Raw genomic sequence first — 72,089 nt, 5'->3', positions numbered from 1 at the left:
GCCTATCTTAATGAAAGGGTTTCAATAGCTTATAAGTTCAAATTGTGATTGATTATTAGTTTTAGTGTGATTGTGCCAAGCATGATGTCAAGTGATGTAGGACTCATTGCAAATAGAGTTGCTAACAAATGCAACTCTAAAAATCATTCATACTTTATCAAGATCCCCCTCCCCAAACCGAATATGAAATTAAAATGAATGAATAAATATATAGATAATATATGAATAAATGAAATAAAGTCATATGATTTAACAAAGTGACATTTGGGACATGTTGCTTGAAGCATGATTTTGCATAATCAGAATGTACGGCCCAAATAAGGTGGTTTTGAAAACCATTGGTTGAACTCATCGTTTATGCAGATTTCCTGTATAGATTAATTTACTGCGAATATCAAACCATGTCCAATGCCGATACATGCATGCTTTTGTCACAGTATGCCAAATTGACACTTTTTGCAATAGTTGAGCACACTATTTTATTCACGAGTCCACTGTTTTGAACAATGGACTCATTAATTCAAAACAGTGGACTCCTGAAGAAACTAGTGTGCTCAACCATTGCAATCGGCATCAATTTGGTGAACATTTTGTAATATACACGGTAAATTAAGCATAATTTATACAGGAAATCTGCATAAACTAAAGGTTCAACGGAGTTTTACAAACCACAATTTTTAATTTGGGCGTATAAGTTTGTCTAAAAATAATCATTTTTGGGGGTTTACACACCGACTATTAAAGGGCATTAATAACAAGTGCAGTATCTACATTATAGTTTTATACTTACTATCTAGCTACCATTCAATATATTTATATTGCACAAACTAATTTATTTATTTGCAAGGCATTTAAGATGTTGAAAAATAAAAATGCAGGAAAGATTTACACCATGTTAAAAGTGCCTTTTAATTTAGCAAGAGTTTTAGATGTTATTTTGTTTTGGATTTATTTATCTTGTCCTTTTACCTAAATTGTGATTTGGGACAAAATGTCAATGTATCTGATATTAGGTAATGTACCTTTTGCAGATAATTTTGAAAATATACACAAGAAAAAAAAATATATAGGCTTATTCTGATTAAAGATGTAATATATTTATCTGGCGGGGCATGGCATTGTATACAATTATATGTATTGGGGGGAAAAGGCATCAAAGTGAAAGAACTCTTCAATTTCCTACTGTAAACAAGGAGTAACCAGTTTCTTTAATATAATTCACATATATGTAAATAATTGGTTTAGTTTTTGAAATTTTCATGATGCAATTTCAGAAATAATATACAAGAATGATTTTTTTTTTTTTATTTAATGAGGAGAACAGCATGTTTGTGCAAAATGTTAACTTGTACATTAGGTGGGTTTGTAGATATCAAGCTTAAAAAAAACCCCTCATATTGTGTCCATAAATCAGATATTGTATAAAAGATAATATTATGTAGTCCCTGAAGTCCCAGTGACTTGTACAAATCAATTCTTACATGTACATTCCACTCTGAACATTATGTTGATGAGTTGTGTCAATATACAATATACCAGTAATATGAAGAATCAACATCTAACTTAAAAAAACAAAAAAATATCTTGACATATTGTACATGTTATTCAGATGCTATTATGTAAATGCCATTATCCATCTTTATGCCCTACATGTTTTATGATATACAGTAGCTATACAGTTTTTGTATACAAAGTATGAAGTAAATACGTCTTTATCGCCAATGCTTTGAATTATATTGACTGTAATATGGTTGGTGGCATATAATACATCTTGTGAGAGAATATTAAAATGGTTGGATCCTTATTTTGCATCATAGACAAATTTCTTGTACTGAATTTATTATATCTTGAAGTCTTGACATCATATTTCCTGTGTAAAAGCACTGGACAGATGAATAGTTTTCCTTTACCTATACTGTAAAGATGGTGTTCTGAAATCTATCGGACATGCTACCAATAATGAAATAAAGAGATTTGTGAATTAATGGAATGAGAATGATACAATTTTTAATGGGATTACATATTTACCATTATAAATTTGACTTATCTTTGGTGTGTGATTTGTGTGTTTCTATGTCTCTGATAGAATTAAAAATGCATTTTTATTTATATAAACTCAGGAAAGAAAAATAGAAACAAGAGGAATGGGTGGCTGGGTTAAACCAGGAGTATTTGGACATGAGGATCGTTTTTATTTCTCCATCTTTCATTATTACTAACTTGTCCACTTTTATTGCAATTATTTGTATTGAGTTGGTAATATGGTGGATTGGAACCCATAGGAATCACGTAAATTTTATTATATCACAAGTTTTGATATCCTACAAGGCAATTTTGAGAACCAGAGTTAGAGATACTCTGGATGGTAACATATAGAGATACAGTCAATATTTACAATTGATTAATAATTAATTAATACTTTTGTTCTTGGTTTTCCAAATAGCAGATTCATAATTGTCCTATGAATTACGTCCCAGATGCCTAATTATTGTGTAACCCAACTGAAATTACCAAAATAGCACAAGTGGCATGAACTTTACATAAAGTTTACATGTAAGTTTAATTCTATTATTGGTTGTAAAATGTAAGTTTGGAATTGAACACATGCCCCTGAGATTGAAAGAGTGTAGTTAAGACATTAAGAAACTGTATTACTCTAGAATAAAAAAATATGTATTTCTAATGGTGATTAGTGCCTTTTTTTTCATTTATATTAATTCACGTATAGGCCCATATACTGTAACTTAATTATTTCTTGATGTGAAATTTTGTTGATTATCTCCTTATTGCAGTATACCTTTAATTGCCTCATGATGTATTGGTGATTGTTCCCATGCAGTGTTCAACGTGGGATGGTGTCCTTGAAAAAAAACAAATGACCTTTGAACTTCCAGTCTATTGTCAAACTTTTATGAGTCAGCATCCAAGAATGCAGTGTACATGATGCTTGAATAAAGCTCAATGCCAGTCACTTTGTCTGTTTCAAGGAGTAATACTGTGACAGCACTTCACACAATTATGTAGCAGTGTGAACCACATCAGAATGTATTTACATAATTAGACACAAAGCACCATATTAGGATTAAGGATGCAAATATAGAGTTTTAGGGTTTTTCCTAAAAACCAATTTAGTCTGTAATTGTTTGAGGAGTGTAATGCCACTACCTCTTTTTAATGGTGTCTATGAGATCGACTGAGAATGTTGACCAGTAAAATAAACAATCACGAAAGAATCATTCAACTAAAATTACAATGATTCATCTATACAAATATGTGAATATAAGAATGGTAGGAATTCTTTTTTTGAGAGGAATTTGTGTTTATTTTATATTTATTTCAAACGAGTCAGAAGTGATGAATTATGTGGGTCAGCCTAATTGGAATTATCAAGAATGAGAAGAGATGCGCAGATTTCTCAAATTAAAAACCGAGTCTAATAATCAGAATAACATATAAGAATTTTATCAAAAGCAAATATTGACCGTTCTATCTTCCACTCTTGGCAAAATTTCAAACCTGAATATTTTTTTATCCATGACCTTAATGAGAATATATGCACACTTGAATTTAATTGTGTAGGATTACACATCTAAAACAAGCTCTCAACTTGAATACATGAAGTATGTTATCAATTGATAGAAAACAAGAAAACAAATATAAATAAAAGGAAAAGAGACAGGATATATATAGTGTAAGATACATGTATGCATTGTTAATATATTGACCAGACATTGTTTTTTTTATCACATTGGATGTGCATTTTGGTGTTGAGTTATTTGGTCAAGTCAACCTAGAGGCACGTTAAGTATAATAAGTTTGGAATCAAATACCCCTTCTATACAAACAGGTTGTGGAGCGTTGTGGCCCAGTGGATTAGTCTTCGGACTTTGAAACAGAGGGTCGTGGGTTCGAATCCCTGCCATGGCGTAATTTCCTTCAGCAAGAAACTGATCCACAGTGTGCTGCACTCAACCCAGGTGAGGTAAATGGGTACCGGTAGGAATTATTCCCTAAAAAAGCTGTGTGCGCTATGAACGCCTAGCTTAGCCGGGTAATATAGGAGCGCCATGAGCACCTAACAAGGTGGATATGTGCGCAATATAAATACCCTATATTAGTATTATTACAATTACAATAAAACAACAAAAGAATTATTTCAACGGGCCCATGTTTTTCTAAATGAACCCTCAGACTAAATGAAACGAGACAGGCAAAACCCTGAATAGCATTTAAAAACTTTACTCCCGGTCTTTTATGACATTGTAATGGACCTACTGCCATTTTTTTTAAATTTCCATATAGGTATAAAAAAAAGTCAAATATTGCCAAAACATGTCCTGCCTAGAAAAAAAAGTATTTGAGTTTTACGTCTGCTGCAACAGGTATATTTCTATGGCAAATAAAAGGGCCCATTCACACAGTTCAGCCACAGAATGAAGTGAAGTTTTGTGTGTGACCCAAGGCAGATTTTTACCATAGAAGAATTCCTATCTTGTGATAAGTGTACATTCTTATAATCTATACACCATTATCAGAACCCAGATGTTATATATTGTATGATAAGATGTACCATATCTTTATTAAATTATTATGTATAGTTGATTAATGATCTTTACAAAGGTATATATGCCCGGGGGGGGCACTCGACCAAAAAAGTGGTAGGGGTGTGCCGCGGGCGAGGCAAAAAACGGGGGCCTTGGAGCGGGCTTATCCGGGGCTTATTGTAAAAAGGAGGGTCCTCGGAACGAGCTTCGGAACTACAAATGTTTGTGAAAACGGGGGTCCTCGGAACGGATCTCCGTATCTCTGTGAGTGCGTATGCATCCCTATGGAACGGGCAATCGTGCATGACGCAGCTAGCGCGGCCTCCGCCGGGTGCGCTCTCGCTTAGGCGATGGTCGAAAAGCGCTCTACGGCCGCTTTTCACCAAAATTGCAGCTCCTTGTAGCAAATCAATGCGACCGGAACGGCGTAACGAAAAATATGCGAAGCTTTGGAACGGATTTCTTTCTTCTTTTTTCTCGATAAGAAGGAAATGCTATGCCTTGGAGCGGCTTTCTTTGTTCTTTTTTCTCAAAAAGACAAAAATGCTATGCCTTGGAACGGAAATTTGAGTGTAAAAATGGGGGTCCCCTCCGCGGCACATACCCACTATGCATTATATACTGAGTGCCCCCCCCCCCCCCCCCCCCCCCCGGGTATATATGTAAGCAGTATATTCCATTTTCAAATATTGTTTTGAGATCAAAATACTTGGAAAAAGGGCCTGGGCAATTGTAGAAATGATTTTAATGGCAAGAATGATCACAGACCTACGACAAAGAAGCCCGAGTGCTAAGAGGTATTGATACCATATTGAGTAAAAATTAAATTGAAATGATAAAGTATTTACAACATTATCACCGCAAAGTCTATTCATCCTCACCAAGGTGGAAATTCTATGTCTATGCCAACTTGCAAAGTAAATAAAGGTAATGGCGACTAAAAGACCGGAAGCTGTACAAGTTAAGATAATATCAAATTATAGTTGATTGCATTGAGATAGTTCGCAGCATCACTGGGCCCTGGGATATGAAAGAAGTTACAAACATTACAATTGATTGTAAATATTGATTGCATCTCTTAAAGGTTACATGGTCCTGGATATTGTGAAAAGTTAGGGATAAAAACAATTTATATCGCTAAACACAGGATTGTCCAGGCTTTTCTGAGCTGAAACAAAATGGAAGTCTTAAATGTGTTGTGAATAGCAATGACATAATATATCTTGGATGAATGTACAAGAGGTAAATTGTAAATGTGTTTAATTCTTCTTTTGTTTATCATTGTAAATTGAATATACTTATCAATGAAAAAGAAATAAAATCTTATGCCAAAAAATTATTTGAGTTGACCATTCCTTTAAGTAGATAGTACCTGCGATCATGTGTGATTGCCCCTTTATGACACGCTTTTTTTTTGGTCACCATCTTTGGTCCCTTTGTTTAAGTATTGATAATGACTTGACATGCATGTCACACATACCATAGTTCATTGATTACGCTAATTTATGCATGGAATTCCACTAGACAAAGCTCACAATATATTATTTACAGGTAACTTTGCGTATTAAAAACTTAAATCTATTGGGACCAAGGAAATCTTCCTTAAAAGGCATATAGAAAAACATGTTTTGCATAATCTGCAAGTGGTTTAAGTTAATGTTAGACGATCTGAATAGAGTAAATTGATATAAATCTTAAATGCGAATTGGATGTTGCAAAAAATTTATCAATTGTAAATTCCCCTTCCAAATTTAAAAGCGATAGATCAATTTAATTACAGCAAATCTATTTGAATTTGTTGTTTCAAAAGTAGACCAACAATTGAGAGAAAATTTGCAATTGATTGCAAGAGCCGAAACTGCCTTGCAATTATTGATTGCAATGCTCCATAACACCATGGATCTACAAAGAGATGGCTGATAATCACGATCCTTCTTGCAATTGATTGCAACGCTCCATAACACCATGGATCTACAAAGAGATTGCTGATTATCACGATCCTTGCAATTGATTGCAACACTCCATAACACCATGGATCTACAAAGAGATTGCTGATTATCACGATCCTTGCAATTGATTGCAACACTCCATAACACCATGGATCTACAAAGAGATGGCTGATTATCACGATCCTTGCAATTGATTGCAATGCTCCATAACACCATGGATCTACAAAGAGATGGCTGATTATCACGATCCTTGCAATTGATTGCAACACTCCATAACACCATGGATCTACAAAGAGATTGCTGATTATCACGATCCTTGCAATTGATTGCAACACTCCATAACACCATGGATCTACAAAGAGATGGCTGATTATCACGATCCTTGCAATTGATTGCAATGCTCCATAACACCATGGATCTACAAAGAGATGGCTGATTATCACGATCCTTGCAATTGATTGCAACGCTCCATAACACCATGGATCTACAAAGAGATGGCTGATTATCACGATCCTTGCAATTGATTGCAACGCTCCATAACACCATGGATCTACAAAGAGATTGCTGATTATCACGATCCTTGCAATTGATTGCAACACTCCATAACACCATGGATCTACAAAGAGATGGCTGATTATCACGATCCTTGCAATTGATTGCAACGCTCCATAACACCATGGATCTACAAAGAGATGGCTGATTATCACGATCCTTGCAATTGATTGCAACGCTCCATAACACCATGGATCTACAAAGAGATTGCTGATTATCACGATCCTTGCAATTGATTGCAACACTCCATAACACCATGGATCTACAAAGAGATGGCTGATTATCACGATCCTTGCAATTGATTGCAACGCTCCATAACACCATGGATCTACAAAGAGATGGCTGATTATCACGATCCTTGCAATTGATTGCAACGCTCCATAACACCATGGATCTACAAAGAGATTGCTGATTATCACGATCCTTGCAATTGATTGCAATGCTCCATAACACCATGGATCTACAAAGAGATTGCTGATTATCACGATCCTTGCAATTGATTGCAACGCTCCATAACACCATGGATCTACAAAGAGATGGCTGATTATCACGATCCTTGCAATTGATTGCAATGCTCCATAACACCATGGATCTACAAAGAGATTGCTGATTATCACGATCCTTCTTGAAATTGATTGCAACGCTCCATAACACCATGGATCTACAAAGAGATGGCTGATTGTCACGATCCTTCTTGCAATTGATTGCAACGCTCCATAACACCATGGATCTACAAAGAGATGGCTGATTATCACGATCCTTGCAATTGATTGCAACGCTCCATAACACCATGGATCTACAAAGAGATGGCTGATTATCACGATCCTTGCAATTGATTGCAATGCTCCATAACACCATGGATCTACAAAGAGATGGCTGATTATCACGATCCTTCTTGCAATTGATTGCAACGCTCCATAACACCATGGATCTACAAAGATATGGCTGATTGTCACGATCCTTCTTGCAATTGATTGCAACGCTCCATAACACCATGGATCTACAAAGAGATGGCTGATTATCACGATCCTTCTTGCAATTGATTGCAATGCTCCATAACACCATGGATCTACAAAGAGATGGCTGATTGTCACGATCCTTCTGCAATTGATTGCAACGCTCCATAACACCATGGATCTACAAAGAGATGGCCGATTATCACGATCCTTCTTGCAATTGATTGCAATGGATTGCAATGCTCCATAACACCATGGATCTACAAAGAGATGGCCGATTGTCATGATCCTTCTTGCAATTGATTGCAACGCTCCATAACACCATGGATCTACAAAGAGATGGCTGATTATCACGATCCTTCTTGCAATTGATTGCAATGCTCCATAACACCATGGATCTACAAAGAGATGGCTGATAATCACGATCCTTCTTGCAATTGATTGCAACGCTCCATAACACCATGGATCTACAAAGAGATGGCTGATAATCACGATCCTTCTTGCAATTGATTGCAACGCTCCATAACACCATGGATCTACAAAGAGATGGCCGATTGTCATGATCCTTCTTACAATTGATTGCAACGCTCCATAACACCATGGATCTACAAAGAGATGGCTGATTATCACGATCCTTGCAATTGATTGCAATGCTCCATAACACCATGGATCTACAAAGAGATGGCTGATTATCACGATCCTTCTTGCAATTGATTGCAACGCTCCATAACACCATGGATCTACAAAGAGATGGCTGATTATCACGATCCTTCTTGCAATTGATTGCAATGCTCCATAACACCATGGATCTACAAAGAGATGGCTGATAATCACGATCCTTCTTGCAATTGATTGCAACGCTCCATAACACCATGGATCTACAAAGAGATGGCTGATAATCACGATCCTTCTTGCAATTGATTGCAACGCTCCATAACACCATGGATCTACAAAGAGATGGCCGATTGTCATGATCCTTCTTGCAATTGATTGCAACGCTCCATAACACCATGGATCTACAAAGAGATTGCTGATTATCACGATCCTTGCAATTGATTGCAACACTCCATAACACCATGGATCTACAAAGAGATTGCTGATTATCACGATCCTTGCAATTGATTGCAACGCTCCATAACACCATGGATCTACAAAGAGATTGCTGATTATCACGATCCTTGCAATTGATTGCAACACTCCATAACACCATGGATCTACAAAGAGATGGCTGATTATCACGATCCTTGCAATTGATTGCAACGCTCCATAACACCATGGATCTACAAAGAGAAGGCTGATTATCACGATCCTTGCAATTGATTGCAACGCTCCATAACACCATGGATCTACAAAGAGATGGCTGATTATCACGATCCTTGCAATTGATTGCAATGCTCCATAACACCATGGATCTACAAAGAGATGGCTGATTATCACGATCCTTGCAATTGATTGCAATGCTCCATAACACCATGGATCTACAAAGAGATGGCTGATAATCACGATCCTTCTTGCAATTGATTGCAACGCTCCATAACACCATGGATCTACAAAGAGATGGCTGATTATCACGATCCTTGCAATTGATTGCAATGCTCCATAACACCATGGATCTACAAAGAGATGGCTGATAATCACGATCCTTCTTGCAATTGATTGCAATGCTCCATAACACCATGGATCTACAAAGAGATTGCTGATTATCACGATCCTTGCAATTGATTGCAACACTCCATAACACCATGGATCTACAAAGAGATGGCTGATTATCACGATCCTTGCAATTGATTGCAACGCTCCATAACACCATGGATCTACAAAGAGATGGCTGATTATCACGATCCTTGCAATTGATTGCAACGCTCCATAACACCATGGATCTACAAAGAGATTGCTGATTATCACGATCCTTGCAATTGATTGCAACACTCCATAACACCATGGATCTACAAAGAGATGGCTGATTATCACGATCCTTGCAATTGATTGCAACGCTCCATAACACCATGGATCTACAAAGAGATGGCTGATTATCACGATCCTTGCAATTGATTGCAACGCTCCATAACACCATGGATCTACAAAGAGATTGCTGATTTTCACGATCCTTGCAATTGATTGCAATGCTCCATAACACCATGGATCTACAAAGAGATTGCTGATTATCACGATCCTTGCAATTGATTGCAATGCTCCATAACACCATGGATCTACAAAGAGATTGCTGATTATCACGATCCTTCTTGAAATTGATTGCAACGCTCCATAACACCATGGATCTACAAAGAGATGGCTGATTGTCACGATCCTTCTTGCAATTGATTGCAACGCTCCATAACACCATGGATCTACAAAGAGATGGCTGATTATCACGATCCTTCTTGAAATTGATTGCAACACTCCATAACACCATGGATCTACAAAGAGATGGCTGATAATCACGATCCTTCTTGCAATTGATTGCAACGCTCCATAACACCATGGATCTACAAAGAGATGGCCGATTATCACGATCCTTCTTGTAATTGATTGCAACGCTCCATAACACCATGGATCTACAAAGAGATGGCTGAATGTCATGATCCTTCTTGCAATTGATTGCATCACTCCATAACACCATGGATCTACAAAGAGATGGCTGATTGTCACGACCCTTCTTGCAATTGATTGCAACGCTCAATAACACCATGGATCTACAAAGAGATTGCTGATTATCACGATCCTCTTGCAATTGATTGAATCACTCCATAACACCATGGATCTACAAAGAGATGGCCGATTATCTTCCTTTGAATCAATGATGGTCACTGTCACTTGATTATGTGCATCTTAATGAGTACAGGTGTTTGGACAATAGTGACGACCAAGGCTTATCTGAATGGTGACATTTGCTCCTGAGACAATTGCTCCAGGCTTTATATCATCTAAGATATAGTGTTGCAATATGGTTTATCTTAGGTTTAGGGTAAGGTTTATGATAGGGAATAGTGTTATATCCAGGGTTGAAGTTGGTGATTCCATTCATGTGTGGAATTCACAACAGAGCAAATATCATGGAACCATCTGATCTTGAAGCAAAGGAAAAGTTTTACTGGTCTCGATTATTTTTTTCTGATGGCCTGTTTCATAATATGCCTTTCAATCAACTCACTTCAGATTTGGAGCAGCAAATTGAGAAGCAGACAGTTTTTGCGATAAAACAGTTTCATTTTTTGGTCTAAAAACTTAAACAAGCATAATGACCTAAATAACATTGAGAGATACAATATCTCTACACACTATGTGCAAATATCTCTGAAAATTTGGGGGAAACTTGGAAAAATGGGAATATAAATCATAATCAATCATGATAGAGCATCTATAATATGCATGCATTTTTCCATTGAAACAGATGGAACTAAAATTATCTATTGTAAACCAGAACTACATATTGATTTTCCATGATTTAAATTATTTATTATCTTCTGCGTATACAATTTGTGCAATATCAATGTTAAATCACAAACTGCTTCTTCCAACTTGTGGCTAACTTACAGCAGGGGCGGATCCAGCCTCCGCCAATAGGGGGGGCCCAAAATTTTTTTCACCCATATTTTCCCCTATCGGCCACTCAAAGTTGATTTTTGTTTGTTTCTTTGAAGGGGTTGTCCCAGTGGCTTAATGGGCCAAAAATTTTGAGGGGGGCTCGATATGGCATATTGCGTAAAATTAATAAGAGCGAGCGAAGCGAGCAAGCAAAAATTTTGACCTTTTTATTACAAAAATCCAAGTTCGTGATAGATTTTGACATATTTGGAAGTGATAATATATTTCACCCTTTTCCTTTTTCTCTTTTTTTTTCTTGTTATTTTTTTTTTTTTTTGGGGGGGGGCAATACGCCCATGTCCTAACAGTAACTTCTTAGCTTTATTCTTATAAACAACATAAATGTGTAATAATTTCATAAGCCCTATTTAAATATTGTGAGTGTGAAGTTTTGAAATTTTGAAATTTCATGCATTTTGTCCTGAAAATTGAACATTCTGGACAATGTTTATGAACCTGAACAAGATGCGTTTTTTTACTGCGAAATTTTTATGCGTTCTGGACTTGTCGAAAAGGGACGTTTGGCAGTTAGCCATTAAAACGATACATATTTGATGATTAAATAATACTAGTGCGAAGCACGAGCTGAAAATTTTCTGACGTTCCGGCCTAAAAAATGAATGTTCTCTGAACTTTTTGTAATCATGAACGGTATAAGTATATAACCAAACAATGATTCGAGCGCGAGCGGAAAAAATTGAGATTTCAAACCTAAAACCTACACTCTTCATGTTTTGTAAATCATGGAAAAATGTTGGTATAATTTGGTATCTTCCTACATTAATAATGCGAGCGCAAAGCGTGAGCAGAAAATTTTTGATATTCTGATCTGAAACTGGATATATAGGCTCATGATTTAAATAGAGAACAAGCTGCGTATCTGAATAAACATGCGTGCGCGTGTTTCAGATTTTGACCTAGAATCTGGGCATTCTAAATATCTTTTTTCATCATGAAAATCAATCAAGCGAGCACGAAGCGCGAGCTTAAAATAATTGATATTCCGATCTGAAAAAAGAGTCAATTTAAGCTCTGTATTTCACGCACTTTGTAGGAAAATTGAGAGGTGGATTTGAGTTTTTACATAGGACAGGGACATTCTAAAAACATTATGTCATATGAAAATGATGACTATCTTCCTATTTCTCTTCCTAAGCGGGAGATGAAACTTGTCGATATTCCATTCCAAAAAAAGGGACAATTTGATTATTAAATCAATATCTTAGTTATTAATCTAATAAGCCTAGAGCGCGAAATCTGTTAATTTATTGGCCTGAAAACTGGACATTTAAAGCACTTTTGTAATTATGAATAAGATGCACGAGTTATTATATTTTCAATAATCAATGCGAGCGCAAATCGCGAGCCGAAATTTTTGTCATTAAATGGGGATTTTAAGTAGTTTCTTATAGAATTAATACTGAGATATACATATCATATCACCAATCAAAATGCGAGCGTGGCAGCGCTAGCTCTTACGTTTTGATAAATTGACCTGAATAAGGATATTTGAGAACTTTATGGAATACAGGAAAATAATAGGTACCTGACAAATCAAATTTTGCGAGCGCACAGCGCGAGCAGAAAATGGGTATATTCAGGAGATAAAACAATTTTTTTACAGAGCACTTTAAAAAAATCAATTTGTAAATCAAAAACAAAATAATGTAAGTTCGATTTCCGAGATGAAGTAAATATGTTTTGTATATTGACTTCAAAACTTGATATTTAAGCTCCATATTGAGCAAGATATATAAATCGCCTAAAAGGCAATGCGAACGCGAAGCACGAGCGAACATTCTACACTGTATAGTGACATGAAATATTTTAAAAAGTATTTTCCAAGTCTTCCCCTCATCTTATTTTATTCACTCGTCTTCCCCCTCTTATGTTTCCCCTTTTTTTTCTCCCCTCTTTTCCTTTCTTTTTCTTTTATTTTCTTTCTTTCCCCTTTTTTTTTTTTTTTTTTTTGCTCCGCCAATAGGTGGGGGGGGGGGGGGCCCCAGGCCCCCCCCCCTGGATCCGCCTATGTTACAGTGCCATCATAGAATCAAAGTAGACAAATATGAAGAGAATGTTTATTAAGAGGACAATGACGGTCACATGATTGTGAATCTATTTACTAACTGATGAAGGTCCATCTCCTTTGCAGGTCCATGATAACACAGTCAATTTGAAACACAGTATCAGAATAAAAGAAATGCTCAGATTACATTTTTTATGGGGAGACATTTATAATCAATGTCTGCATTTTAATGTGGTAGCAATTTACCATCAACCAGGTGCTGTAAGCATGTGGCAGACACTGTGTAGACGCATAACATACATATTTGTTGGTTTTTATCAATCAATCAATCTTACTCTTTAAATGTGCAAACAGGATAAGTCTATAACAATCACTACAATAAGGACATTTAATCCACTTAGCCTCAATTTTTTAAGTGTGAAATACATACAACTATATAATAATGTACTGGTCTACCTTCAAATATAAATTTGACAGTGATCAGATTTTGAAGAACATGAAATGATAACATTGCAGCCATTTCATTCCATGCTGGAATAATAATATGAATGGTAGTCAAAACTGTCTTGTTTCCCCAGTTTCAATTTTTTGTAACATCATGAATTAATTGTTCATAATATAAAATGAAACATAATGAAAACGCAGTTAGAACTATCAATTTTCATGAATAAAAGCACCTAATCTGAAAAAGGAGTGAATTATTTGTCTACAATGGAAATGAATGTCTACTTTATCCCTTTGATGGATGTCCAAGCCAATAAAGATTTTTTTTCATTCAATTTTAAAGAGTTTCAATATTATCAACCTTCATGTACCTCATACTAAGATTGTAATCACTGATTGTTCAAAACTACATAATGTGACGCAGTGCAACTCGGTCTATCAGCATCTCAGGGTTTTGATTAATTTCCATTTTTTCTATCAAACCCTGTAATAGAATGCGTAACCCCTGAGGGCGGGACCATGAATGGTGTTGCTACGTACGCAGCTAGCAGCTTGAGTTAACTCTGGCAACTCGGTCACATATGCGCAGCCACCAGCGCACTGGCCATGCCTTAACCAGTTTACCCACAGCATGTGCAGCTCTTGGTGAACCAACCAAGATTTAGAGTTGCACTAATGGTCCTAAAATTGATACCGGTAACTCTTTGGTCTCAAGTGATGTGATAAAGGACAAAGTATATGAAATAAACCAGAATTTCTCTGTATTCGGATGACAGAAATCATCACTCCCTCAGCACTTTTCATACTGCGCCTTTCTATCAAGCCTTGGCCAAAGCCTCGGGGTGATAGGAGGGTGGGTATAACCATCTCCGGAATGATCATTCAGTCATCTTCATAAGTAGTCAATACTTATAGTAAAGGGCTAAGGGGAGTCAACTGCATTAACCATTTCATCAATTGTTCGAAATAACGAGTTGTTTTGGAGAAACATATTTTGAATGGAAGGAAGAAGTTAAAACAATCTACAAGTATATGATTGTAGTTTTAACAATATCCCCCCCCCCTTTAATTTAAGCAAAGAAGCAACTAATTTTATGCCATTGCAGGGTTGATTTTTGTGATTGATCATATACAATATCCAATGCAATAAATCATAGAAATCAATTCCATGCTCAACAGCTAAGCTTTATGTTATAAGGCTCTGGTCAGTCTCTGGTCAATAGGCCGGTGTATGTCATGGCAGTTAATTCTAACTATCTGCAGGGATTTGTAAGGATTTCAAAAAAATTTCAGAGATTGTCTCAGAATAACATGAGAAAATCAAAATCTAAAGAGGGAATTTACACCAGAATTACTTGAATTCCGCAAATTTTCATCCATGTATGTAAAACTATGAGCATCTTCAATATCAACAAGATCAAGAACACAAATGTCATTGATCATAACGAGAAGAAAATATATCAACAAGTTTAAACACCACCAGTACAATTTTTAACAGCAATCATTACATTCACACAAGTCAAACTAGCACATCTAATTTTCCCCTAAAACACACTTGGGTACAGTGTACAGTTTTTTATTTATTTAAAAGAAAACTGCAGTACGATTGAAGTTTGTAATTTTCTAGAACAATAAGAAAAATGAATGTTCCTCCTGAAGTTTTTTTTCACCACAAACAAGCTATTCCCATCCCACTACATGTCCTTTTAGACACATATGTTGATTGCCAAACAAGTATTACTCTTTCAAGTTACATCAAATTTGCATTTATATTTTGCATTCAATAATTTCTTTACATGTTCAGTCACACACATGGTCAAATGGAAATACAGTTCGTGTGATGACCATTGTACTTTTAAGAACCATCCAAGGACCAAACCAAAGTAATGTGGTTGCAAGTCATACTGCAAACGACACCTTGATAAACCAACTCTGATTCATTCTGAAAACCCCAAACACTTCATATTGGGCAAGAAAACTTACAATATATCCCCTAACCCCCTCCAGGCCTGACTTGGGTTTTGCCATTCTAGTCCTGGAATTGATTGTCCCTCTGCGATGTTCTTCTTGTTGGTAAGTACAGAGTCTCTTTTAAATCAAGGCAGAATTGGTAGAAGCTGCCTCCACATCCTATGACAATTGAGCCCCAAAATGTGTCTTCATCAATCTGAAGTCAGCCCTGTGTAATGGCCATCATTGTACATACAACTTCCATTTGTTTCAACCACGTATAGATAAAAGATGGCATTCTACGGATCACTTCTATACATCTCTTATCATACTTAACACTGTCAAAGAGACACCTAGACAGTCATCCTCTCGAGCCTTCATACTCTAAAAATGCACCCCTTTAAAAATAAATTATCAACTATTGAAAAAAATACATTGGGTACCAAAAACAATAGAAAGTGACATAGAAAATAAGTGATATGGATCGCATAGGCTTACTTCACAGGAAAAAGCAAAGAAATAAACTCAAAATATCAACCAGATTCATTAAAAATTTTCATAATATTCACAAAACCATTTTTTTTTTGCACTGTATAAACAAAACAAATAATAGGGTTGATGGGGGAATGAATAAGAACTGAGGAAAGCAAGGGATTACAAAGTATTTTGGAACCAAATAAAGCTCTCACTCCACATTAAATTATTCAGATATCACTTCTTGCTGGAATAGTGCATCAGACTTTTCTTTTCAAATAACATTTTTCTATTTTACTTTCCATGTATTTGGAGGTTCTTGATGTAGCCTCATCGTTCTGATGGCACTTTCGAAACCCACAACTAGAAAATACTTACAGCAGAAAAAAAAACTACATCATCATACATCACATAGTGCCACAATTAAAAAAAAAGAGAGAGAGAATGTCTCTTATGCATTTGTATATATCTAATCCAGCCAATAAAAACTAGTGACATAGCAAGTATCAAACGGAACACACATTTGAAACAATTGATTAATAAGAATGACTAAATATATACACATTCATATTTTTTCTCCTTTTTTTGTATTTTTTTTCTTCAAATTTTGTTTTTCTTTGCCTAATGCATTATACGAAGCTCAAAAAATTACAATATCTTACACAATATAGGTACACATTACATTTTAAAGTGTATATATTTCACAATCATAGATTTCTATTAACCATTTGGTAACTACAATGCAAAGATGGTCTTTTTTCCTTCCTTGTTATAAATATGTGCTTTTTGGACAACTTATTAATTTATGCAGTTTCTACAACTAAAATATCTCCACACAACACGAGTAATAAATTATTTCAATGTCTTGTGTGTTCATCCTGAACAAGTACAATTCTATATTTGTTTCAAGAAGTAACCATTACCCAATATTTCTTTCAAGAGTTAGTGACAATTTTTAAAATCGAATCTGTGCAGTTTACAGAGAAAGGAGGTAAAGCAAGTTGATTAGTATGATAAAATGAAACTAGAAACACACAACTGCATTGTAGATAAACATTGCTTCTAATCTGTGTGTTGGAGAATGAGTCCAAGTGACCTACGACCTTAGATTAAGATGCCTCCTGCTGTTGTGTATCTTCAAGGTCCTCTATGTCTGGCTTCTCCGTTCCATCATTCTCTGTAAGGAACAAACAAAAATAATAATAGTATACATACTTGCCTATACAGCCACTACTCACATACATTAATCAGAAGTCTCTAGCACTCTATAATAATGCAACATAATTACCCTAGCTTTAGCTGAGCTGTTGTTGCATACTGTAAACGCTGTTATTTTCGCGAATTAATTTTTTGCGCTTGGCGGCTTCAAAACATATTCGCAGGTTTTTTAATTCGCGCTGCACACTCCATAATAGCAAAGGCACTTCCTTCTTGCCCATCTGTGATCAATGGTTTTAATTAACATTTCAGCGACAAAATTGTATTTTCTGATAATTCTAGCTCTAAAGCTGCATAATTCAGCATTGTTTTGATCCAATCATGAGCTTTTGTGACATTTAGCGCAACTTTTCTTTGCGGGGCAGACATCGGGGAAGGCAAAACAGAGGCGATGCTAGCTGCTGGCCTGGTATGGATGGCCGAGCACCGGGTAAGGACCGGGGGGATTACGGCTATTCAAAGTGCATGGGATCAATCAACAAACATGGGCGATCGACCCAATGTCTTCTTAAAAACTAAACAGATCTAAACACTCACCAATCAAACAGTAAAAGCAATTTCAATTTCAACCAAAATCATAATTTAAATACCGATCTGCGACTGTTAAAAAAAAAATTGCATTGCTTTGGAACAAATTCTCGCGATGCATATGATTTTGGAGCTCAAGCTTGCTTGCTTAAATGCCGCCCTCTATAGGTCAAATTATGCAATCTCTTTGTCAAAACGATACACGCAATTGAACCGCGGTTCCAAACTTGCATTAAAATACATGCTCATAAATTCGCGTGTTTATAAATTCGCGCCCGCCGATCTTGCTGTGAAATCCGTGAAAATTTCTACTTTCTACAGTACTTGTTTCAGCTCCCATTCACCTTAACTGGGTTTAGTGCAGAAAACCATGGATGAGAAAATCAAATTTCTGAGGAGCAATTTTAGCTCTTGATGGGCACTTACACAATGTTGCATAATTTTAGAACCGTGTGTCCAGGTGTTGCAAATTTGGTCTCAACAGATGCGCAAGACTGGAAGTAAAAAGTCAGCAAGCGACGCAGTCAAAAATTTTACTCGGTGGCATAGTCACAAAATTTGTGAAGGTTGGGCATAAAGTAAATGACTGTACTGGTCTGGAACAAACCAACAAAAACAGTCCTGATATGGACTGCATGCATGACCATATATTTCTGGAACCCTTTATCCCATAAATTGAAAGACAGGCTGAAAATGGACAAACAGCATTTCCTGCAACACGAACACAGAGACTGAAGTGTCTATCTCTTTCATAAACAAGTGGAACGCCACTGGCAGTCTTGATGACAATTTCACAAATACCCCCTACATTAGCAAAGTTTGTTGACTCTAAATTACCTTTGACCTTGGTCATGTGACCTGAAACTCGCACAGGATGTTCAAGGATACTTGATTGCTCTATGTCCACGTTTCATGAACTAGATCCATAAACTTTTTTTAAAGTTACGATGACAATTCCTCAAATAACCCCAACATGGCCAAAGTTCGTTGACCGTAAGTGACCTTTGACCTTCATCATGTCAGGGTTCCCACAGAAATTTGAAATCAGAATTCCATGACTTATCCATGACTAAATTGCGGCTTTCTATGACTTCCTGTGATGTCCCAGGAGTCATGTAAAATTTGGGATGTCACAAAACTAGGAAAAATGGAAATCATGAACACCAATTAAAATAGCAGATTATGATCAGAGTATGAGAACTGCGAGACACGACAAACTGGAAAGCAGCCATAGCCAAGAGGTAAATGCAATTCTATGACTTTTCACAAATTTTCCAAATTCCCTGACTTTCCATGAGCACAGATTTTTCCAGGAATTTCTAGGATTTTCCATGACTGTGGGAACCCTGCATGTGACCTAAAAATTCAGGCAGGATCTTCAGTAATACACTTTTACCCTTAAATGTCTCAAGTTTTATGAACTAGGTCCATATACTTTTTAAGTTATGATGACATTTCAAAAACTTAACCTTGGTTAAGATTTCAATGTTGAAGACGCCGCCGTAGGAAAAATGGCGCTAAAAATGGTACTGTTCCTATTAAATAGGGACAGTTGGCAGATTTTCTAAAACAGTGTACAATAAACAGTCTAGGTGGATCCCATTCAACCCTCTATTCTAAATTTATTATTTTTGTCAATCATTATTCCTAGACTTTGCCCACCACCCTAGAAGAGTAGTCCTATGCAACTTACTAGGAAGATCAGAAGTCCATAGCGTTAGGTTGTCCCTCAAGAGCTGCATTATCAGGGTTGAATCCTTGTAGCTATCCTCATTGAGAGCATCTAGCTCCGCGATGGCATCATCGAATGCACTCTTGGCCAGGCGACAGGCACGGTCGGGGGAATTCATGATCTCATAATAGAACACGCTGAAGTTGAGTGCCAGGCCCAACCTGTCAGCAACAATAATGTCAAGAATATTGGAGAAAGGAGGCAATTGAAAAAAGAAAAAGAAATTAGTTTCTCCTTCCTGTCTGCTTATTTTCTGCTGCAGCATAATTTTAAGAGTAAAAAAATAATTTTGTTAATTAATTCTGTTTATTTGAAATAAGGCTTGAATTTCAATAATTTCATAAATGAAGAGGTTTTACAGGCTACTCTGTTTTGTTGACGATCAGCCATGCATTACGTCTTTTGTTAATCGTGCAATAGCTTCTGTGGGAAACCGGTAAAAACACGTGTTGTTTAATGAAATTATGGAAATACAAGCATTGTTTAAAAGAACAGAAGTTTTTTACTTCTTGACCATTTTCTGTGATTAAGGTATCAAATTAAAGAGCAGATATTGAACTTTTAGGCGTGTTATTTTCTTTTTGATATTCATACCCTCCGGCAAATTTTTTTTTTTTAAATCCTTTCCAAATCCTCAAATTGTTTTTGCCTACTCATGCGTGAATGAGGAATACTCTGAAGTGATTTCAGATGAAAGGGGAGTCTCTAAGCTTTACAATGATAGGTCATTTGTCCATTGTATTTGTGATTAAGTTATGATAAATCATCGCTAAATCCCGGTTTCATTTTTTGTGGGAGACACTGTATATTGCAATTTTAAGAAAAATTATTTTCCCCAATACCTGCGGTACTGCATTTAAAAAAAAAGACCAAATATTGAAAAGAAGAAGAGTAGGCTATTATCAGAGTAGATGGACATGAAGTTGTAGTCACAATTGATGGTAATACCTAATAGGATGTGTTGGTGGTAAACCTGATCCTGCAATATCACTAGCACTTTTGTATGCTTTTAAACTTGCATCAGAAGCTTCCTTACGTTGATCAGTGACCAAGAACTCGGCTAGATATCGTTGGTAGTCTCCCTCCCTATTGATTAAGAACAAGTAAATCAATAGTATACATTAATTTTGGAAACATATTTTAGTATATAGTAGTACTTTTATTCATACATATCCAGGTTTGGTCTAGAGAAAAATTAAAGAAAGCACTGATTAGTTTATTGGTTGCAAAATTATTTATCTTAGGAGACTATTGCAGCTGAAGGGGCTTTCACAGTTCACACCAGGACTTGCATAGAGTTGCGTAATTACAACATTACGCCGCCATTCGCTTTGCATACACAAGTCTACGCAAGTACATGTACACACTTAGGAATGCAAAATGGGTATGTGGGAGGAACTCAAAAAAAACTAAACATGTTTAATTTTGTTTGCTTACTCTTGGCAAAGAGCAAGAGAACGCAAGCCTTCGCAACTGTTCCCCACTCCTACGCAACATTATGCCAAATTGCCCGTTTCTCAAAACACCTTTTGAGACTTGCACATGGAATGGTGCAGTGTTGCGTATAGACCAACGTAGACCTACCGTACATTTGGATATAGATATTGCATATAGTTACTTAAGGATGCTCAAGGCTGATATTCAGAGCAAAATGCTGAAAATTTGATCAAAATCAGATAACAAGTAACAAAGTTACAATTAAATTATTGCATTATTCCGGTGAAACAGTTCGAGGCATGTCTTCATGAATATTCAGTAGGAGCGCTGATTATGTCATATCCCAACTTGTTCTTTTGTATTTTATCATGTATGAAATTAGGTTCATGCAAACATTTTCTACCAAGAACTAAACCAATTGGACTGACAACTGATTAAGTGGATTAGTTATTCAAAGCTGCAACTTATTTCATCCATAATGGAGACATATCATTTACACATGTATGAAAAAATGAAACAATTATGATTTCATGTAATAACATAAGAAAAAGGAATGTGGGGATGTGACATCATCAGCCCACCTAATGAATATTCATGACAACTTGCACATAACTGTTTTCACAAAATAATGCTAAACTTTAAAATTGAATAACTTCATTATTTGTTATTTGGTATTGATGAAATAGTCAGCATTTTGCTCTGTGAATTTTACTCTATTTATTGAGATATAAATATTCTCAGCCTGGAGCATCCCTTTAAAGGGGTACTCCGGGCTGAAAATATCTAAATAAATAAATTAAAATTCATTGAGCAAAATTTCATTAAAAATTTTTGCAATATTTTGTGAAAACAGTTTAGTGCATGTCATCATGAATATTCATTAGGTGGGCTGATGATGTATAATGTCCCCACTTTCTTTTTTCTTATGTTATGACATGAAATCTTAATTATTTCACATTTTCATACATGTGTGTATGATATGTCTCTGTTGTAATAAAGTTGCAGCAATGAACATCCAATGCATTAAATATATTCCAGTCGCTAAAGGTGATCATCAAATACTACCAGAGTGTTAGGAAAACCAAGACTTAACCCTAAATCTCCCGGGGTATTTTGATTCTTGTCATTCCCGGGGGGGGGGGGGGGGGGGGGCATTATGGCCCCCCTTAAAATCTCAGCCGCGGATTGCGCGATCACGACGAAAATTTGCGCAGTTGCATTTGTAAATTTCACTGAATTCATATATTTCATATGAATTAATTATGCTAATTTATTTATGAAATCATACTTTTTGCTCTGATTCACTAAATAAAGCTCCTAGAATGCTATTTTTTGGTAAAAATATTCTTTATAGCATTCCTAACAATTGTGAATGAAAAAAATTCTGGTACCAAGACTGATTTCTTATGTATTTTATTGTTTTTTTAATTTCTTATGTATTTCTATGTTTTTTTACTTTTTGTTTTTTTATTGTATTTTCAATGGAAATCGTTCTAGACTTAATTCTGATCATAAACAAGCCAAAATTAATTAAGTTTAATCAGTAAAAGTAGAAATAATGATACATTTATGAATTTTGGCTAAATACACAATTTGCATTGGATTTGTACATGAAATCACGTTTATGAGCAATTTTGGGTGTGACATGCACTTACATAATGTTGCATAATGTCGTAACCACGTACCCGGGCGTCACAAATTTGGTCTCAAAATTTGCGAGAGACTTGAAAGTAAAAAGTCAGTGAGCGGCGAGGTCAAAAAATTTTGCGCAGCAGATATATCGCGAAAATTGTCGAGGGGGGGGGGCATTATGGCCCCCCCCCCCCGGGAGAATTAGGGTTAACATGACTTGAATTCACATCCTGTATAATACAGATTTAAAATAGTAATGTGTCGTACGGACGCAGAAAAAGTGGCTTTTTTAGAAACCTCAAGTTTGTACTCTAAAGTCTGTGAGTTGGACAGATAATTTTCATAGAAACTGAACTCAAATTGATATTCAATTACCCAAGAACAAACTCATCTAGGAAAGAAAGCAAAATAAACATTCATGAATAAATAAAGCAAATTACAATTTTCGAGAACATTGTGGCATGCGGGACACTCAAAATGTGTCGTACGGGACATCTCTAAATTTAAGCCAAACTTACTTACTTTGTCTCTTTGACTTCTTCAATCACTTTATTTGGCTGATGATAATGATAATCCTATCAAACTAAATACATTCCTAATGTTAGAAACAGCTATTGGCTGAATATTTCTGTCAATATATCATAAACAAAATAATTTGTCATACGGGACACTTGTGTGTTGAACAGGCAATTGCGTGTTGTACTGGACAGCCTGAATAAAACAATGAACTTTTTATCAATCAGAAGGGAAGCATTGCCCCTAAATTCTTCCTTTTTAATAAAAAGGCTTTTAATAAGTAGTCATTCAGGACAATATAATTAAGTAGCCTCAATATATACAATAGGGAGCAATATATTATCATTTTTTTCATGATGGGAAATGTACAATGGTTCACAGCATTTTTACGAGCTGAAAAACTTGAGGTTTTGTGTGAAGTTATATTTTAGTGAATTAATTGATGATTTCCAATACACTATTTAAACAATGAATGAATGAAACTGTTTGTGTAAATTATAGCCGCTAAAAATGTTATGATTTTTCATATAAAATGTATATATACATGATATATGTCACAACTGTCATTTTTTTTATAAAGAAATCGATTCTACTTTTTCAAACCTTTCTGCATTTCATGAAGCCATATGGTTTGTTTTATTTTCCAGATTTTTTTTTAATAACATGGTTTGTCTTATTTTCCAGATTATTTTTACAACTTGAAAAAACTAAGGAGTTTCAATACTGTATATAAAAAAAATTAGTGATCATCAAGGGAAGTCCAAATAGATGATTGATATGTAAATTTTTTTTTTTTTACATCTTATAATTTCACATTAGCATGCAAGAGGAAGTCATCTTCCAGGCTAGGGTGAATCAATTATAAAAGTTTTCTTTTCATGCTCAAGGACAAATAAATTAACCAGCTCTGACCAGTGAAAATCACCAGTTTAGCTGAAGGGATTCACAAAAGAATACGCCTACATGAAGTCAATTACAATGGTAAGAATCACCTTTCATGTTCTATGGAGATAAAAAAGTACTTTTTTCAGTTCACTTTATGTCAAATCAATTACTTAAAATTAAATTAAAATAGGCCTACTATTTATAGTTTCTGAATCCAAATCCTGCAATTAAATGCAGTATATATTGTGTGTCGTACAGGACAACTTTTAATAGGACAATTATTGAAAAATGAAAGGCAGTAATTAGATCCTTATGGGATGAATCGATCACCCATGGGTCAAAGATAGAGAATCTGATACTGTGAAATTGCATCATCAAAAATAAAAATTGTAGGAAAAACTTTTGCATTTTCATGTGTCGTACGGGACATTGCCAAAAATAGGTTCGGAAAAATCAGGGCTGCCCCTATTATGGATCATGAAAATGTTGTAGATATTATTTGGAACCATCAATGATACATTATTCCATTGACCTGCAATATTTTCAATCTTCTCGTGCTTTGCCAATAATCGTTTCAGGCAGTGTTTATACTTGACTATTTAATTAGCAAAATTATTGAAAATTCCATTGTTTCCCCCCAAAAAAAACTATATCTGACTTCACTATTGGTTAAACCTCATAATTTTCATAAAATTTAGGTATCATAGTAAAATATTACACTACTTATGACTTATTGAAAGCATGTTGAAATTTATATTTTTGAAATTCTAGTGTGGAATCGCCCTATTTCCCTTATGTCTAAGTGTTATGAACTAGGTCCATATACTTTCGAAGTTATAACAACATTTCAAAAACTTAACCTTTGTTAAGATTTTGATATTGATTCCCCCAACATGGTCTAAGTTCATTGACCCTACATGTAAATGACCTTTGACCTTGATCATGTGACCTGAAACTCAGGCAGGATGTTCAGTAATACTTGATTACCCTTATGTCCAAGTTTCATGAAATAGGTCCATATACTTTTTAAGTTATGATGACATTTTATAATGATTTTAAAAACTTAACCTTGGTTAAGTTGTAAACGTTGACGCCGCCGCCATCGGAAAAGCGGCGCCCTATAAGGCTTTAGTCTCGCTCTGCTATGCAGCGAGACAAATACAGTCCGACCTCTCTTATCCGGATCTCTCTATTATCCGGACGCACACTTGCCGAGATTTTTTCTCTCTTTCAATTCAATCGAGTACGTGAAGAAATGAGATTGCAATCTAAACTCAATCCTATATGCAAACTCACTTTGATTACATATATTTTCCAATATAGTCTACCTAAAACAACATTATTTTTCATAAAAATATCTCACCCAAATCACCGAAAGAACTTAAACAGGATAATTTTCCAGTAAATCGGGGCGCAGTGCAATCATTTCATCACGTTCTCTTTTTGTTTCCGGGATGTCTCACGAGCTATAGCTAGGCCTCAATACGGACAGCACCATCTATCATGTTTGAGCCTACAGTCAGTAAACAATGGCTGACATTGCGAAGCTGCGACACCCGCCGCGATGATTTAATTGTAAAACTTAGTTTCATCAAGTCATTCTCTTTCTCTCGAGGTATGCTTGATTTATACCTCAATCATTTTAGCAGGTAAATTATCCAACAGTTTTGGCCATCGTTCGATTTCATTTCCGTAAAAATACCGCCTATAATTTACACTGACACTGCAGTGAATACTGTCTGTATGCCCACTACAATAGATAACGTGTAGCTACCGCCATTGCGGGGATTGAGGCAGCAGCTGCATGTATTTAATATTGGGTCTCCCAGATCCGGATAAATCCCTTATCCGGACTGGTGCTGGTCCCAACGTGTCGGATAAGAGAGGTCGGACTGTATAAAAATAATTGACCTCCCCTCCTTCCCCTTGACGAAGCAGCTGTCGGTGGCATGATGTCTCCTTTGACTTTGCTTGTTAATGTAATGTTGAAGAAATAGGGGCATTAACCCTGAACTGCCACTGCATGGGGCCACGCCCTCGCCAACATGATAGCTACCCCATATCTTTGGGTTCTTGCCCTCATATTTTTAACTCTCCGTTTTCAAAGAAGAAAAGAAAAACTAGACAAGAAAATTAACACAAGAAATTAAAATGTTTTGTGAAATTAAAGGACAAGTCCATCCCAACAAAAAGTTGATTTGAATAAAAAGAGAAAAATCCAACAAGCATAACATTGAAAATTTCATCAAAATCGGATGTAAAATAAGTTACATTTTTAAGTTTCACTTAATTTCACAAAACAGTTATATGCACATCCTGGTCGGTATGTAAATGAGGGAACTGATGACATCACGCACTCACTATCTCTTTTGTTATTTATTATATGAAATATTCTAATTTTCTCCCCATTGTCCTGTGAAACAGTTTTATTTCTCCCTGGACATGTGGAATTACCATTGTTTAACATTTTATGGTAAAGTCATGTTGGTCCTTATTGTCAAATCTGTAAAAATGAAATATTGTATTGTTCAAACAATAAAAAAACAAAAGAAATAGTGAGTGAGGGACATCATCGATTCTCTCATTTGCATGTGACTAAATTGTGCATATAACTATTTTGTAAAAATAGCGAAACTTAAAATGTGATAACTTTCTTATTTTACATCAGATTTTGATGAAATTTTCAGCATTATGCTTGTTTGATTTTTCTCTATCGATTCAAATCAACAATTGTCTGGGGTGGACTTGACCTTTAAGTGAAACTTGTAATGCTTTTGGATTTTTCTCTTTTTATTAAAATCAACTTTTTGTTGCGGTGGACTAACCTTGCAATCAATTATGACCCTTTTTTAAAATCCCTTTTCTGTTTTCCTGTCACTTTCTATACTTTGAAAAAAAGTTTACTGATGCCACGTATGATCCAATTGTTATGATCTCCACACCCCTCTCAATGAAATCTCTTTCTCTCCCTCTCCCTTTCTCCACTTTCCCACCCCCTCCAAACAGCCCCTTTCTCCTCTCTCTCATTATCTTGTCTAATTCTGTTTGATCGACCAAACAACACTTCATTCCCTATGCGCATCACTATATGTGGGCCTGCAAACAAACAACGCAGGTAAATAAAAAATGACCCGAGTTTGGAATGGAATCGCGATTAAAATAAAAATGACAAAAGAATTCCAGGACCATGCAAATAATTTATCAGAAAAACATCCACCGCTTAATTAATCAAAACTTTGGGAAAGATTTAACACAGGTTTTTATCAACAGTAAATAGTTTATGGATGAATGGCATTGGAGCGTTAGCCTGGTCGCAGCAAGGCCCGATCTGGCAACATGGTGTCATCCATTAAGCTGACTCTAGCCTATGCCGATTGCATGTACACGAGGATGGAGTGACAACGAAATACAAATTAATCCATGTACCTTCCAATTTCTTAAGAAGTACAAAAGAATAGACAGGTGCACTGTGGCCTTTGATGGCGATCTGTGATGCCGCCAACTTCAGGGGAAACGGGAAAGTGATTTAGGTTGAAAAATTAGGTTTGGGTCTCATCTTATCTATCCAATGAAAGTAAAAGTTTTGACAGAATGTTACACTTGAGTGAGCACTGTCCATTTTCGTAAAGCTCGCAGAAATCTGTTTGCGCAGAAATGCTTGTTTTCATGCTGTGTCAAGGGGAAGGGCGAAATCAAACTTACTATGCGAAACATTTCTCATACATTTCCCTTGCACTTTTAGTCAATTTAAATAAAAACGGATACATTCAAGTATTTTGTAACAATTTTGCCATCCAAATTGAAATTTCAACACTTAGTATTAAAGCACAACCTTTAACCTTTTTGTGCCAGCTGGATCTGAGAACAAAAATGAATGGGTTTACATTTCATTTTTCATTTAATACTTGTTTCTCCACACTTTTTCCAAGCTTGACAATGATTAACAAAATGAAAATCAAGCCTAAGCTATTTCATGTAAATCAGAGCTCAGTGTAAAGCAAACATCGTCACGATGGCCTCTGCGCAAATAATTTTTCACTAACTTTTCAAAAGTGGTGCTCACTCAAGCGGAAATATTTTTCGACATATATCGTCATTTGCTTAAATGGATCTGTACCAATGTTAAAATGTGGAAAAATCTTCAGGATATTAAAAATGTATAATTTTACATGTTTCTTTCAAGTGTAAACTTTTTTTTTATACGCACTGTAGTCTCTCTCTGCTATGTAGGTGAGACAATATTGAAGATCAGTTTGAAGGAATATATCTCTTTGTGATGTTATGTGTATTGCAGCCACATGCGGCCAGTCGAGCAATTCCAAATTATAATGACTAAATATTGCAACATTTATTTTGCTTTCCCCCATAAAACTTAACAATGTGTCTGCTCATAATATCCAACCAGTGGCAGCAAAAAGTAACTACCATTACAAAAGAATATTTATTATTGTAACTGGCCACTCAGTCTGTAGTATAAAAGGCTAAGGTCACAACTCCAAAATCTAGCCTGCTCATCGACCGTGCCGCGAGTTTTTAGCCAATTTCGCCCGGGCAACGACTGTTGGCCGTCCAGGTACCACTGGTTTTAGGGGCATCGTTCGGTCGCCGCTCAAGATTTAACGTGGAGTTAAAAATCTGGCGGCGCCTGCTCACTTTTCACTCGTCGCCCAGTTGGTTGTAGTCCGGGCGCAGAAGTAATCGAGCGGTTGCCGTCTAACTATTTGGGTCGAAAATTGAACTCGTTGGATCAACAGCTGTCGAGCGGTCATCGGCCGGTCAGAGATCGGTCGATGACCTCGCGGCAAATTCAAGATCGGACGGGCGATTACCTAAAAATAGGACGGTGGCCTCCGCCCGGGATTCGGTGGGTCGTCAGCCGATCACTGCTTGGACGCCAAACAGATAAGTTCCCCGATTTGACCCAGATTTGGCCTTGAGTAATGGGTTATCAACCGGGCACTGCTCGGCCACCGCTAAGTATTTTTACAGCTCGCTCAACTTCTACAACAAGGGGAACGCCTCTGGCAGTCTCGCCTGCACTACGCAATTCGATATAGCAGCAGTGCTTCCTTTGAAAACAGCTAATGAATAACTATTCACAGAAGAAAACAATAATATGATAATAAAATATGTCCATTGACCCAAAATGACCTTAGACCATGATCATGTGACCTAAGACATGTGCTAAACAATCATTCATACTTGATTACCCTTATGTCAATGTTTTATGAGCTACATGTAGATCCATAAACTTTCTAAGTTATGATGCCAATTCAACACATATTCCCAACACGTCCACAGTTCATTGACCTTTAAATGACATTGGTCATGTGACCTGAAACTTGCACATGATATTCAGGGATACATGATTGTTCTTATGTCCAAGTTTCATGAACTAGATCCATAAACTTTTTAAGTTATGATGACAATTCCTCAAATAACCCCAACATGGTCAGTTGACCTTTAAATGACCTTTGACCTTAATCATGTGACCTGAAACTCAGGCAGGATCTTCAGTGATACACTATTACCCTAATGTCCACATTTCATAAACTAGGTCCATATACTTTCTAAGTTATGATGACATATCAAAAACTTAACCTTGGTTAAGATTTCAATGTTGATGATGCCGCTGCCGTCGGAAAAGCGGCGCCTCTAGTCTCGCTCTGCTATGCAGTCGAGACAAAAATTGTTCGGCATCGCCGAACTTCCAGCGGCGCCCGAGCAGGCTACTAATCGGTCGGTCGCCGCTCTGAGTTGTGACTTAAGCCTTAGGCAGGAATCTTTTGTCTTCAATCTGCAAGAAAAATAAGTGAAGAACATGTCTAACATATTTATCCTTGGCATTAAAGTGGCTTTAAAGGGAATGTGTTGGATTGTTCTCTATCACTTAAAATTCCTTGTTTGAACGGCCTTTTAACATTTTGACTCAGCCCTACTACGAACCATACATTACATAAAGAGGACTACTTACATTTTATGGTAAAATACTTGAGACTCATTTTCTTTAGCATTTTTTTTCAAGGAATCCCGGAGAAGGTTTAGGATGTCTTCACAGATGTCTTTCAGCTCCTTCTCAATCTGAAAAAAAACAAGAAAAAAGTCCAACAAGATATTGTTGGGTTAAGAACATTTTTGAATAAATTACAAAATGAAAAAAATAAAAAAATAAGGAGAAGCGGAAAATCTTTATTATAAAATGCGATAACGAACAGTTCCCCTTCTCACTAAACTGACTAAAAAATAGCCCTTGATAATTAACCCTAAAAGGACTGGGGGCCATGATGGCCACCCCTCAACGTTTCGCGTTATTTTTTCCGAAATTTTATGACCTTTTTTCTTTGAAGTCTCGCGCAACTTTTGAGACCAAATTCGCGATATACAGGTATAGCATCGCGACGCCAAGTGACATTTTACGAGACAATGTCAGGCGAAAAATGGCTCATTTTTAAACTTTGTGTACAGAGTCTAGGGGAGATGAAATTCATAAAAGGGTGATCACTTTTTGTTCTAATTGGTCTGCTTAATTAATTTAGGGTTTGATTTAGTTGTTAAATGGTCTGTAATAATTTCCAATAAAAAACAATGAAAAACAAAAGCTTAAAAAAAACGTAGAAATACATAATTCTTAAACAAAGAAATACATAAGGGAAAAAAATTGGCTTTCACAATTTTTCTTTGTGGAAACCTTTAAATTAGATTAAAAAGATGACATTTGGAAAAAAAAAGAAAATTTGAAGTGAAATCAGGTGTTAAATATGTATATAATGTTTTCAATGAATAAATATATTGCACATTTAATTCATAATAAGAAAAGAATAATTATTTTCAGATTTTTTTACTGGCTTGTAGTTTACATGTATGTGGTAACGAATGTGCATGCCAAATTTCGGCACGATTGCACAAACGGCGGGCGAAATCAGAAGGCCCCCCCCCCCCCCGTCCTCAATACATCTCAAATAGCCCAGGGTTAAAGGACAAACTACACCCCAACGAAAAGTAGATTCTAATAAAAATCAAACAAGCATAAGGGTCCATCCATGTCAAATCGACCAATACTTGTCACCTGACCCCTCTGATTTTCTTTAAACTCACACCAAATGTTCCCCCAAATGTCTGACAAAAAATCTGAAATACATTTGCCCCAAGGTCAAACGGTTGCTAAGATATGGCCTTAGCAACCAATGCATGGTCAAACAACTGAGTTTAAATCAAATTTGCTATTTTTGATTGACTGCTGGAGCCAAGTTTGATGAAGGAGTGTACTCATTTTATGCAAATTGGTAGAACTTTAGTCTTAACATGAGCAATATACATGTACATCTATTATGGCGCAGATCTGACCAGCCGTTATTGCGCACAAGGTCGCCGAAAATGGTGTTAAGTGTCCAAGTCCATGTTTTTGGGTGCATGTTTGGAGTCTCATAACTTCAAAATTAAATTAGCTTAGAACCCAATATTATGCATATTTCAAGATGACTTGCTCAACAGACCATCACTTTTGAGGGCGCCCCACAAGAAATTGACATGCCTGTTTGAACTGAATTTGAAGTTAACAAAACATGAAAGTGATCCAGAAGGGAGGTATCTAATATTGGAGATAGATGTACACAAGACAAAGTACATTCTTTGCAATGTTTATTTTTCTGTTCAAGAAAAACAGCAGGAACAAATAGATTTTTTGAACAATTTAACTGACCAACTCAATAATTTTAACTTCAACAAGTACCGTATGACAATTGTTTTCATTTAAAGGTCCAGGCTGAAGATATTTATATCAAATAGAAAAAAATTCACAAAGCAAGATGATGAAAATTTGAACAAAATTGGATAACAAATAACGAAGTTACTGAATTTTAAAGATTTGTATTATTCCGGTGAACCAGTTTTAGGCATGTATTTATGAATATTCATAAGGTGGGCTGATGTCATATTCCCACATGTTGTTTTGTATTTTATTATATGAAATAAGGTTTATTCAAAATTTTTCAACCAAGAACTAAAACAATTGGATTGACAACTGAATAAGTACATAAGCTATTTATTGCCGTAACTTATTTCATCTTAATGGAGACACATTATTTACACATGTATGAAAAAATGAAACATTTATGATTTCATGTAAAAACATAAGGGGAAGTGGGGATGTGACATCATCAACCCACCTTATGAATATTCACGACGATGTGCATATAACTCACAACAAATTGATAAACTTAAAAAATTCAATAACTTCATCATTTGTTATCAGATTTTGATGAAATCTTCAGCATTTTTCTCTGTGAATTTTACTCTATTTATTTAGATATAAATATTTCCAGCCCGGACCATCCCTTTAATGTTGCAACATAATGGAAGTCTACATGTGGGACTACAATATTTACCGATTGTAACATCATTAACATCATTAGTTTTCAACTAAATCAAAATAATTTCAAGGAATTATGGAAAATAGAAGGCCATTTCATGGATTTAAAGATGTAAAATCTAAGTCAAAAGGGGCCTAAGCTTTCGATCCTAGTAGAATCTTCGTCGTCGGAGGCAAAATGACAAACAAATTAAGTGGAACAACCAAAATATAGACCACAGACATGCAACAGCAACACTAGAAACAAGGAGACAAAAAGGGCATTAGAGAGTTGTGATGACCAATCAGGTTTAGAGAAGGGGATGAAAGCAAAGGAGTAGGCAGACACAAAGGGAAGTTAGTGTAAGGCCAGTGAAAGACCTCTCTTTTATAAGCATTTTTCAGCAGCTTCTTTCTGCCATGTAAAATTAAAGCAATTTTTTGTAATTTTTTTTTAAAGTAGGAGTGCGATATTTTGTAAACGTAATGACCCAGACCTAGTTTCCCCACAAATAAATTAATAACTAAACAGATGTTGCATTTACAATAAGAAAAATCTACAATTTAGCATACATGTATTGTATTAAATTGAGCTCCTTTATGAGAGCAATTCTGAGGAGCTCAAGAGCTCAATTGAGCTCCTCAAAAAATTTAGGAGAGCAATTTACTGAGCTCCACAAAATTATGAATGTGAAGGACTGAAAACAACCAGGTTTTGGGGGAAAACATTAGTAAATTAATAGTACCTGTAGGGACAGTGATTTTCCGCAATGGCAGAAAATGGACGGAATTCACGGAAAGGGCCTTTTGAAACGGAAAGTGGCATTTCAAATGGAAAATCACGGAAAACATATCTTTCCTCAAAATACACAGAACAGCAACAGAAATTACTCAAAAATCTCAACAAAATACGAATATTAAATGGCCACAAAACCCCAGAAAACATGATCTTACTTCGCTACAATCATGACAATTCACACATCGCGACGTGACTGCACCCGCACTCAACTTCATCACACTCGCGCCGTACCGCACCCTGCCTTGGCCGGGCGGAATTGAGCTTATCGAAAACATTCACGCACACATCGTCTGATATCAACAACACGGTTGTGTGTTGCTGCCCTCTACGTTCGAAAATGTAACAGCACGATATCGAGGTCTTGAAATCCAAAATGGCGGATAGGCAAAAATCGTTGACTGCTGAAAACGATGTCCAAAACCCCCCCAAATTATCGATAAAATTTCATTTTACCGTAAAATAATGCTAATAATGTGAAAGGTGAGGATGTAGGGAAGATCGGGGTTAGTTGGAACGCGGGGTAAGTTGAAACAGTGTAATTTTCTTTAACGCCTGTAAAATAAATTTATGCAATACTGCCCTCAATTTATTGCTATTAATAATACACCAGTGTTGTATTATTAATAGTAATAAATTGAGGGCAGTATTGCATAAATTTATTTTACAGGCGTTAAAGAAAATTACAATGTTTCAACTTACATGTACCCCGCATTCCAACTAACCCCAATCTCCCCTATTCATGTTAAATGTGTTTGTCAAAATATTTTGTGTACCCGCATTGATCCGATTAGAACGGATTCTAATGTGTTGTTGGTACAGTGGCAGATACAAATTTTGACCAGCGCGAGTGTTGTGATATTGCTATTCAATGGGGAAACGGAATTTCTGTTTTCTGACATGCTAAAACGGAATTTAAGATTTTCTGAAACGGAAAAGGCAATTTTTTAAAACGGAAAATCACTGTCCCTATACCGGTAATCAAATAAATGATATCAAACAACCTTTACAAAGAAGATTTTTCAAACAAAACTATACTAATTTTAGTAACCAACAAATAATTACATTAAATGGTTCTTGGTTGTTTCAAAACTTTAAACATCAAAGAGACTTAGTCAGTTTACTGATGAAACTTCATCGTTCCTTGGTTAAAGGTCAAGTCCACCCCAAAAAAATGTTGATTTGAATAAATAGAGAAAAATCAAACTAGCGAAATGCTGAAATTTTTATCAAAATCGGAAGTAAAATAAGAAAGTTAAGACACTTTAAAGTTTTGCTTATTTTTCACAAAACAGTGATATGAACAACTCAAATAAAAAGGTCGATGATGTTCCTCACTCACTATTTCTTTTGTTTTTTATTGTTTGATTTATACAATATTCAATTTTTTATGGATTTGACAATAAGGACCAACTTGACTGAATCATATAGTATTAAACAATGCTCATTCCACATGTTCAGGGAGGAATTAATCGTTGTTTCACTTGTAAATGAGGAGAAAAATAGAATATTCCCTATTTCATATAATAAAATACAAAAGAAATAGTGAGTGGATGACGTCATCAGTCTCCTCATTTGCATACCCACCAGGATGTGCATATAACTGTTTTGTGAAATTAATCAAAACTTTAAAATGTCATAACTTTCTTATTTTACATCCGATTTTGATAAAATTTTCAGTGTTACTGTATGCTTGTTGGATTTTTCTCTTTTTATTCAAATCAACTTTTTGTTGGTATGGACTTGTCCTTTAAACTGCACCTGACTTTTCAAGATAATAAAGTGGGGAAAAGGTGTGTTTAATTATCGGAAAATACGGAACATGTATATTGTTCAAAAATCTTCTTTTTTTTCAGAAAATATTAGGCAATAGCGGAAAATCCTAAAAACTCAAAAGTGGGAATTTTCTGCCAAAAGCGGAAATGTTGGGAGGTAGGGCTGGGACTAAAACCCGGGTACCCGGGTCCCGCCCGGAAGCCTCGGGTACCCGGGTAGAAAAATCAATACCCGATACCCGAAAATTGCTCACCAGTAACGTACATGTATTTTATTTATATTGCGTAGTGTAAGACATGATTGTAACTCATCACAAAAATACACAATTCTCATTTTGAATCTCACCAATTACCCTCGAAATATCCATAAATATACAAGTTTTTCAAGTGATGATGATGTGACTGAGATCGTTTAATCGTCGCCATGTTTCTTTTGCAGCGCAGTGACGTCATCTAGCCACTGCGACGCAAGCCAATTTATGAATGAAAATATAGTAACATGCTCATTGCAAGCCTCCCGTGCCCACGCAGTATTCCATTGAAACAAGTCTGCAATACTCTGTCACCTCGTACCAAAATCGACCTAGAATTCCACTTTTCTATATTTAATATGAATTATGAAAGGTATTCTCAGAGGATCTGTTTTCTCACCGATACCAAGCAAAGTAAGCAAAATTTTATTACTTCTTGCTTTTCCATAAAAATCTTACGAAGTAGCGTCAATATTACATCGTGTTCGTGAGTTTGTAGAATCTATGGCTACGTGAACAAAGTCAATAGATTTCCGGGTTTCGGAGCATACGAAGCGCCAGCCAATCACGATCGTGTTACCATTTTCGGTTTATGATGAACTGAAAATGGTAACAAGAACGTGATTGGCTGGTGCTTCGTATGCTCCGAAACCCGGAAATCAATTGACTTTGTTCACGTAGCGATAGATTCAACAAACTCACGAACACGTTGTAATATCGACGCTACTTCGTAAGATTTTGACGGAAAAGCAAGAAGTAATAAAAATTTGCTTACCTGTGTGGTATCGGTGAGAAAACAGATCCTCTGAGAATACATTTGATAATTCATATTAAATATAGGAAAGTGGAATTCTAGGTCGATTTTGGTACGAGGTGACAGAGTATTGCAGACTTGTTTCGATGGAATACTGCGTGGGGCACGGGAGGTTTGCAATGCGCATGCTTACTATATTTTCATTCATAAATTGGCTCGCATGGCAATGGCTTGATGACGTCACCTATGGGTTTTTTCCACCAATCATATTTCAAGCGACATGACTTTCGGGTACCCGCCCGAAAATTACCACGGGTACCCGAAAACAAAAAAACCCGAAAGTCCCAGGCCTATTGGGAGGTCTGGGCCAAGGCATATTTTTTATGATGAATTTAGATCTACTGTATTAAAAACTGACGTGCCGAAAAATCAAGCATTTATCCAGTCTATTATCAAGAGAAAATAAGCTAAACATTGACAATCTTATTCATGTAATTTCACCACACAGGGGTTACTAACCGAGGACAGGGTTTTAACCTACATTGGATAAAAGTGCTTGTTGGTAAGAAAGCAGATTTTCAGCCATGACAACAACGGAGCCGATACTAACAGCTGCATGCGCCCGACCCACACCAACACTGCACTTGAGGTGCGCCAGTGAGACAGGGAGGCCGAGGCGCAGCAAATCGGCGGGCGCCGGGATTTTAGGAAAGCGAAGCAAGTAGATTTGGCATTCGGCTCCGAAGGCTCAACTTGAGATCGAAAGTTGATTATCTCCTTTCTTCCTCACAAATTTGACAATTGGAGAAATAAAGTACAGATCAATGTTAAAATTGCGTAGAGATACATGTAGATCTAGAGAATGCGCACAAGTTCAGTTCAGTAACAAAACTAACGTTAATTAATGATATTGATAAAAAAGCTAAATCAAATTCAAACTTGCTTCCTCGAATTCGAAAAATCCAATGGCTATGCAATTCCAATGCCAAGACTGCTTTTTTCAATAAACAAGTGGAATGCCTCTGGCCGTCTCACCTGCATCACGCGATTCAATATAGCAGCAGTGCTGATTTTGAAAACTACTATAACTCGCACAAGATGTTCAGTGATACTTGGTTACTCTTATTTCCACGTTTTATGAACTAGACCAATACACTTATAGAGATATGATGGCAATTCAACAAATACCCCCAACGTGGCCAAAGTTCTTTGACCTTAACATGACCTTTGACCTTGATCATGTGACCTGAAACTTGCACAGGATGTTCAGTGATACTTGATTACTATTATGTCCAAGTTTTATGAACTAGACCAACACACTTTCAAATTTATGGCTGTAATTCAACAAATACCCCAATTTGGCCAAAGTTCATTGACCCTAAATGACCTTTGACCTTGATCATGTGACCTGAAACTTGCACAGGATGTTCAGTAATACTTGATTACTATTATGTCCAAGTTTCATGAATCAGATCCATAAACTTTCAAAGTTATGATGGTAATTCAACAGATACCCCCAATTCGGCCAAAGTTCATTGACCCTAAATGACCTTTGACCTTGGTCATGTGATGTGAAACTCAAGCAGGATGTTCATTGATACTTGATTAACCTTATGTATAAGTTTCATGAACTAGGTCCATATATTTTCTAAGTTATGATGACATTTCAAAAACTTAACCTTAGGTTAAGATTTTGATGTTGATTCCCCCAACATGGTCTAAGTTCATTGACCCTAAATGACCTTTGACCTTGGTCATGTGACATGAAACTCAGGCAGGATGTTCAGTAATACTTGATTAACCTTATGGCCAAGTTTCATGAACTAGGTCCATATACTTTCTAAGTTATGCTGTCATTTCAAAAACTTAACCTCAGGTTAAGATTTGGTGTTGACGCCGCCGTCGCCGCCGCCGCCGCCGTCGCCGCCGCCGTCGCCGCCGCCGTCGCCGTCGGAAAAGCGGCGCCTATAGTCTCACTCTGCTATGCAGGTGAGACAAAAAATCACAACTGTATTCAACACAACCTGGCACATATTTCACATGTAATCCAACAAAAAGTTATCAACAAAAGCATGGTACACCACGAAGAACAATACTGTATGTCAGTGCTCCATACGGTTCTATTTACTAGCCACATGCGCACACACCAGGTGTAGTTACGAGCACCTTTACGGACTGGTTACCCTTTTTTAAGAGCTACATGTAACTTAACACCAATGAACACGCGGTGTTGATATCACTGACCATAAGGGTCACCAGTCGTTCTTAAAGTCGCTTGTAATAACGAACTGCGCATTTGTGTAGCCGTGCGCTCCAACCATTTATGCATTACAGGGAAAAAAATTTAAAAAATTTCCGGGGGCTCCATTTTAATTTTTTTGTCAAATTTCGGGGGCTCCATTTCTACCTTTCAGGGGCTACTTTTTGCATTTCGGGGGCTCTTTTTGAATGCTCCTTTTTTGTATTTGGAGAAATACCTGTTCACTTATTAATGAATTATTACTTTTTGTTTAATATTGTATGATTTTTTAAGTTATTTTTTTCATGCTTAGAATCTTGGATGTGTGTGTGTGACTGTGAGTTGGACTTGGATATAAATGAATTCAATATCTAATTTCTACTCCGTCTATTCCAGTACAATACCCTGTACTCGGCCATGTACATGTAATAAAGGCCCACATACCCTAACTTTTCGTGAAGTTCTTTGAAAACGCAGATCTCCATGAAAATTGCATTTCTCTATGGGGGAGTCTAAATTTGGTGAGAATGTATTCATTAAGAACTTAAATATACATGACAAAGAAGAAATCATCAAACTTTATGTTAATAGGCCGTTTTGAAAAGCAAAGCCGAATGGCAACTCACCAATGATAGGTTACTAGACTCTGGGATTTCTTTCCTGTGTAATTCAAATTATTTTATCACAGAATTGTGATATCTGTAGGGGAAACATGTGCATCAGAAATTGCACATGGTTGTAGTCATAATGGACCCCTATACATGCAACTGTTTCCCGACCGTCGCGTTGATTTTTTTTTCCATACCTGGTACCATGTGTGTGGAAATACGTGGTACAGAAAAAAGACGCAACTTCGGAATTTGAAATGCGCTCCTCGCTATTTTCAAGGCTTATTCATGATTTTGAGTGTGGATTTTGGATGATTTTTAAATGGTAAGCGGAGCTCGAGCATATGGCGCTAGTGGGTCGTTGAGTTGTTATCACTTGGCAATAATTTCGGGGGCGACATTCAGATTTTATGTCACCCCCCAAAGCATGATTTGGGTGATTTCGAGGGCGACTTTAGGCATTTCCGGGGCGAATTCGCCCGCCGCCCCCATGTATTTTTTTCACTGATGCGTTAGTCGCATCTTGCAGCCAACATGCGTTAGTCGCATTATACAGTCATTTTAATAATTTCAACACTATATTGATTAACCCAAAAATCAGAATTTTGGTTTTAAAATTCGAAATTGAGGTTAAAAAATCAGTTCCGCCAAAATCGGAATGGTTGGCAGGTATGCATGTATACTCAGGCACCAACTGTTACTCACCGAAAATCCCCGCTTAAAATCCTAATTTCTGACTTGATATTTCCAGAGCACCCGAAGGCTTAGTTCAGATTTAAGAACAAAATCGAAAAATCACTAAAATGAAAAAACTGATTTTGTTCAGAGTTCAAGATCTATTTTCTGGCAAATTTATGATGGTATCTTCAAAATGCAATGAAAAAGGCAATTTTACACTATCAAAGAACGGATCTTGTGCGTTCCGGCCGGCTTTGGGCCGCTGAGCTAGCAGCGCAGCCTAACCAGTTCGTTTGGCAATTATTTCGGGGGCGACTTCCAGATTTTATGCCGCCCCCAAGCATAATTTGGGGTGATTTTGGGGGCGACTTTAGGCATTTCCGGGGCGAATTCGCCCGCCGCCCCCGTGTATTTTTTCCCCTAGGGTATGTGTGCTATGGTATGAGTGACGCATCTTCGGGACCTGATTCGCTTGCGTACAATTGCGGCAACAGGGGGCATTTGCACCCCCCCAGAAATTTCAAAATCTGAAAAAAATGTACACATATAGTAAATGCTGCTCTGGTGCCGCCACTGACGGCAAACTAAACTTGTTATAATAAATTTCAAACTTTTGAAGAATACTAACCTCTAATCTGACCTTTTTGACCTCCTCTACTTTGTCTTGGTCACCTTCTTTTGTTTTATCTTTTTCTTTCTGCTCAATGCTGCTGACAATGCGCCATGAGGCACGTCTTGCTCCTATTACATTCTTGTAAGCTACTGACAGAAGGTTCCTTTCTTCTACTGATAAATCTTCATCACCTGAATTGGCCACCGTTTTCATATAGCTAACCATTTCTGCAAAAGAAAAAAAAGATTTATACTGCTTTAACAGATAAATACAAAAGTTATACAGTGCATACCAGAAAAAAAGATTATTACAAATTAAGTGGAGCGCCTCTGGCAGTCTCACCTGCATCACACCATTCATCTAAGCACCGCTAATTTAAAAAAAATACTATCTAACATAATTATTCACAAAAAATACAATTCATATAATGATACAATACTATGTTCATTGAAAATAAATGACATTTGACCTTGATCATGCGACGTAAGACTTGTCAGTGCTACTTGATTACCCCTATATCCACATTTCATAAACTATATCTATAAACTTTGAAAGGTATGGCAGCAATCTAATATTTACCTCCAAAATGGCCAAAGTTAATTGACCTTAAATGACCTTTGACTTTGGTTATGTGACCGGTCATATGACCCAAAACTCGCATGAGATGTTCAGTGATATTTGATCACTCTTACATGTATGTCCAAGTTTTATGAATCAGATCCATAAACGATCAAAGTTATGATGGTAATTCAACAAATACCCCCATCATGGCCAAAGTTCATTGACCTTAAATGACCATTGCCCTTGGTCATGTGACCTGAAACTGGCACATGATATTCAGGGATACATGGTTGCTCTTATGTCCAAGTTTCATGAACAAGATCCATAAAATTTTAAAGTTATGACAATTCCTCAAATAACCCCAATATGGCCAAAGTTCGTTGACCCTAAGTGACCTTTGACCTTAATCATGTAACCTGAAACTCATGCATGATCTTCAGTGATACACTTTTACCCTTATGTCTAAGTTTTATGAACTAGGTCCATATAACATTTCAAAAACTTAACCTTGGTTAAGATTTTGATAAATTTCACAAAAGTGAGCACTAAATGCAAGTAATTGTGATTTTTTGTGAAATAATGGATGAAAACATGATTACTAACGAAATGTATCATTATTTTGTCATGTCATGTATGTAATAAATGAAGCATGTTAATATTCAAAAAGCCACCAAATGCCCTGACAGTATTATGTACAATAATGGGGACAAAATAAATTTACAAGAGTAAATACTAAAATGCACATTACTAGTATTAAAGGGGAATCCAGCCTTGGCCATAAAATGTTGTGTTGGGAAGGAGAAAAATAAATTAAACAGAATGGTGAAAGTTTGAAAGAAATCGGACAAGCATTAAGAAAGTTATAGCTGTTTTAAAATTGAGATCACTAATACTATGTAGATTTCAAATTGGCAACTGGGGAAGTAAATTATGACAAGGGGCAAGGACAACTTTCCCATAGGCCATGTACTTTATTATCAGGGATTTGTGGTTTACTTTTAAGTACCCATTCCACTGGGGCAGTAATCTAAATATAACCCAGGTAGTATATTTTTTTTATGTCCTCATGAACGAAAAATATAATTTGAAATAAAACTTATAGGAAAAATGACATTTTAGCCATAATATGTATTGGAGTACATGAAAGAGTAGTCCTTGCCTTACATAACTATGACATCCCATATGCGGCCAATTTGAAGTCTCCATGGGTATAGTGATTACCAATATTTACAACTTTTAAAAATTCATAACTTTCTTGTTGTTTGTCCAATATTGTTCAAACTTTCACCTATCAACTTGTCCGATTTTTCTTTTCCTTACAAATACAAGTTTTCATTTGGGTTGGATTCCCATTTAAGATAAGCGAGTGGAATACTGGCTAAAGACATAATTTTTAACGAAAGATAAATGCAATTTATGTGATCAATGCTGCATTTTGACATTCAAAATGGCCGCCATAGGCCCATTATACATTGTGTACGATGCGATTGGAGAAATTAATTTTCACAAGAGTAAGAACTACAAAATGCATGTAATTGTGATCACGGAGTAAAATAATGTGTGAAAACATGTTTTCTAGCGAAACATACATGTATCATTTCTTATGTCATGCATGAGATAAATGCTGTATTGTGAAATTCAAAATGGCCCCTATAGGCCCTAACACTATTACCTATGTAAATGGGGACATGTAGGTTTGTAAGAATTTTGATTTACCTAACTATGAAATCCATAAAATCCTGTTGTATGATAAAACATTATTTGAAAACATGATTTTTATAGAATATAGCATTTCTTCTGCCATGTAAGTGATAAATACTGTATTTTGACATTCAAAATAGCTGATGCAATCCCTAATTAAATTATGTTACATGCGTATAGGGAATCTACTTTTTACAAGTGTGAGAACAATAAAATGCATGTACATGTATCTGCGATGTATGAGTAAAAATATTGTCTTCAAAACATGATTTCTAAATACAGTAGATACATCACATATTGGTCATGGAGGTAATAAATTCTGTACTTTGATATAAAAATGGCTGCCAAAGGTTCTAAAAGTATTATGTACATTGTAATTTGGGACATACGCTTTTGACAGAATTTGACTTTGCTTGACTATAAGTATTGCGTAAGAGTGAAATATTGTCTAAAACCATGGTTCCTAACGAGGTATATCATGTCTGGTGCATTTAAGGTGATAAATGCTGTATTCTGAAATGGAAAATGGCTGCCATGGGTCCTTATTGTATTACTGTATATACAATTTGAATGAGAACAGATAATTTTCACAAAAGGGCATATGGCGGCCATTTTGAATTTTGAAATATAATATTTATCACCTAAATTTTAGATGATATATTTCGTTAGTAATAATGTTTTCAGACAATACTTTACTCATACAACACCATTTAGTCAAGCAAAGCAAAAATGTATCAAAATCATTTGTCCCCATTCACATTGTACATAATACTGTTGAGGCCTGTAGCGGCCATTTTGACTTTCAAAATACAGTATTTGTAACCAACCTGGCAGAAGAACTAATATATCTTGTTTGAGATTATGCTTTCAGACAAAATTTTACTCATAGATCACAATTACGTGCATTTATGGTGCTCACTCGTGTGAAAATTTATTTCCTAGTTCACATTGTACATAAAACAATCAATGTCTATGGCAGCCATTTTGAAAGTCAAAATACAGTATTAAACACAAACTTTAAACCTGAATGATATATTTCGTTAAAAATTATGTTTTTATGTTTTATCCCATTTATTCATCACAAATAAATGCACTTCAGTGCTCACTCTTGTGATTTCTTTCATCCTCAATCTCATTGTACATAATACTGTTAGGGCCTTTGGCGGCCATTTTGAATATCAAAATACAGCATTTATCACATACATGGCATATTAAATAATATATTTCGTTATCATTTGTGTTTTTAGTCAGTATGCCATTTCGTTTCTCTTAATAATATGCATTTTAATGCTTAATCTTGCGATTTTTGTTGGCCCCTTTGCCATAGAAACTTTTTGGGCCAGTAGCATGCTATTTTGAATATTAAATACAATTTTCCCATACATTACATAATAAATGATATATCATGTCAGCATTGATGATTTTCATATATTACTTCGTCCATAGATCACAATTACTTGCAGTTTAGTGATCATTTTTGTGTACAAAATTAATTTTCCCTATTTATATTGTACATAATAGTGTATACAGAGGTCTGTGGCGGCCATTTTGAATATCAAGAAATAAATATTTGTCAGAAAATGTTTTTTTCAGAGAGTATTTCACTCCTGCAACACAATTACATTCATTTTATAGCCAATTTGCTTGCAATTAGATGATTTTAATGGGTAATATGCATGTCTTGGCGGCCGTATTGGATTTTGCCAATTTGCGGAAAATGCTCAAGGTTACACGAGTGGCATCCTTCAGATTCGTATTCAGCACCCTCGAATTGACAAGAACCATACAAAAATATTGTATATATGAAAACACAAGGTTATGCCTCTTCTATCCTGGACTAATATCCAAAATTCATGTTAAGACATTGAATGCTAGACAAATTCTGAAAGTGATAGTGAGGTTGTGATGCGGGAAATGTGAATGTTTCCTCCTCTCCTACGCCGGGAAAGACACGGTAGCTGTAGCATAATATGATGATATCGTGATGTGATGTACCGGTACCAGTACCGTATCGTACTTTGCAATGTACAAGAACGTCAGTGCATACTGTTTGTGTACACTGTGAGGTGAGTGTGTAAGTGGCCAATAATGTTGAACCTTTCTTCCTATCATTTGTAGATGAATTGATCAAGAACAGCAGATTTCCATTTATCGGTTATCTCTTTTGATACTTTGAAATCTTTATAACTTAGTTTTTGTTTCTTGGTACCTCAAATATGCATGTAAATGTGAGAAGGATTTAGAAAGAGAATGTGATTATTTTTTTTTTTTGTCCAAAGTTGGGGGTGCGGTTAATCCATGGGTGAGGTTTATAGGCTGTTACGGTATGAAATAAAGCAAATGAACAATTGAAGCAATCGAATGAATGTGAATGTAGAGGGCGTCAACACTTAACAGCATAAATGCGAAAAAACAAACAGAACAAAATGACTGCAAGAAAATTATTTCATAACTATATGTACTCTTCGTTGACCAAGGTTTGTATATTATAAAAGTATCATGTGAAAATTAAAGGGCTGTTAAAGTTAAGAAAATTCTGTCAATATCACGCTAAGATATCTTACATATATCGATAACTATCGACAGAAGAACATAAAAAATATGCTTTTTTTATCCATTACAGCGATGTCTCATACTCACGTTGGTCAAAATTTGTATCTGCCACTGTACCAAGAATGTTTTAAAATCTACGTTCATCATAAGTAAATGATTACATAACATCTCTTAACATAAATACTAATGTTGTAACCCGCAAGTGAAAACCCGAACCGTACCGTCCCGTATAATCCAATAATTTGCAAGCGGGACCCGCTGACCCGTCGGGTTTTAACCCGCAAGTAAATTTATCTTTGAAAAATGAAAATTATTTCTGCAATCCCCACACTATACAGGCTCAAATCACGAAAATATATGCCAACTACTACAATTTGCAAATTCGCCTTTTATTCCGGAGAGAAAATGTTTTTGGGGTTACTTTGTACCCGAAATGGGTCGGCTCTGATCTCGTAATCGAAAGCATTGCGCAATTAACTCCTCGGATTGGAGCCGCAGCTCAGCGCGCGCTAGCTACATGTAGCCCAGGCTGCCCAGCAAATTCGATGTTCAGTTTCCCGTCGCCCGCCCGAGTTATGAAATTTGGACCGCGTTTAAAAATCAAATTCTGAAAATAATTCATTATTTTACTATTTTGACATAGATCTAGATTCAGAACTGATATAAAACATTAATATAAGCTTTTCAGTCACAATTACTTGTATATCATGTAAATACCTGTAATTCTTTTCTTGTTTTTTTCTTGTGAATGGAATGACACTGCATGCTCAACCACACCTCGAGCGATGTTCGTGCAGGCTCCAATCAACTTCACTTCTGCTACACTATGCTCTACCTACCCGATGTAGCGGTAGTGAAGTGGAGTGGAGCCTGCACGAACATCGCTCGAGGTTTGGTCGAGCTACCTCAATAAATCCCACAGTCTAGTAACCTCGCATTGGTGAGTTGTCATACGGCATATCAGACAAAAAAAATCATCAAACAAAACTCAATCTGTTTTACAAGGCCGACGGGAGGCTCACGCACGTACGCATTGGCGCTTGTACTAGCTAGCCAGTCTGAGCTCTGTCTCTCTGCCAGAGCTCTGGGGGACAATTCGCTCTGTAAAGGCCTCAATAATGGTGATTTTATGTTTCAGACAGAGTTTATATTTCGGGAATATTATTCAAAACTGCCAATAAAGTTAGATGATTTCTTCATTGTCATGTATATTTAAGTTATTAATGAGTTCATTCTCACCAAATTTAGACTCCCCCATAGAGAAATGCAATTTTCGTGGAGATCTGCGTTTTCAAAGAACATCAGGAAAAGTTAGGGTATGTGGGCCTTTATTACATGGCCAAGTACTGGAATTAGATGGAGTAGAAATTAGATATTGAATTCATTTATATCCAAGTTCAACTCATAGTCACACCCACACAAACACACCCACATCCAAGATTCTAAGCATGAAAAAAATAACTTTAAAATCATGCAATATTAAACAATAAGTAATAATTAATTTAATAAGTGAACAGGGATTCCTCAAAATACAAAAACGTATTTGAAAAGAGCCCCCGAAATGAAAAAAGTAGCCTCCAAAACGGTAGAAATGGAGACCCTGAAATATTATAAAAAATGAAAATGGAACCCCCGAAAAAAAAATGATTGATTTGCTCCCTGGCTTCAAGACAGTTCCACAGAATAAAAGTGCGTTCAAAGGTTACAAAAGGTCAAACTTTCATCTTCTGGAAAATAATGAATAATGAAATCCTCATTATGAGCTGGAAAAAATGGGACGGGAAACTCGACATCGAGTTTCATTGGCCTATGCGATTGCTTTTGACTAGATCGACTACTGTGCTGCGCTGCACTGGCGCGCGCTCCTTCTTCGAAAGAGCAACTGATGTATTTATGTCGAACTGTCTCAGTCCTGTTCACTGTTCACAAGACAAAAATACGCCAGCATTTTTTTAAAAGGAAATATCTACGTCTCTAAAAGAATCCGCCACGTAAGAAGCACATGATCCTAACTCAATTTTCATTGTTAATGTTTTTATTATGCGTCGTTACTTCTCCCTTTTTTTTCGCATGACGGTCTGCGGGTTTGAGAATGAACTCGGCCCGGCCCGCAACCCGCGATCGGGGGCATACCGGCAGGTTAACCCGTACCGCAACGGGTGCGGGTTACAACATTAATAAATACATCCTCATCTTTCACGTTATTAGCATTATTTTAGGGTTGAAGTTTTATCATTAATTTTGGGGCTTTCTGGACATCATTCTGAGCAGTCAACGTCTTTCGCCTATCCACCATTTTGATATCAAGCTGTACATCTTTGAATGTAGAGGGCAGCAACACAGGGCCGGTTGCTACCTTCTACGATTACTTTAGTTGGTACTTCTCTAAAATTGAGCTTTGCACTTGTGATGTTTTCAATTCGATCGAAATGGAGTGGAGTGCAGTCATGATGTTTAGAATGTCATGATTATAGCGAAGTGGGGGTGAGATCGTGTTTTGTGGCTAGTAAGTATTCGTATTTTGTTGAGATTTTGGAGCAATTTCTGTTGCTATTCTGTGCAGTTTGAGGAAAAATATGTTTTCCATGATTTTCCATTTGAAAAGCCACTTTCAAAAGGCCATTTACGTGAATTCCTTGAAATCAAGGAAAATCATTGTGTCCCTACATAATAGTGGGTATTATCGACAACGAGAGAAACGTTATCGATATCGCTAAGTGGCAAAAAACAAATGATTATCGACAAGACTATCGATAAAGCCGTTATCGATAACAGCCATAAAAAATTATACTGATCAAATATGTACGGCCGCAAGAGTTGGTGGTTAGAAGTATGGTTTGCCGGAATGCGACTGTTTTCCTGATGGGCACAGCCCCGAAGGAAAATGGTTTGATTCGCATCACTAAGGGAACCATGGATGGATCGAAGGCAATATATAATTGGTTTATCCGTCATTAGTATTATCATTTAATACTGAATAACAATAAAGAATCCCGGTCTTCAGGTGTAAGATCATTAATATTTGAAAAAGTTGATTGTTCATTGATTGGCACTCTGTATGCACGTGATTAGTGCTGTAGCAAAACCGAACTGAACCGAATACAGTGGCTTGGTTCGGTATGAAAATTCCAGGCACATTAATTTTTCCAAGAATTGTGTATTAATACTTTAGGAAAAGACTTTACAAATTTAGGTAAAAATAATTTTTTTCATTGGTTAGTGATTATGCACAATAAGAATTCCACACAAAATATTTTTAAAATGTAGTTATGAAATCTTTGACAACCTCATCTTTGATTAAATTGTTATCAATTTCAAAACTTTTATAAACATGATTTGACATTTGAAGCTAAACTCGGTGTACAAGTGTGGTTGAATAAGTATGGCTGTAATCGATCGAAATCGTTTTTTATTTAATTCAAGAAAATAAACGAGACAAATTCTTTCTCATAACTAACAATGTAATATTACAAATATACTTTTTTCACCTTCTGAAATGCCCATATTAATATTAGAGCTGTGGTTGAACCGCCGAACCAAACAGAAATTCCGAACAAGAAAACCGAACACAAAGGCTTAGTTTGGTAGTTCAGAATGAACTACCAGGCACATGTATATAGTGTTATTGGTCACAACTTGATTTTGATTGGGACGCAACATAGGACTAGCTTGCTCGCCTTGCTGATTGAAAGCTGTGCAGCATGTGCATAACTCTCTCAGCCAATTGCATGCGAGCTATGCATGTTGTGGATGACCTTTTACATCTAATTTTAATTTACCTCAACTTTTGCTTCAACAAAGGTTTTATTGTAATTGAAAAAATAATAAGTCTCACTAACTATATTTTTATATTAAAAAAAAGGTCTTCAACCACAAATAAAGGATATTTCGTACCCAAAAAAAATTGACAAGGAAAAAAAAAAAAGGTTTTCAACCAAAAATTATGGTTTTTTCGTACGCGAAAAATTTGACACAAGCAAAAAAAAAATGTTCAGAGAGAGAACTCTTAAACTATCAATTAATTGACTTCCATCGGTCTCCATGATAAAGTATACCATTATGTTCTTCTTATTTTCTCCTTTAATTTGATAGACAGTGCGTCCCACAAAAAAACGAAACCAAGATTTATCGATGATTTATCATAACTTAATCGCAAATACAATAGACAAATGACCTACCATTTTAAAGCTTAGAATCTCCTCTTTCATCTGAAATTACTTAGATTATTTCTCATTCACGCATGAGTGAGCAAAAACAATTTGAAAAGGGGATACCAAAAAGTCACTTGGCGGGCCGTATCTGGGTTTTAAAAAGAAAACCACATTTTTAAAAAGTTCAATATCTGCTCTTTAATTTGATACCTCAATTACAGAAAATGAACGTAGTTGCAGTAAAACACTGATTTCGTGAGAAAGTCTGTAAAACCAAGGTAAAGTATTGATATATCATCGTGGATCTAGATCTGGTACAGTGACATAAACTGAACTTTGTGAAATCATAATATCTAGTTAAAAAATGATCACACTGAAGATCGCCAACACAGATAGGCACACGTGGGACAGTGTATCATTATTGCTGGAATAAAGACCTGACGAAAGTGACCGAATCCGCGCTTATTTTGATTATTTCTCAGCAATTACACAATTTCTTCCAGAATCCTTTGGCACATATTTTTTATTCATACAAACAGACACTTTGGTGATCATTATATTAAATTCTGTAAAAAGTCATTTTGAGATCGTTCCCACAACTGGAATTTATCTTTAATATAAATTGTTCTGGTACTGTCCTGCCTCAGCAAATGCTGGCTTGTTACAGTGGCAAGGGTGAAGGTAATAGGGGAGAGTGGGGTTAGTTGGAACAAGGGGTTAGTTGAAACATAATTTTATTCCAATGGATATTTATATATTTATGCAAATCTACCTTCTAGTTAAAGTTGCTATTAGCAACTGCCATCCACCACATTGTAGAAATCACACATGCTTCAAGCCTCTCAAGAGCAATGTTCATTTTTCAACTTTTGAGTATTTTTCCCCTTTATTATATACATATTTTTCTATCTCAGAGAAGTTTGTACATAAAGTTGGCCATTTTTTTTTTTGTTATAATAAAGGACAATTATAACAAGCTACAAAGTAAGGTTAACTACATGTATATACCATTTTGTTGTCCATTTTTTGTACTGTGAGCTCACAAATGTCAAGTGGGCCTCTGGAGTTAATTGGAACATGTACATACACAGGATTCAGCTGGGGGGGGGGGGGGGGGAATCATGTAATGCAATACTACAGCCTACCATTTGTAATTGGATGTCTATTATGTGTAATAAAACATGTTTTAAAAAATCAGGGGGTGATTCACTAACAAAAATCAATCCCATCTACATGTATGAACCTATTGGGATATAACATGGCTATTGATGCTAAAAAATGATATTATCCCAGTTGGGATTGATTGTAGCCGTTAGTGAATCACACCCTGGCACATGGGTAATTACTTCAACACATCAAGATGTTTTGATATGCAACAAAATATAACAGAGTCTGACTGACTACCATGCTTTTGACTTTTGGGCCAATTAAATTTCCCTGATTTTTCCCTAATTTGACGCATTTTCCCTGATTCGAGGTATTTTTTGACAAATTCCCTGATTTTTCCCTGACTGGAAAAAGTAAAATTATTTTACCTTACTTCCCTGATGGGCTGAGAACCCCGTTTTACCAGAGCCATTTTCAGTTTTTGAGTCATTCTTTTTTTTCATGATTCAGCGCATGGTTTTGCATTGCAGTTTGTCCTGCTTGTTCACCAATTCATCTAATGTTTAACATTGTTTATTTAATTGCGATTTATTTTTTTCATTGTATAATCATTAATTTATTGTTGTTCATTTGATGTTTATTGTTTGCATCTCGTGTATTAAATTAAAATTTTGTTGTTCATATTGAATAGGATGAAGTTTATCAAATCCTTTTCATAATTTTTAATTTATTTCATAAAAACTCACTTGAAAACTACTACTATGATATATTAAATGCATCGCAGCCCGACAGCTATAAACGTGAACATATTTCACAAGCTAAGCTACGCCAGCGCAGCCACTGAGTGCAGCACAGCTCACAGTAAAACATCACCGCAACATGAGCCGGAGCAAAACTGCATTAGTGCCTGACATGATATAATTTTTTTAGACAAGTGCAGCTCTTCAATCCATCACAAATTTGTGATGTCCGTCATTAAAAGTGGAAATGAAATACAAATGTTTCACATCAAGCTCTATATACGATTCAATATTGTTCTATGGTCATAATCAGAAATATTGTTAATGAAAGCAAGGTTTATTTTGCGCCCCGCCAAACATGGAAAATTCAAACGATCTTTGCTCCATCATCTGCTTGTGCAAGTCTTAAGAATTGGCTAAGGAACATTATCAACTGAAAATTTTTGTTGTAGGCCTGTGAAATTCATGTTAAGAAAGTTTTTCAGGTGCGCAGATATGAGACTGAGTAGGCCTATGGTTGGACCTACCCCTATCGACCACCTCATTTTCTAAGCATCATATCTAGAGAACTATTTATCAGTTTTACCTAGTTTTCGTCTCATCTGTGCAGAAAATTGAGCAGATCAGAATCCCATAATTAGATACACGACCAAGATTCTACGCATGTTGATATTGGCGACCAACGGATGACCTATTTCAAATATGCTCATTTGCACCCTTCTTTAAAGGGATGGTCCGGGCTAAAAATATTTATATCGAAATAATAGAGTAAAATTCACAAAGCAAAATGCTGAAAATTTCATCAAAATTGGATGACAAATAACAAAGTTAATATTAAATTTTAAAGTTTATCAATATTTTGTGAAAACAGTTACGTGTATATGCACATCATCATGAATATTCATTAGGTGGGCTGATGATGTCACATCTCCAGTTTCCTTTTTCTTGTGTTATTACATGAAATCATAAATGTTTCATTTTTTCATACACTGTATGTGTAAATGATGGGTCTCCATTATAATGAAATAAGTTGCTGCAATAAATAACGAATGCACTTAATAAGTTGTCAATCCCATTGTTTTAGTTCTTGGTAGAATTTTTTTTAATAAACCTGATTTCATATAATACAAAAGAACAAGTGGGGATATGACATCATCAGCCCACCTAATGAATATTCATAAGGAAATGCCTAGAACTGTTTCACCGGAATAATGCAAATCTTTAAAATTCAATAACTTTATTTGTTATCCGATTTCGATGAAATTTTCAGCATTTTGCTCTCTGAATTTTACTCTATTTATTGAGTTATAAATATTTCCAGCCTGGACCATCCCTTTAAGGACCGACCACCTGCTATACACCTATCATACAGCTGATTCTTGTCACACTAGCGAAATGTTTTGACTCTTCTAAAAAATCAGTTCTATGATGTCACCATGTTAAATAATTGTCTCACTAGTTCCACTGTGAGCTCCAGCGCATTATTCGACGATTGACGACGGAAATTTGTTCTAAAGCCATTTGGATTTCCTATTGGATTTTGTGGTATGAACAACTGTTTTGCTGCGGAGTTCGAGTCTGGACTTTTGATAAACTAGATCTAGATCTATACGAAATTCTGGAGTAACATTACAATCCAATGTCATAATCGATTACATGTATGAGAGCATGGATACTAACTGTAGTGTCAGAACAAAGCATCACACTCAACACAACATTCTTTTTACACATCGCCATCTCGCAACCAATTTTATCCAATATCTACCTTATAGTTATACCCTTTGAACTAACGGGCCTACCTGCCTATTAACAAACACAACGCATCTATTTCAAACCAATGGACCAACGCATATATATTTCTGACCAACGCTATCTACTGAGTCCATGCTATGACCAACGTATCGACGGACCTACACTTCTATTTCTGACCAACGGTCCTCACTTATATTTGTTACCAACGACCAATGCTATCTACATGTATCTTCGAAGTCCATGCTATGCCCAACAGACCTACACTTCCATTTCTGACCAACAAACCAACGGACCTCACTTATATTGTCACCAACGAACAACGCTATTTATCTTCTACATTTTTAAAGTCTGCTACGACCAACGGACCTGGCTAGGGCCAGACGTACAATAATTTCTGACCAATGAACCAACGGACCTCATATTAATCACCAACGAACAATGCACCAACACTATCTTTTAGGTCCATGCTATGACCCAGGTACATACCTTGAACACACCTTGAAGCGCCACACTTCCATCTTCACGTACATGTAGGTAGATATTAGTGTGGCAGGGTTGGGGGGCTTTGTAGCCCATTAATAACTTAATTTTGATAGTCTCTGTTTAAAGTTGAGTGTGGACAATTTGATGGCTTCTTCAGGGAGTTTATTCCATCCAGCTATCAATAACTCATTTGCTAAAAAAATGTTACCAACAGACAAGTATACACTTCTATTTCTGACCAACGAACAAGCAGACCTCACTTATAAGTATTTGTCACCAACGCATCTATGCATGCCTTAAAAATAATGATGCATGCCAATCCAGGTGCGCATGCGTAACTTTATATCAAATCTTCTCATCGTAGGTCGTTGGCCCCGCCAACATATTTTCTCTTTTTCAAACCCGAAGAATTTTGTTATCGATTCATGACATTGGATCTTAAGGTAAGCCTTGGATTCTAAAGCTAAGCAATAATTTTTACCTTTTCATTCCTCTTTTTCTTTTGTGAAATGATTCTTAATCTTATCATTCCTATGGACACCAAGCCTACAAGTACAGGCGCCGGTCAGAAAATTGGGATCGTCCCAATTTACAGGGACTGTCTCAGTTTTCAAAGATTTCTCCACACAGGAAATCTAGGAAAGTTCATTCACCTGTCAAGTGTCGACACCAATCAAGTGCGCGCTAGTCGATGTCAACATACTGCATTTCATAACAAGATTGGAAGACGGCAAGTTGTGAGAAATGGGACGGTGAACTGGGGGAATTGAGGTCACTGAGTCTATTTCTAGCACTCTCAATCCGTTTAATTAATGCCTGTGTCCCACAGGGGTAAGTGGAAAAAAAACTGTCCCCATAAACAAGGACACTCTCAATTTTTCAAGACATGAATTGTCTTGATTTATGAGGAGTCCTTGTTTTCTGGGACAATCCCAATTTTTGTACCGGTGCCTCTACTGCCTACTCTTCCGCATGTACAGCGTTTGTAAACACAATAATCTTAATACGCGGGAAAGTGGTCGGTTTCAAAAGAGGTGGTCGATATGGTGGATAGGTGGTCGATACCAAGTGTCTACCGAGGAGACTACTAGGGCGTGAAACAGGCCCAAAACGAACAACAACAACAACAAAGTCGATATGTGGTTGGCTCACTAACGTACTGTCTGACTAGACCTTAGCATGCTTAGACAGAGGGTGATTTCAAGTTCAGTGTTGACCTTTTGGTGTTGGTGTTAGGTCAAGTTTTACACGATTATTACACCAAACATAACATGAAGTTGGTCCCGAAAGGTCACTCACTATAGTTGTTGAGAGGTCAATGATGTGATCTGGATCAGTTTTACAAAATCTGAATAAGTTTTTGAGCTAGGGGGAGATATCCAAATTTCAACACAAACACCAACACCGATGCCAACACCGGACTTGAAATCACCCAGAGTCTAGTCTTAAGTTAGATCTCTCACTAGAGACAGATGGTAGTTGTCGATACGCTCACACTAGTGCAGTGGCCTAGGTAGGCCTACTTATACTAACCTCACACCAAGAACCGCATTTGGGCGTAGTTTGGCAGTGCTGCAACGCCACTTCTGGCGTCCATAACACACGACTTCTGTGAGTACCGGTAGGTATGTTGCAAAAGCACCCTCTAGGTGCATTCTGAATGAGGCATTGAGTGTGCTGCCTATAATCTCAGGGTGATTGTGGGGGCATTGCTTTGTATTGTGTTTGCATGTGCAAGGAAAGGTTATTCTCAATGACATCATTGTTTTTACGTAGTTGAATGTTTATGGCAGCTGTCTAGACTTGAAAAAAAATCTCACTCGGTGATCTTGCAACTCTGTGTGCTACTGGAACTTTGGCCTTGCTTTCAACCTCTTGCTATACATATTTACAGGTATCATCCCACTCTAAAAGGTATTCATTCCGATAGAACATTTCAACTACATTGTGGTGAAATTTGAAAGAAATCTACTGACGCTAAGTGTGTTTTTCATGTCCCTGTTTCGGCGATGTCTGTAATTTTTGGGAGTGTTGTTGGGCACTTCCATATGCCAATGTATGCGCATTGTTGTTTTCTATTAGTGCACCTTGGTCCCAATTAATGTCACAACTTTTGTTTTTAAAAACAGATACATAATTGAACAGTAGAGGCGCACTGCCAATATTGGAGACTGTCTCCAATGTGGGAGATTATCTCCAATATCAGAGAATTTTGTAAAGAATTTGGGTATCCAATTTCAGAGACAGTCTCCAGTTTTGGAGACCAATTTCCTTTGTTTACATTTGCTGCAAAAGGATTACCTTGGCGGCAAATAAAAATGTGATAAGCAGATTCCTCATGAAAAATTACCCCCTTTCACCGTCTACTTTAAAAATTCACCGTCTACTTTTGTTTTGATAAGGATTTTTGTTGTCAATCACACACAAAACAAATGGGCTTCTGAAGTTCTGACCTGCAAGACAAAATTTTTGGTGGAAAAAATCATGCTTTTGTTGGTGTTGTTTCTTTTGTCCTTTTGCAAAGCAAGTCTCCAATGTGGAGATTGTCTCCCCTATTGGAGAGTCTCCCATATTGGCCGTGCGCCTCTACTTTTGAAGAGGCGATTTGTGCGAACTTAAAACTACCATAACTTTCTTGTTACTGGGCCTGGGGCTATTGAAATGAATGAGGTATTAAATGAAAGGTCTTGATGAGCTTTAAATGAAGCTATGAAGCAAACACCTCATTTCTCAATTATTTTTTTTTGCAACATACCTACTGTACAGAGTACTGTTACAAGTGTTAGTTCCAACAACTAGGAGGCCGTTCTCATTACGCTTTCTAAAACTAGTTTACTGGAAACCGATTCAGGAAACCACTTTGAAAGATCGCTTTGATAGCGTTCCCACTTGATCACACGAAAGTGGTTTTCAAAATCACTTCACGTAAAGCGCTCTTGTTGCTATGGAAATGCTCTCAGTGGGGTGACACGTCTCGCGCAAATTTCGAAACCGCAGCATTGGCATTCTACACCTGTCGTGTGGAGTAGCGCGCTCAAAATGTGCGAAGATCGCTTCCCGAAGAACGGTTGTGTCCTCACTTACGCTAAAACCAGTTTAACGAGGCAAAGCGATCTTGAAAACTACATCGCGAGGTGGTTTTCCAAACTGGTTTGGAAGATCGCTTCCAAGACCGCTTTGACCGTTCTCACTACGCGTTAAACTAGTTTCCACTAAACTAGTTTCCAGTAAACTAGTTTTAGGAACATAGTGAGAACAGCCTCTATGGCTTGATTTTTCTGTGCACGGCGGCATGTAATGAACCCCCGGGGGGGCCACTTCCATTGACGAGTGGATACCATGCGCGACCACGGGGTCTTGAAAAGCACCCTAAACACGTATTTTCCATATTCTGAAAATGCACCCCTTAACAAGTATTGGCGTGTGAAACCCTACCCATAAAAAGTATTGGAAACAAATACTATTGGCAAGTATTCCCAGAACTGAGCCCCTAAACAAGTACAGCGATGTATTTTCCATATTCTGAAAATGCACCCCTTAACAAGTATTGGAAACAAAACGATAGTCTTAATTAGCAAGTATTCCCTGAAATGAACCCCTAAACAAGTACAGAGATATTTTATTGTTATGTCACACGTCCGTCGGTCGTCGGTTTTACCTTTAGACACCATCATTTTGGTTTAGTACGGCCCTTACTGCGGCAGCCCGAACACGTACTGTGTTCGGGCTGCGTTGTGATTCACCCCGGCTCACCAGATCAAACCAGATGAGCATCGGGAATCAATCAAAAATACATAAAATTGCACAAAACTGTTACAAAGGAATCAATACATACTTACAACTTAAGCCGCAATATGGGCGGCCCTCAAAACTTCGAAATAATTCCCCAAAACGAAGCAAAAACGTCGGAAAATTTTGCCGGTGTGCATTAAAAGTCGTTTGTACAGGAAGCAATGGAGGATAGATATAGCCTTTTGACGAGGCAACGAGATAAATTGATTTTTATCTTCGTGCTAGCAGAAAACAAAAACAAAAGATAAATAATAGCCTAATCCTTATAAAAACAAAAAATAAAATAATAATCGATTATAATACGTTTATAATACGCTCTTCCTATTAATTTCACCCTGTTTATTCACTGAGGATCCTATAGAAATATACTAGAAGTCTTTGACAAAAGGCTATCGTATGAGGCATGCGAGAAAGGGTAATATGAATATTCATAAGTCTAACTTAGTGGCGTAATTTCTTTTTCGATGGTTTGGCTGCGTGGCAGCCAGTGAATAAATCACTATTTTAACGGCCTTTTGTTTTTATTCGATTAGCTTCTTTTCATGTAATTTTTTTCTTCATTCTTTTCTCGTGTTCTAATATTATTTCTTAGTTCTCCCTCGTGATTTCTTTTCACTTTCTTTATTTTTTATCCCCTTTTCCATTTTGTTTTTATTATTTTCATATTTTGTTCATCTACTTTTCGTTTCGTAGTTGATTTTCTTTTCCTTTCTTTACTGTTTCATTCTTTTCTTTTTTACTTTTGCTCTTTTTTATTCGTTTCTTGTCTTTTCTTTTCCCTTTCGTTTTCTTTTTTATTCTTTTTTTCTTTACTTTTCTACCTATTGTCTCTATATTTAAATTAGTTTCTTTATCATCTTTTTTTTTTCGAGAGAGATTATGCACGTGGTGTCGCACATTTTTTTTAATATGCATAATTGAAAACAATTGATACACCTTGTGAGTAAAAAGATAATTTGATAGCCTATTTTATGTGGTTTGTATTGACGCTTGAAATGATGAAGCCTATTCTTTGCAAATAATTTATTTCCTTGTATTATATTAAGAAGTACTAGTAATTTGATATCATTTCATGTTTATATTTGAGTATTATTCTATTGTTGTAAATTGTTGTGCAAAATAATTATTCAGCCTTTGGCTGCGAGGCATGTTTTTAACAAACCATTATTGAATTGATTTTAGCCATATATATGGCTGCTATTTTTTCAAGCATTCAGCTTACGGTAGCTGGTCTCTGCATTTGAATTCATTTGTTATTGTTTACATGAATTATGTCTATATCTTCTATTATAACCATAGGCGGCGGAAGTGGGGGCGGGGGGAGTATCCCCCCTAAATTTTAGGTGGGGTTACGAACCCCCCTAAATTTTTTGTTGATAACCTTTTTTTTTTTGCTTCAATTTTTTTTGCTTGTCATTTTTTTTTGCTTTTCAAAAAAATGTGGTGCCCCCTAAAATTGTTGGCTTCCACCGCCAACTACATTGTCACCGTTGTAATTTGATCATTATGTATGTTTGATTTTAAATAATTGTTATAAATTTGCAATTTTGAATAAATGCAGAAATACCTGCTTTAAAAAGAAAGAGAAATGCTCGCATATATGACGTCACAAATAAAAAAAAATAAAACTCTATTATTAGCCCGGGGGTGGTGGCTCAACTTACCCCGCCTTCCCCTATATATATATACATTTTTTTTTTTTTACCACAACCGGCTGGATACGTCTTTCTCAGGCAACATCTTCCCACTAGCGTACCTATACTGCCCCCCCCCCTTACGAGTCACACTCACAACCCATGCAAGGGACGTGTCCCTAGCTATGCCCCCCCCCCCCCCCGATGAGTCACAACTGATCCCTGACAAGCCACCATAGTGGCCCCCTCCTTTGAAGTTGAATACCTTCTTTTTTCTTCTTTTTTTTTGCTTGTCAATTTTTTTCTGGTGCGAAATGTCCTTTACATCCTGTTGAGGATCATTTTTTTTTCCTGTTTTTTTTTTTCTGGTACGAAATCCTTTAGGCCTATTTGTGGTTTAAGTCAAGACCTTTTCTAGGCGTGTCAAATTTTTGGGCGGACGATTTTGCCCCCCCCCCCCCCCGTGGAAAATCCTAGGTACGCTACTGCATCTTCCTCTTATACATTTTTAGTTCTTGTTTTGCGACATTTATATATTTAGAGCATGAAAAATAATAGCAAAAACATGCAGCCATCGACTTAGCAATGGATCTCATTTCCACCATTTTTTAAAACAAAAGCTGATCGAATCGGCTTGGAAAAAAAATCACCGCGCATCACTGCACCGGTAGCGACGTCCCGTACCGTACTATACCGCCGCGCCTCGCGCGCGCCACGTGTGTTGCATTGAAGTATTGTCGTCCTGTTCAAGAGTCCACTTTCGGATTCAAGGATTCAAGATGAATTCTTCAAAATGTGCTATGTGCCTGTCATCTTTTTCAACTGGACCAGTACTAACAAAATTGGATGGTGCTGTTTACGTGGTTTAGTTATTTGGATTTTTTAAAAGCAATAAATCATACTTTAGAGTGACAATGCAAAAGATTCTGAAGAAGTATGTGTAGAGACTTAGAATAGGCCCTATATTTCAAATTAGAGCAGAAAGATTAATTTATGAACCATGTATTCCATCTCATTTAGAATTAGCTTCACGGTACCGTACGCCATGACGTATTTTTCTTTACTTGGGCAAGTGTTGGTCCTGAAAAGGACCACCCAATCTCTTTAAAAAATAATAAAAAAAGACGTGTTGCATTTTGACCAAGAAAGATCAGTATGGAATCCAGTTGAGTACTACTACTAGATTAGGACACAAGTAATAATATTGTGACCATGCAGTAACAAACTCCAGTAGACTAATATTATATTAAGACCACTTTAATTTCGAGTTAGTAATTCAAGATCAGTTTGACAAGTGGAATTTCAACTTGTAACTTTTTAAATTGACTGGTCTAGCTTAGTTGATCCAGTCTAATTTCATATGGACAAATATACGCGCAGCACTGAACCAGTAAGACAAGTAACCAATGTTGCAATTTCCAGATCGAGTTACCAGTTGAAATTCTACTGGTCAGACTGGTCCAGTTTAAACTGGTTCTTTGTGATTTATTACTTTCTCCATTAGTTTGTGATGGAGGGCAAAGCACGTGCTCTTTCCGTAACCCGTTGGGAGAATCACGAGACTGTCATTTCCTCTCTGGGCCTCTTCCAGGGCCTGTTTTTGAGGCACCTTTAATTTTATTGCAAATTCTTCTTCAAGTTCCACCATATTTGCAACGCGAACTACGTTTCTGACGTCAATGTCGACTCAATATTGACCTTGATTCTAACTTATTACATCTCTAATTTTAAAAAAAATGTATTTTGTAAACGCAGTCATGTTTGTTCGTAATATACAGATTGAGATAAATATAATTTTAATGAAATGAATTCTTCTTTAAATAATGTTTTTTTTTCTATGTTAAATGCAAGCAAGATTGATATCCATTACTGAAATACCTAAATCGCGATTTATTTGAAAAGCAAGTTCGTGATTCGACCGAAGTTTTCTTATCTCTTCTTGTAATGCATATTCATTAACCTTAACAGTGACGACATCTTATAAATATTCATGTTGCGCATGCGCATACATGTTTTTCATTTAATTCAACATGGCGATTCGTACGAAATCCGAAAATTGATCCTCTATTGTACGATTCCATCGAATTCTCGTAATTTTAAGGAGAACGTATCTTGAACTCAGTTTGTTTAGGTAAGGTCAGTCCTAACTGTCGTATTTTTGGTTTCGTTTTATCATCCATGTTTTTGTAATTTAGCGATTAATCTAGTGCATCAGTGCACTCCGGTGAGAACGAGTGGGAGCGTTCAGGACCTCGACACTGTCTAAAGACGTCGTGTCGAGGTTCCCGGGGCAAGTACGGCCCCACCTTCCACACCTCGCGCAAATCGGACTCTAAACACGTAGGCCTAGTGTTGGGGCAAAAAGGAAATCCTTTATAAAACATTTTGATTTTGTTTTATCATCCCCGCATATTTGACCCTAAACATGCCTAGGCCTATATTTTTCCGAGCGAAATAGATAGTAGATACCCTTTTTTCAATATTTTGGTGTTTTTGACACCCTTCTCACGTTACATACGTAACGTGCCCTATCTTGAAAAAGACATCCTTTTTACGTGTTTTTTTGGTCGCGCATGGTATCCACTCGTCAATGTAAGTGGCCCCCCGGGAATGAACCCTGGCTTGAGCTGGAGTGATGTCGATCTAAATTCTAATGTTGTTAGACCTAGATTTACCTGTCCTTACGTTAGCCCTCCTTAAGTCCTGTCATGAAAGTTGGTGGATCAAACGTTAAGCCAGTAACGTTAACAACATGGTTAACGGTTACTGAGATCTATTCTACTACTAGTACTAGGGCCTATACTAATAAAAAAAATACATAGGCCTAGGGCCTACACTCTACAGTAATACAATTATTTCTAATTTCTAGATCTAACGACTAACGTTAGAACTTAGAATAGATTCATATTGACCCAAATACTGCTTATGAATGTGTACATGTTAGATTTACAATACCATTTATATTCGCGAGGTGCTTTACATATCGGCTCTTCTTTCACCCCGAGTTTTGGCCGAGGGGTGGTAGAAGGAAGTTCTAACTTTTAGAAGGGTCGTAATGAAGAGCACCGAGGCGATGGAGTGATGATCTCCACCGTTTCACACAAATGATCACTGCATCGATCGAACACAAGTACGGGTACTGGGCGGATGTATTACGAGTTGACGATGAATACTTACCATCATATCTTTCGGCTTGCTCGGCGAGCTTAGCCATATATACATTTTCATCTCGTGTACTTGAACTTGCCGCACCTTTATTTTCCATGGCAGATCTATAAAATTTGAAGTAGATTTCACTGGATTGAAATTCTAATATTAATGTTGTCGTCGGTCACGAAATCCCTCTTGAGACGTCTTTGGTTTTCGTGCAAAACGTACGGACGTACGTACGTACACGTACGGATTGGTAATCGATTATATAGTTCCGGTAAAGAGACCGTATCAGTGGTCAAATTGTCAACTTGTAATGTGGTGGTTGCGTCGCGTCGCGTAGGCCGCTGACATACACTAGATCGATAACCCTCGCACTCAGATGCTGAAATAAAAAAAGACTTATTGGAATGCATATGGAAATTTAAATAAAATTCAAGCCCAGAAGGAAAACCAGTTAGACCAATAATTTATTTTACTGACTTCCAGTATATTTTACTGGGCCAGTTGATATCTAACTGGACCAAATCAAATTCCATCAAATTTCTACCAGTTGCAAGCAAATTAGTAGGCCTAATACCAGTTTACTCGTTTTTCATCAAACTAGTGTATACACTGGACCAGTATGGCCATTATTATTATTTTTTTTTTGCTGGTTTCCAGTATATTTTGCTGTTTTCCAGTATATTTTAACTGGGCCAGTTGATTCATAACTGGACCAGTAAAAATCTAGTGAAGACCAGTTCTATCTATGATGCGTTGTTATTATCATTATTGTCGATATTGTTGCTATTAGTATTATTATAATTATTATAATTATTATTACTATTGTTTTTTTTTCATTGTAATTATCGTTATATATTCCCCTGATAAATCAACTGGTCTAATTCTAGTTCTTGTTTGAAATAGAATCTCAAACTGGTCATGACCAGTTATACAAGTAATTCTGGTGATATGCTGATAGCGTGGTTTACCTCATTTGCATATTTTCTTTCTTTTTTTCAACCAAAAAAAAAAAATCATTATTTAGAAAAAATACTCCATGCAATGGCATTCATTGTTGTTTTAAAACATTCTAAACAAATGCGTGCACAAATTCACAATAAAAGTGTGCAAGTTATTTTGCACTACATATTTAACATAATAACAGCAGAAAATAAATTTATTAACCATTTTTTCCTTCACATTTCCGGCACATTTCGCCGATAATAACGAACCAAACCGATATGATAGATTGATCCAGAGCACCACTTCAACCAGCCGAAATACCAGTAACACCAGTTAGACCAGTTAAGTTGGGTATACCAGTTCACCGCAGTAAGACCACTGAGACCAGTAACAAACTCCAGTAATGAAGACCTGTTTCATAATTCCAGTTAAAAATTAACTGGATGCCAATCTAATTTTAAAGGAGAAGTCCACCCCAACAAAAAGTTGATTTATATAAAAAAAGAAAAATCCAACGAGCATAACACTGAAAATTTCATCAAAATCGGATGTAAAATAAGAAAGTTATGACATTTTAAAGTTTCGCTTAAACAGTTGTATGCACATCATGATCGGTATGCAAATGAGGAGACTGATGACGTCATCCACTCACTATTTCTTTTGTATATTATTATATGAAATATTCTTATTTTCTCCTCATTGTCAAGTGAAATAACGATTAATTCCTCCCTGAACATGTGGAATTATTAGCATTGTTTAATAATATATGATTCAGTCAAGTTGGTCCTTACTGTCAAATCTGTAAAAAAATAAATATTGTATAATTCAAACAATAAAAAAAGAAATAGTGGGTGAGGGACATATGCATGTCACTGAGTTGTGCATATCACTCACTGTTTAGCGAAAAATAAGTGAAACTTACAAATGTCATAACTTTTTTATTTTACATCCGATTTTCATGAAATTTTCAGCACCATGCTAGTTTTATCTTTCTATATTTATTCAAATCAACATATTCCTTGGGTGGACTTGACCTTTAACTGATCCAGTATAATGGACCATTATGACCAGTAAACCGATGTTCCCATTTCCAAAAAATCTCATAGCGCTAAATTAGCGGACATTCCAGTGGGGAAAGCCTTAATTGTGATAAGAGGTCCATTAAGTATCATCTCTTGCTAAATGTGGCTTTCATTTCGTATAAATATCATCAAATCGGTTTAATACTGCGACCAAAATTAGGAGGAAGAGAATAAAGGAGAAAGGTATTAAAAGGGAATAGAATAAAGGGAAAGAAGGTGGTATATAGAAACAAGTAAAATAAGGAATAGGGAACATATTTGGTAATAAAGAAATTAGAAAAGAGGGAAAAGGGAAACAGAAATTGTGTACTTATAGGGGAAATATGATTATTATTTTTTTTTATATTACTATCAGCATCATAAAATATTTTGTTTTGCATATTATTTTGACAATGATGAGATTGCAAAATCACGGTAGGTGCAGCCATGTTCAGGGGTGAATCAAACCTTGTTTCCGACAATAAAAAAATAAGCATAGACCCTTTTAGTATTTAAATGAATATTCTCTCATAGAATATAATACAAAAAAAATAGTGAGTGATGCCATCGCTTTTCCCCACCTATAAAATCTTAAATGTCATAACATTTTTTTTTATTATGCTTGTTTGATTTTTAAAATCTTTTTATTCAAATCAGCATTTTGTTGGAGAAGATTTGTCATATAAATGAAAAGTATGTTATTTTCAAAATAAGTAGGAATTAAGTTAAAGAAGAACCCCTCCCCCCCGATCAGGGCCCCGAGACAGAGGCAAATAAAATATTGTAAAAAAACAAAAAAGAAAGAAAGCTACAATATTCAAATAGGTGTATGTGAAAATCAGAACGCGTTCGAAAAAAAGGAGAAAATCACAAAGGTACAATAAATGAGAGAGAAAGGGAGAACACAACAGTTAACTTCAACAACATAACGAATCTCTAATCTCCGATGCAAATACTTTTAGCTTTATTTTTCGGCAAAAAAATTTTGTATTAAGATCGTGGTGCAGTGCACCTGCAGCAGCTGGGCGCTGCGCTGCAGCCAGCAAAGTGAAGAAACACTGCGCGCTAGTAGAAAATTTTACGTTGTAAGAGCACATTTGATTGGCTAATTCGGCTCAGTAGGGGGTGGCCTAAAGGGAGTTAATTGGCGCGCGCTGCGCTGCAGCCAGCAAAGTGAAGAAACACTGCGCGCTAGTAGAAAATTTTACGTTGTAAGAGCGCATTTGATTGGCTAATTCGGCTCAGTAGGGGAGAGGCCTAAAGAGTTTTCAGAATACGAATTTGGGGGTACATTGGAGCTCCATTAAGGACGTTCCACAGTTAAAGTGAAATCCATGTCATTTTCACCAAACTTTGCACATAGATACTTTAGAACCTTAATATTCGAAATATGCAAAAATTAACATAGGTCCATGTGCTTGATTTTTTGCTATAGAACTTCAAAGTTCACCCAAATTGATGTTCTTAAGAATTGCGCATTCAAAAGAATTTGGCATTTTTAGACCGCCCAAGATTACTACAATGAGTTTAAACCTCTATTACTCAGTCAAAATACATGAAAAAGTCATCAAATTTCGCAAGAGAGTTAATAATTGTATCGTTAGAATGGAGAATATATTTATAGTGCTATTTGTTTGCAATTTTAAGTTTAACAGCACTGTCAGTTCTTAAAAATGGCGTAAAAGATAACAAAAATCCCAATCTAAAAAATGTGAAATTTCAGTAAAAAACTACAAAAGTACAATAAATGCTGCACTTTTTTCAAAATCCATGTCATTTTCACCAAAATTTGTAGAGTTGTAGAGGAAGGTATACCTAAGAGGAACAAACATTAAAAAATAGGGGTTCATGTGCTTGTTTTTAAACTATCAGTATTTTTATTAGAGCAAATGTGCTTTTTAAAACACCAAAAATGCGCCGAATGCTTTGTATCTATGTGAAGAAAAAATAAAAACCACTCTACCATTTATTCAAACTCGGGGTAATATTCGTGATTCTTGGCAGCACTGCAGAGTAAAGTATTTTGAAATTGTAGAGAATCTTTTATTGAATGGTCCATGGAATAATTCCATTTTTTAGCTTCATGAAATAACGCATCGGATCTGCAGTTAAAGTGCAGAAGATGAGAAAAATCAGCACATACCCGCAGCTAATTAATCACCTGTTCATCCATTGTGACGTCAGCGCGCAGAGTGTAAACTATGCGCAGATCATAATGCGCACAAACATAACTGTGGAACGTCCTTAAATGGGTAACTTATGAGGAAACTTATGAGATTTTTCAGAATACCCCCCTGGTCCAGTTGAACTGGATTTTTCTTCTGGGAGGAATTTCATATTCTACATTTATATAATATCATGTACATTATTTTAACATTATCAAAGCAATGGGTTTAATTTGTTTTATCAATGAACAGAATCCACATTGCTATAGGCGGATCCAGGGGCGGTGTGGGCGATGCAAAAAAAGGGGATCAAAAGGAAAAGGGAGGGTAAGGAGATGAGAAAAAGAAGAGGGCAAATAAGAGGAGGAATAAGACGAGAGAATCAAGTAAGGTGAGGGGAAGACTGGGATAATAATTTTTAAACATCTTTCATGTAACCACTTTTCGCTCTCGCTTTGCGCTTGCATTGCCTGTTCGATGAGATACATTATATCTCGCTCAATAAGGCTGAAATGGAGCTTAAAATATATCCACTTTTGAAGTCAATACACGAAAATTTCAGCTCGAACGTCGAGCTTTCATTAATTATGTTGGATTTACAAATTGATTTATTTTAAGTACTCTGTAAAAAATGTTTCGTTTCGTGTGTGATCTCAATGTTAAAATTTTCCAGCTAGCGCTGCGCTTGCATTATTTGATTTGTAAATGACTTATTCTTCATGTATAATATAAAATTATCAAAATATCCCTTTTCAGGTCTGATTGTCAAAACTTATCAGCTAGAGGCGCGCTCACAATATGATTAGTGACATAAAGTCTAACTTCTTACAAATCAAATAGTATGAAAAGGCGAATAGCTATTATAGGAAAGACGAAATAGCTCAAGAGGGTATTAGAACCACGGATTGGACCACGTAGAGCTTAGACCAAATGCGGTTAAACAAAATAAATAGATAAGACAAGCATATAGGTCTAGTCAATTAAATGTGATGTTCTTCAACGAGAGACCAACGTCCTATATCATGTTCTTCAACGAGAGACCAACGTCCTATATGATATAGGACGTTGGTCTCTCGTTGAAGAACGTCACAAACTAACCTCTCTTTTTTTGCCTCATTCAGAATTTTTGATGCCATATTCTGGTAGAGCATGATGAAAACCCCACTTTCTATATTTGGTGAGAATCGGTCCTTACTTCATTTTGTTTTATTTGGAAAATGTTTGCATATTTTAAGATAGAGACTATTATTGCAATCGATTCATTGTCATTTAAGTAGCATTTTCCCACTTTCTCTCAAGTATTCCCCAGGGATACGTGGCAAACAGCGAGTAGGGATTACGTATAGGCCTATCATATTATCAGGCGCGTATCCATGATTTTGCAACCCGGGGGCCCGACCTAATTTTGGCGCCCCTGTGAACTTTTGGAAAATGGCGCCCCCCCTCCCGTCAGGCAGTGGCGTATCGTGGGTCACGGCATGGGGGGGGGGGGGGGGCACCAGCAAAATGTTTGAGTCACCTAGTGATTGCCAGATATACCGACCTAATAGAAACATTTCAAGGACTTAAGGCTATGTATTTCACTGATCAAATAACGCGAGCGTGAAGCGCGAGCTGAATATTTTTGTATTCAGACCTAAAAAAGGGACATTATGAGCAAATTTTTGTAATCATGATACGTATCTGTCTCACTAAACATACAATGCGAGCGCGAAAACGGGATGTTTTAGTAAAACAGGATTAAACAGACAATGTGAGCACCAAGAATGATGAACACATAGGTCCTATTAAGCAAATAATGTTTCATAAAGTTATGCAAAAATATTTCTTATGTTATAATATAATATATGTAATATAATATACAATAATTTCTTCTCCCCCATTACGTTTCTATTTCTTTCTTCCTCCTTTTTCTCCTTTTCCTCAGTTTTTTTTTGCCAGCCGATGGGGGTGAGGGGGGGGGGGCACGTGCACCTCCCCGTAGTTACGCCACTGCCGCCAGGCAAACAAAGGTGCCTTAAATGCATGTTGAATGATCTTATTTCATAATCACGTGAAAAGGGGCAATTGAAGACCATTTTTTTAATAAGTTCATGAATAAAATATCCATGAATATGTCGTCAAACCACTTTTTGAAAATAATAAATTTGACCAGGTGGGTATTTCATAAAGCTGTTCGTAAGTTAAGAGCGATCCTTTCATACGCTCTAAAAAGAAAGGATCACCTGGTTGTTCTACGATCAGCTTTATGAAACGGCCCCCTGAAAGCCAAGAATTGTCAACTTCTCATCATAGTAGGCCCTACCAAAATCATGCATGTGAGCGGGAGCTGACATATCTTTTCAAGACTCGGATCCAGCTTTCGCTAATAGGGGGGGGGGGTGGAAAATATTTCCATCTATGTGTTTCCCGATTGGATATTCTAACCAGTTTTTGTAACCATGGTAACCGTGAACATGATGGGTATATGTATATAATAACAGTTGATGCGAGTGCGAAACGCGAGCTGAATTTTTTTTTTGATATTCTACCTTCAACTTTGCAAAGTCTGTATCTATCTCAACATTTTATGCGAGCGCACAGCGCGACCTGAAACATTTTGAGTTTTAGACCCATAAACTGGACATTCTGAGCACTTTTTTTGTAATCATGAACAGGATGGGTATCTTTATAAAATAATTGATGCGAGTGCACGGTGAAGCGCGAGCTGAAATTTTTTGATCATTCTGACCTAAAAATTTGACTTTCTGAGCACTTTTGGTAATCATGAACAGGATGGGCATCTAACTATGCATTTGATACGAGCGCGAGCACCAAACTCGAGTGAAACATGATTTTGGCGCCCCCGGTCAAACATCAAATTGGCACCCCTATGGTCGAATATAAATTTGGCGCCCCTCCCTAGGTTTAACAAAAATTTGACGCCCCATTGCAGGACAAACATCAAATTGGCAGCCAAAAGATCGAATATTAATTTGGCGCCCCCTCCCTAGGTTGAACATGAATTTGGCGCCTCAGGACAAACATCATTGCCTATGTCGAACATCAATTCGGCGCCCCTAGGTCGAACATTAATTCGCCCCCCCCCCCCTATGTCGAACATCAATTCGGCGCCCCCTATATCAATCTCCAATTCGGCACCCCTAGGTTGGAGATCAATTCGGCGCCCCTACGCCAAACTTCAATTCGGCGCCCCCTATGTCGAACATCAATTAGCACCCCCCCCCCAATGTCGAACATAAACTCGGCGCCCCTAGGTCGAACATCAATTCGGCGCCTCCCTATATGTTGAAGATAAATTCGGCGCCCCTATTTCAAACTTCAATTCGGCACCCCCTATGCCGAACATCAATTTGGCGCCCCTAAGTCGAACATCAATTCAGCGCCCCCAATTTCGAACATCAATTCGGCGCCCCCCTATATCGAACATCAATTCGGTGCCCCTTGGTAAAACATAAATTCGGCGCCCCTAGTTCGAACGTCATCGAACATCGATTCGGCGCCCCTTAGTAAAACATAATTTTGGCGCCCCCTATGTCGAACATCAATTTGGCGCCCCCTTCCCTCTTCTTTTTTTTTCCTTCTCTTTTTCCCCTTTTTTCTTTCTCTTCTTATTTCCCTCCTTTTTTATCTCCCTTTTCTTTTCTTCTTCTTTTTGGCGCCCCCTTTTTCTTACCCGGGGGGGGGGGGGGGGGGGCGGGCCCCGAATGCACCCCAGAATACGCGCATGGTTATGATTCAACAATTTCAACACCAACATTAAGGCCAACACCGGACTTGAAATCACCCATTGTGTGCGCGGAAGTTAGCGGATCGAAAATATTGCGAGAATGGGGCACGTCCTTCTCATTTTTGTTGCTGCTCCAAATCTGAAACATGTTGATCGAATGGCATATTCTGAAACGGGGCATTAACAAACAAAAACGAGACCAGGAAAATTGCCCCTTTTTAATTAGATCAGTTGCTATCGGAAAACACCTGTATTTAAGAAGCACATAGTCAGGTGACGGTTACTATCATTGTATCAAAGGAAGGTTCGCGATAATCGTCTATTAATTGAGTTGAATTCATTTTCCACATTCTCATTTAAACATAAATATACAAAGCATAAAAAACATTATAGAAAAAATGCAAACAAACTTTTCAACCTGAAAGGCAGTGAGATGTAAATGCTGGGAGAGTGTTGCATCATCACTCGAGCGCTTGTCGTCTGACAAGTTATCAGATATGAAAAAAAAACTTTCCTTGATTTTAATAGACCAGTTCGGTATTACCACATGGGCAATTTTGGTCGAATGACCTTTCATTTTTTACATTATGATAGGCAGATTTCAAGCAAGATATTATGTAGGCATGCCTTACACAGCAGGATGCAGAAATTGTATAGCCCAGGTAACTAGAATAGCACACCAATAAACACTCTATGAAAGTATTTGTTGCATGTTTACTTTAATGAATCAACAAGTTGCTATAGCAATGTACTTGGTCAACTGAGAAATTCCAGTCGCCAGTGGACGCAATGTTGTTTACTGTGGATCTAATGAAAAACAAAATTCAAAAGAATATATAAATAATCATGCAAGACATCAAAGTTGGTGCTTATCTCATTAGATATTAAACCACCATGTCACTTTTAGTCCGAATGACCTTCTTCTGATAATGCGCAGAATGGAACTCCGACATGTCCTCCATCCACGTTTGTAAGGGCCGGGGAATAAATAAAAAAAGAATGTCAAAATTTTTCGCGCGCCAAGTGATTACAAAGAATTTCGGGCACAAAGTGCGTTAAAGAATGACAAGTCAGTATGTTTAGTGGTGATTTTATGCCAAGCTCAAGGGTTTTATATTGCTTTCCATTGTTTTTATAAAACTATTTGTATTGTTTATCATTTTTCCATATTTGTATTGCTAAATTATTGGGGGGGGCAAATCAATAAGCTAGTCAATATATTTGCCCTCATTAATTTCATTTGGGCTATCGCCCCTTCCCCCACCAAATCGACGCTTCTGGCTGAGGAGTAATGTTACTCTGACGTCAGATTAACTTACTCTCATTACAAGGTGAACATCATACTCGTCCAAGAACTTTTGAAATTGACCCTGCATGAACGGACCCGCCGAACATATATGTGTATTTTAAAAAGGTGTGAAATAAATGAATCTGAATCTGACAAAAAATCTGAAACAGATGTTTATCATAAGTAATACTTTTCAACCTTGGATACGTGAATAGGCCTAAATTTCACTCTATTGTAAAATAGAACATTTGGCATAATTTACTGTGGGAAACTTGAGATTGGGCTCGTTGAGCCCGATCTTATGCTGCAGGGTAGGCCTATGCCCTATCACGATCGCATTAACGAGATTTTCTCTTTATTCAACTAAAGAGGATAGGGAGCGAAACACTAACCACTAAAAGAAGCAAGAGAGAAACAGATTCACACATTGATTGTAAACAAAATTAATATAGCCAATCCATACAATTCATTAAGTGATAAAGCCAAGACTTTACAAGAAAACAAAATTCTTGAAGTCTTGACTTGATCACCAATGTTGGCATCGCTTTGGGGGGAAAAAAGTCAACAACAAAAAATGAAAAAGTATTTTTTTTGGGCAAACATTGACCTTGATCTCCAAACCTTGCACCGTGGTACTGCTCTCCTAATTGACATCAGGGTTTTAAAAACTGAAGGTCCACAATAATCACAATCTAATTATCAATGTTTAATTCGGTTTTGAATGACTCTTACTTGATTTGAACCGGTGATCGGATTTCCTTGTTTCGGAAACAGGATTATAAAA

The 72,089-nt window shown here is 36.6% G+C and overlaps 1 protein-coding gene across 1 annotated transcript; it reads right to left on the bottom strand.

Annotated features, from left to right (window-relative positions):
- Positions 1 to 13,795: 13,795 nt before the first annotated feature.
- Positions 13,796 to 42,414, bottom strand: LOC129254990 (uncharacterized). Its single transcript, XM_054893537.2, has 5 exons — positions 40,505 to 42,414; positions 30,403 to 30,509; positions 20,907 to 21,044; positions 19,920 to 20,119; positions 13,796 to 17,657 (listed from the first exon to the last, which is right to left on the bottom strand). The coding sequence occupies exons 1-5, from the start codon at positions 40,847 to 40,849 to the stop codon at positions 17,590 to 17,592; spliced, it is 858 nt and encodes a 285-aa protein (XP_054749512.2). The 5' UTR covers positions 40,850 to 42,414; the 3' UTR covers positions 13,796 to 17,589.
- Positions 42,415 to 72,089: the final 29,675 nt, after the last annotated feature.

This window comes from Lytechinus pictus, chromosome 2 (assembly GCF_037042905.1).
Source record: "Lytechinus pictus isolate F3 Inbred chromosome 2, Lp3.0, whole genome shotgun sequence".
Taxonomy (NCBI): domain Eukaryota; kingdom Metazoa; phylum Echinodermata; class Echinoidea; order Temnopleuroida; family Toxopneustidae; genus Lytechinus; species Lytechinus pictus.
This window is presented reverse-complemented; position numbering and strand designations above follow the sequence as displayed.

Bases quoted from the DNA above. Each gene is read 5' to 3' on its own strand.
- LOC129254990 (XM_054893537.2), bottom strand. From the start codon at position 40,849: ATGAATGGTGTGATGCAGGTGAGACTGCCAGAGGCGCTCCACTTAATT. The intron at 30,510-40,504 runs GTTAGTATTCTT...GTTTTTTTTCAG, and splicing joins TCAAAAAGGTCAGATTAGAG to ATTGAGAAGGAGCTGAAAGA. The intron at 17,658-19,919 runs GTAAGTTGCATA...TGTTCCTTACAG, and splicing joins ATGGACTTCTGATCTTCCTA to AGAATGATGGAACGGAGAAG.